Source organism: Pezoporus wallicus, unplaced genomic scaffold, assembly GCF_028554395.1.
Source record: "Pezoporus wallicus isolate ANWC-B61680 ecotype Strahan unplaced genomic scaffold, APGP_CSIRO_Pwel_v1 contig_4131, whole genome shotgun sequence".
NCBI classification, from domain to species: Eukaryota; Metazoa; Chordata; class Aves; order Psittaciformes; family Psittacidae; genus Pezoporus; species Pezoporus wallicus.
In genome coordinates, this window is record NW_026641950.1 from 9,320,481 (window position 1) to 9,386,378 (window position 65,898).

A 65,898-nucleotide genomic window follows, 5' to 3' on the forward strand; every position below is an offset into this window, starting at 1 on the left:
TGAAGTTGTTGACAGAAGACACTACAACAGACAGGGTAGGTGTGGATTTACAGTTACCGTACTGCATTTGGAAATGCTAGGGACAAATTTTCACAGGCTGCAATGGAAGAATCACATTCCCAAGACACTGCCTTTGTGTGTCATCTTGCATATCTTGGAAGGTATGAAGCAGGCGAGGATAAAAAACCCTTCAAATGAAACAATTCTTTTACGAGTATGCTCAGGTACAGATGAATACAGTAGAAAATTTGATATGTGATTGATACAACAAAATTTCCTCTCCAAGACAGCTTAGGCTGACAGAAAGACTATTATTAATCTGCTCACAGTATTACCTAGCCTTTGAGTCTTGCCTCCATAATCAATATTATTAATATAATTGCAAATCTCACTCTTTTACTTGCATTATCTCTGCATGTAATAGCTGTAATTTGATTTGAGAGCTTTTTATTGTAATTGATGCAACCTTTAGAAAATCATTAGTCTTAGTTTAAAACCATAACTGTCCTGCTTTCTTATCTTCTGTCTTCTATGCAGATGGTGCCTTTTCTTGTGAAGGTTAAGTCAATATAATGATTTTAAATATTTGTGGGAAAACTGACTGAAGACTTTTTTCCTAGATGTTCTGCTGAAATAAAATTACTCTTTCAATAGATAAAAATGTCTCTTTTCCAGAGAGCGGTCTCTGAAAGCTGCATACTGTATTACACCATAACCACAGGGCTCTGTGTAGACACATCCTTCTGAAGCAGAGACACACATAGAGTAGGAAGTAACTGGGTTTAGTAGTCATGTCACTAAACATGTTCATGTCACGTTTTCCAGTATTCACTCAGAATTGTTATCACAGAATACAAGCTAAATAAGAAATATCTGAGAGATTTCATATGGATAGTCTGTTAAATGCACATGCACATGCTAAAGCAGTCGAACCATGTCACTGTAATCACGGAGTATGTTCTTCAGTTAAATATGCACAAATGTCTTTGCAGGATCAGACTGTGGATCTGATCCTGTCTTGCAGAAGTAAAAGCCAAATCTCCCATTAAGTCAGGATTATTCCGTGAATGGTTTAATTCTAATTCTCAGTGAACAGGAAACCACAGGAGAATGGAGAAATAAGAGGAAAAAAAACCCTCAAACATCTCCACACAATTGCCGAGGTTATACTGAACCTTCTATAACAAGTCTGTTTCTTACATTACTTGCATGCCAGTGACTGGGAAATATCAGCTTTAGTATGGTATATAGTTGATCTGTATATTGTATTTTCTTTCCCCTGTAAGTGGAAGGAAAAAAGACTGTCATGGCTTACAGTTTTCAGGAACAATGTAATAACTGACTTTTCCTGTAGCACCTGTTTCCTGGGAGTGAAGATGACAGCGTGACACTAAGGAGGTAGTGTCTTGAGTGCAGCTGGGCTGTGTCCTTTCCAGACTCAGGAATTGGAGCTCCCCACTGGCACTGGACACCCACAAGCACTGATGGCCACGGACAGAGAAGATGCTGGAACATCTGCAGCACAGTGAAGTTTAGGTGTGCAGTTATCCACATTACCCCACAGATGTTGTTCCTACTGGAGGCACTTAATCTCCCTTATTAGTGCATGATTTGTCTTGAAAACTCCTCAGGTGCCCAGTGGGTGCAACTCTGCAAAAGCCCAGAATGGATTAGTACTGCCAGTGCTGAACATCCTGGGCACCCTAACAGGATATATGTTTTACCTACCCGAGACCAAAAATCAGACTAAGCCTCTTAAGGAACTCAGTCCAGAATTTCTGCCAGCATACTTGGCTGGTGGCACCAGGACCAGACTCTAGAAAACACAGTTGTGGCCACCACCTTCTTTTGAAGGTTAAAGACCAGGATGTACTTTTATTACTTTAATGGCCTTTTTCTTTTTTACTTCTTAAAGTTGTGTCACTCTGAAGGGGAAGAGAGGAGGGTATCCTAGCCTAAACAAACCAGCAGTCTAGAGCAGAGTGCACCTATTTGAGAGAGGGAAGGAGGCTGTGATTTCTCTCTTTTCTTCCTATTGTTTGTACATTTTGTCTGTAATTCTTTTGTTTAAGACACATAGCAGTTCTGGACCAGGAACTGGAACCAAGGATTATCCAGTTCATACCTGGGTGTACAGCCTACCCAGCAAATTACACCCTTAAAGTCTTTCTTGCTTGTTTTCCAGTCAAATGAACCTCAAGTTTTTCTTTAGTAGTGAGGAGACTCTCCAAGAATGGAGTCTGAGTCTCCTCAGCAGGGAAGGAATGAGATGTGTATTCCTGTGAACTGTAAGAGTGCTCTCCTCCTGCACAAGGTAGGTGCCTTTGTCTGACTGTGAGAACAGACTGTTTCTGCTTCAGAACCACAAGAAGAGAACCACAAAAAGCATCCCACCCTGTGCACTCCTAGCTATCACCTACTTTCAGCTCAAGAACTTCCTGAGACAGATGTGATTTATATTTAGCAACTCCCAGTGAATTTCATTTCACTGGCAACTTCGATTTTCCACTACATCCCGTTTTGAGGTCTGGTTTTAGATTTCTAGTGGGAATAGGATTCAAGACACATTGTCATTCCTCAGCTTTGCCTGCTAATTAATTTTAAGAACTTCCAGCTGAAGACTCTGCTGTTTTGAGGAGTCCCTAGTTCTCCATGTTTATCACATGGGAAAACCATGAGATCAGCTTCCAAGGAGACATAATCAACATGACTTCACTTGAGATGCACTGAAGATTGCAGTAAAAAGATAAGGAAGAAGAAGATGTAAGTACTAGTAACAGAGACTGCTGAACTGCAGGAACAAAACTGAGTATAGACTTGGGCTGGCATTTCCTAAAATGTCAAGTCGTAGGCTTAGTAGTTGGCAGGTACACAAGGGCCAGAAATACTTCTGATAGTCTATTAGTCATTTTCCATGATACTTACATAAAAGATAGGAGAAATTAAATGAACAGGAGTGCGCACAAGTGGAAAACGTATTTTCTCTCTTAATTGATTTGGCTGACTGAATAGCAGTATTTTTCAGCGTCAGAAACACAAACAGCTGTTGATGGGAATCATTATGTCTGTGCTTGCACTTCCTTCCAGTGGAAACTGCTATTAAGATGTAAGTGCCTACAGAAGTAAAGCTTTTAACCTCCCCCTGCTATAGCATTTTATCATTATGAATTCCATTTCAGCATAGTGAGCTGAACAAGGTGCACAGATGAAGTGGGATACAATTTACTTTTACACAGCTAATACATTCCTAATTACACCTGAATAAATATCGAAAGAGGAATTCCTAATAACATTAGCCATTACTCTCTTTTAAATGTGTTTTGCTGCAGGACTGTAATCATAATTTCAAGTATAATGAGGCAGAAAAAAAAAGGTTTTATTATTTTTAGCTTTCAGTAGAGTGGTGAAAATAGTATTTTTTAGCTGTTTCCCTACAAGAGGCTAATGCAAACATCCAGTAATGTGGCAGTTTCTGCCATTAATAATAAAATAAGTCATCCTGATGAACTCACAGACCTGAATTAACTTATTTTATTCTGCAAAAGCTATAGAAAATTTAAAATCTCCACAGAGGTGTTCTATATGGCTACATAGAAAAACTGTATAGATCTCATCCTGCCTGTTCACTGGGGAGCTGGAAAAGGATGAACTTTCTAAAACTGGGTATTAATATAAGCTGGTCCCAGACTAGAAGCTCTTGTCCCTTTTGAGGCTACCTGCTGCTGTTGGCCTTCTCTGGCCAGCCACCCTCCTGCCTTCCCCAGGATCACACACCCCAAGCACTCCCCAGGTTGTCACATCTCTGCAGCAGGGACTCACTCTGTGCAGCTATTTGTCCTCAGCCAAGGTCACCACTGCCAGAAACAGCATCTGGAGCTTTTCTGTTGTCCAAATGGGAATTTGCAACTGAGGATAGCTGGAGGAAGGAGAGTGTATCTGTCTTGCCACACCTTAGAGAAGTCATAGCAGAAGAGAGCGGGCATAAATGAGAGAACTAAGGAAGGAAAATGTGATTTGTTTTATTTATGAAGCACAAGTGATAGAAGTTGAAGGAGAGAAAACTGAGGCACTAACAGGGAATTGTCACTGGTCTCATAAAGAGCTGCTCATTTAAGCCTGGGTTTGTGGTCCAAGGGCTGTTGTATCTGCATTGATGCATGCTTGCCCAGGAGATTATCTGGTAGGTTTAAAAAAAGGCTTCCAAAAGCCAAGTACTAATTTATGACAGCAAAAATCTGAGGAATTATTACAGCCTTAAATACAGTATAATCTGATCATTTGTATGGCTTATTTTAGAATTTAGAATTCAGATTCATCTTCTTGTGATAGATACCACAATCCTCAATACGCTTACATTGAAAAGGTGGGGATGTTAAGGCTGCTGACAAAACTCCTGTTTCAAATTTCTTGTCAAATAAAAAAAAAACAGAGCCCGAGTCCTCAAATATTAGTGGTATAATTCTTTTGAATAGTTCTCAGATACGCTCTTAGCTGTATCCAACAGTAATTATAGAGAGCAGAAGGAGGATGGGAGGGAGGAGTAGGAAAGGGAATCTTGCCTATAAAAAGAACCCCGTTCCCTCTGGTGTTTGCCTAGCTCCGGCTGCCATCTAGTGTTTTCCAGGCACGGTGAAATGCACAGCTTATTTGAGCCTGTGTGAATCTCCAAGAATGAATTCTGCCTCCAAGACTGAATTCTACCTCTCCGAGGGGAGGAATATTTGGCACAGCAAGTTGAGGATGAGCTCCTGTGAAATTGGTTCTCAAGTATTTGAGGTAGCATCACATTCTCCTAATTAACTGTTTCACATGGTTGTGAGTGTATCTTCAACTCTGCTGAGTTAAAGACAGACATAACAAAACATAAACCCTTCACTGTAGAAAAAGGGGTAGACTGCTGTTCTTCCCTGCTGCTGTGGTACAGTAGCTGCTGTTGTATTCTGTGCTTATTTTCCTTTCACTTCAATGGGTGTACAGAAGGCCTGAGTCCTAACTGAAGCAACACTGGTGCAGAATCATCCAGGTGCAAAAACCATCACTGCAACTATGCAAAACAATTATGACACATAATGTATAAACTCAGACTAATGTAGTAGTCATCAACAGGCAAATAAAATTCTGGAACAGGATATATATACGTACCATAATTTTCAGCACCTTACTAGCTTAAATTGTGCTAGGACATTATTTCTGCTCTATTGTGGAAGATCTAGTCCATACTCCTCAAACAGGCAGCAGTTTATAGCTCTAATTCAGTGACATGCCCTCTCAGCTGAGTTCAGTCCTTCAGTTTGTTTGTTCCGACATTGCATACGGCTTTGTTGCATGTTAGATTTTGCCTTGTTTTAGCAGGTAGACAGTGGACAGCAGGCAGAGAAGACATTTCAGAAGCTCCTGCTGATCCTTCAGAAACTGTGGATCTTTGTATGAGGACTGTAGATACTAAAGAGTGATGGGACACACCACATTCACTGTCACCTTTGCTGTGGACAAGCAATAATCCAGAGATTGAATGGTTTATACTGTCCAGATATGCCTGACTCTAGCTCTGGCTGAGACTCTTGAAGTATCACATCACTGACAATACCCTTTTCATCCCTGGAGTTTGTGCAAAGAAAGAAAGCTATGCCAACTGCTGTAGATCCCAAAACAATGTGTTCTTGGAGAGCTGCCTGTCAGCACTTCAGAAACAGGACCAGACTTGTGAAACAATTACTTCACTCACAGGTAATGAATAGAGCTGAATTAGCAGCTGGTTTTGAGAGGGCACGAAGGACAAGAAAAGAAAGAGATGTCCCTTATTTAGATTGCTTTACACTGAGATTGTAAGTTGATGTTTTGTATCTAGTCAGAATGTCTAGTTCATGCTGAGACATCAGAGTATGCAGAACTAAAATCATACCTTTGGGTCATAATGAGGAGTCATCCATTTCACTCCGGGTCTTCCACCGGGTTGCTTAACAGGGTTGGATGAGAACCTGAAGCCTTTAATGACTTTGGCACTACTTTATTGTGGGAAAAGCTCTGATGGATTGATTCTATAGAAAATCCTGCTTTGAAGAAGCAACAAAGCTTTGCAGGTTGTCATAGCAAACAATTACAAACTCTCAGCAAATTAATTAATGGAGAGGGCTAGTGAACAGGGATGGCAGGTGGTAGTCTACCAATAGCCACAGTGATAGACTAAGGCTACCTCCCCTTTTTCATGCATACCAGGGCTAAAAAAAAAAAAAAAAAAAATCAGTATTGCCTATTTTGTAGTATTGATTGTTTTAGTCTTGGGCTAAAAATCAGCACATCTACTCCAAAGAACTTTGTTAAAAATAGCAGTAGGCTCTGTAGCGACCATAGTGATGTTGACCATTCAGTCACATTCTCAAAGTAAAAGGAAGGGGCAGGTTAAATTTGCTCATAATGATCCTTTCATTTCCAGCAGTTATGTCTCAGAATTTTCCGCGTGCTCCAGCTGCTGAATCTGTGCTGATGTTTTCCTTCCAGCACTTTTAAGTTTGGCGAGATTCAAGCCATAGCAAACTTGCCATCAGAAGTCATGAGTTAGTCATTGAAAAGCTGTGTAAGAAAGGTTCCTGTGTACTGAACTGTCAATGTCTTTATGAGGATTATTTGTGATTTTAATTTGACAGTCTATCTGTTCATTCGGTGGTAACCAGTATTCTTTTCTGATTAGCTTTCACTGGGCAATGAGACATCTTGTAAATATATAAACATCAAAAATTATATATAAAAAATAAGTATCTCAGATGATTATCTCTGTCACTGCATCTTTCAAAGCAAAACAACCAAGTACGATTGCTTTGAACATTCAGGAACTACCTTTCATATATAATCTCTCAAGAACATTTTGATTACACAGCAATCATAACTTCTCTGTTTTACTAGAAAAACAGATTACTACAAAAATTTGCCAGAATTACAGGCTAGCACGGAACAATGAAGAAAATGCCTTTAAATTGTATAATTGCATTTTGGTGTCCTGTCACATGATGAAAGAAGTGGCCAATATTAGATGAATATCTGAGAAGATAATGTTTAGCAAAGCAGCAAAAAACAGGGATTTTTGACCCCCCCCCAAAATATTAAAAATTAAAAATAAAGCAGACAATCCATAAAAGATACATTTATAGAGTAAAAAAAAAAAAACCAAGAGGCTCATATCCAATGCAAATAGTGAGAGGGTCAAGATGGGAAATTAATATATATTTTTCCTTGAAGAGCATTATTAGGAAAGCTAACAGCAAGAAATTTACATGCTTCAAGCAGCTCATGGGCCTTTAAAATCAATCACAGCTAATATAGCCCGTAAAGTTTGAGTTCCGAGGTTGGAGATGATTAATGCACCGTGATCATGTTGCAAGGTGTTGGAATCTTCACTCTAAAACCTCCCGCAGGTGTACACATAATCCCACTTATCTGAAGGCACAGTGGTTTATGATCTACGTATATCAAGAAAAAAGTGCGCAACTCGGGAAAGTCTGAAGCTCACAAACCCAGCTTGCTGAGAGGCAGTACTGTACTCTGATAGATGTTATAAAAGGAAGCGTATCTGAAGCCACTGCTGCTAAAGCGTATTTATTCCAAATGTGTTCTTCCACCTCAAGTATAGACATGTCTCCATCTCACAAATAAATCAGTTTTAAAAAGTTATGCAGAATTTGTTACACAAAAGCAACAGAAATGGTACAGGTAATATACTTCTCAAGAAATAATTATGGTCCCACCTCACTTGCAGCAATAAAGTTACAGTGAAATACTCAAAACTTTTCTATCCTTGTCAATAGGAATTTAAAAAGTACAATTAACCTAAGTCTGTTTTACAAGACCATTAAATAGCTGATCTCAGTGTTACTCTTCTGACACCAGCTTCAAATTAAATATTTCTACAAAATATGCAAAAATCAACTGATATAAAGGACTGAAATTTATAAGATGAGATCTGTTAAAATTTCAAGACAGAGAACACCATTTTCCAAAATAAAAACAGCAGTACAAAGCCAGGTTTTCCAAAGCACTGTTGTGTCTTGACTGGACCACCAATGAGACAGCTTTCTTTAGGAAACTTTAGACATGGAAAAAATCAGTCTGAAAACCGATCCAAGTTAAATCTTTTTTTTTTTTAAAGTGCATTAATTATTTGAACAGTACACTGATTCTTTTAAAAAGCTTAAATACAAAAGATCAAAGAACCAGTATAGTTTCAAAGTTCAGAACAACTGACACCAAGAATGAAATTACTAATATTTCTTAGATTTATAAACCCTTTAGTTTTAGATATGCATCTTCTTTTGTGCCTGTACACTCTATAATACAGGGGAAACCTGATCCTGGTTGGTCACTGCTTTCGTAACTTACAGAAAATTATGTAAAAAATCTGGACTATGGGCTTATTTTTTTGCCAGCAGTTTAATGAAAATTCTTTTGGATTGTAATGCTTCCTTAGACTTTAAAACACGCTCACCCATAAGAAACGCAAGCAAAATTAACACAAATTATAACTGCTGAGAATAAAATAGAGGACACGGTATCAGCTGATTCCAACGGTCAAATGCAAATCGTACTTCATCTTAACTGACATTAAGTCCATTTGGTGATAGAAGGTATGTTCAGAACTTATTTCTGTGAGATACACATTTTTCTGGCACAATAAGTATTATTTTTGCAACTTTAATGAATTTGCAAGTGCGCTGGCCACTTAAGAGGTTAAAGAAGTGACTGTGTTCATCTACCATAAGAAAGGTAGAACAATGCCTAAAGTAGAACAATGACTACAAAAACAATGACAGCCATGTAATAAAGTCTTAAAATTAGAGCCAAAACTATGAACAACTAAAAAAAAGTTTGGAAATGTATGGACTGCCTCTACAAAAAATGCAGCAAGGTAAGGAAACAGCTACACTGATGACACTGAAGAAAACGACAGGTTAGAGAAAGACTGATTAAACAGCAATGCCTTAATCTTTCTGGGTTCAGGACCTGATGTGATGATGTGGTGTTAAGACAGTTAATTTCGGTTTGTCACTGACAGAATTAGGTATTTTTATTTTCTACACATCAGAGAAACTCTTGCTATGCCATCCATTGCAGTATAAAACTCAAAAAACTGAGTAGTATGTATTTGCTTCTTTTTATAGATCTTTATGTAATTGTGATGTTAAATAAAATACCTAATAGTAAAAGCTAACTTAGAACATTGATCCAACCTCAAAACACTACGCAGCAGTCACGCCAATACTCAAAGACTACCATCTATCTATCTTTTTTAATCAGGTTCAAGGTGTAGAACAACCACCACATGGGACTATGAGACACTATATAATTACATTTAAGGTGTAGCTTTGGCATTCAGTTAGTTGCATCATCCCTTTTCAGAGGAATTACTTGAAGTGCTTTGGCTATTCGCTCTCCTATAGCTTGACTGCTTGCTGCAATTATTCTTCGAGACATCAAATCAAATGGTCCACCTAGAAATCAAAGCAAGCAAAGTAACCAGCTTGTTTCTAGATAAAATTAAAAGTTAGTAAGAAAATGAGAATTGAACAAAAAAAAAAAGTGTAAATGACACTTTGCTACTTAGGACCAAGTTTTGCCTCTGGAGAAAAATGCATTTAACACAACAGGTACCTCATATGAGCTAAATTTAAATTCTCTTCAGTGTTTGCTTACTATCTTTTTTGACTCTTCCATGTGCTCAGCAAAGGGACTAAAGGTTGTCTGGTAGCTTCAGAACATACCATTGACTCTTAGGCTGTTAACTGGATGGAAACTTCATTCAGTAGCAGCAACATGAAAAGAGGATTGAAAAACCTATTTGCTTTCTCATTTCAGCTATGTTTTGCTCCCAACTGGATATTTAAAAGCTAATTTAAAAGCTAAACTTGCATTCAGTGTATTTACCCGATACATCTAGCAGTACTCCGCCTGCTTCAGTAATAATGATTCCAGCCCCTGCCATGTCCCAGCAGTGAATCCCCATTTCATAATAGGCATCAGCTCCACCTGTTGCCACGAGGCACATGTTCACAGCTGCTGTACCAACAGCTCTAATCCTGAAGGAGAAAGATGATTCTTTTAACTGAGAACAGCTTGTCCAAAAGCCACAATGCCTGTGTACACTGCACCAAGAACACAGAAGCATTGCATGCAAAGTGAACTGAGCTAGACAAAACGTGATAGATGTGAAAATGTGATGCAGCAAAACAAAAAACTGGGAATGAAGTCTTGCTTGAGCAGCTTGCAAAGTTCCCCAAATATAGACAATTTCCAGAAATCACATTTATGTATTCTGCTAAACAATCTTAGTTTAAAGTGAAAAGACGTCTTAAACAACTTTTTAACCTAAAACATATTATGAAAGATAGCTACCCATGGCATAGTAACAGATACTCTGCTTTTGAATACAAGAATTCAAGCGGAGTGTGCACTGCTCTCAGTGCTGAAAAAACAGTTACTTCAGTTTCTGTGGTAATGCTCAGCAGGCATCACCGACTTACAAAAAACCCTAACAGCAGTAATCACAAAAAATAAATTACACAGCATAAATTTAGTCTAAATTTGGATAACCTCATCAAAACCCTTGTGCTACAAATCCCAGTTTCTTCTGGAAATGTTGATGTACTTAGTAAGTGTGACTTGTACAAATAATTGCAGTTATCTCAATTATCAGTAAAATGTACATTAAATTGTAAACTGATAGAAGCTAAGTTATTGCAAGAAGCAACTAAATCAATTCCAATCTCAATTTATTGTTTCCAAATAAAATACTGAAGTTGAACTGACAACACACCTAAAACGTATTCCCTACTTACAATTTAGGATATATACTTTAATGACATTAGAAGACTTTTTGGAAGTAGAAAAAAATCTACATGTTAAGTGTCAAAACAAGACTCCTGAGAATCTCAGCATAAAAGTACAACCCCTTATAGATCAGAAACGTGAGTAGCGTTGAGAGAAAACAAGAAACTGTCTACTGAAACCAGTTTTAGATATAAAATGGTTTGTGGAAATGGTTTGTAGGCTTTGGCTACATTTCTGTAGAAGAAGAACCAGGAAATGTAACTAAATCAAGAGCAGTTTATGAACAATTTCAACTACTTGGACAAAATAAAAATGCAGTGTTGAAACAAAAAAAGGAGATTTTTTTGTCTTCTGACACATATTAAAAAAACCAATGATTTTCATTACTACAGGAAAAGGAACCTAAGAAATGTAACATGGTTTCTGTTTATACAGTTTTACTCCTTGTGGGTTTTGGAGTGGGGGAGAGAGGAGAAGCTGTGCGGGGAGGAAAGAGGCACAAAATTGTATTTCATTTTTTAACCGTAAATACAACGCTTTTTAGTCCTACAAAATCAAACATGCTTTGCTTTTCAATACTGGTTCTTCGGATTTTCTAATATATGTCCCAGCTTGAAAAAGTTAAACACACTTACTAGAGTTTCTTTGCAGAAGCTACTAGATGAAAACATTTAAATCGTATTTCACATTTAAGGTGTAACGCAACCAATCCTTCCTAAAGATGATCATGTTTACAATATTCACACTATCAGCAAGCATGAAAAATATGGAATATCTTACCCATGAATAGGAATGCTGAGAAGCCTTTCCATGTTAGAAAGAATTATCTTCATAGCTTCTGGATCACGATTTGATCCCAATTCTGTTACTAAAAGGGATTTTGTAATGTCTGGAAAAAAAATAAAACCTCACTTTTCAAACAGCACAACTTACATAGCAAAAGTAATTAGCAGATTTTACTTGTTTTCCTACAAGATTGAATAATAGGTATTTTAACATAAATACTGCACATATCGAATGTATAAAAATCTCTCTTTACATGGAAAATAGGTAAAAAAGGTAAAAAATACCACAAATAAAGCATGATCTGGCTCAACTGTGCATCTACATTAATCAGTGCCATTAGTAAGTAAAATTCTATTGTTATAAAATAGATCTTTTAAGGTCCTCAGATCTTTAAGGTCCCATTTTAAGAGTGGATTTTACTTCACATAGGGTAGTAAGCCTACAAGAGTGATACTGATTCAAACCAGTAGCTCACACCTGGAAGAAGTTGAATTATTTGGTAAATTTGTTATGGACTCTTAAAGAACAATCACAGAAGGATGACAGACATACAAGGAATTAAAACCAACCAACCAAAGTACCACAACACACAGGTAATAAAATCTTAAGTTGCTGAGTCCCGATTCTGCAAAGATCACAAGCATGCTATATGCAAAGAACATAAACACAGTTTCTCAAAGCCAAACAACCCATGGCCAAAACCAGACTCTTTGCAAAACAAAACTATGAGCTAAGAAATAGGAATATATCCAGGTCTAAAACTGTTGATGCCTCATTTGCAAAAACAAATGTAATTACCAGAAATAAACTACTCAGTCCAGCTTACCTTTTTGGCCTGATACTTGAAGTTTCTGACCATTGCAAAATGCACCTTTTCCTTTTCTGGCAGTATACATCTTGTCTTCTACACAACTATATACAACTCCAAACTCTATCTGCAAGAAAAAGTAAAAAGTACCTTGGCATTTTTCCCCTTTCTTCCTATTTACTGTGAAAATACACATCTTATAGTTAGCAACAAGGAATTAATTTGGGTTTGATTTGTTAGATATTAAGTAATAAAAAGTATACCTTTTTGTTTACAACAAAGCCAATTGAAACTGCCACAAATGGAAACCTACAAAACAAAACATTTCACTAATTTACAGTGAGATACTATGCTTCTTTCATTACCATGCTTACTTTTAATGAAAACAATATTCAGTTAAATGTAATGTATATTTCAAAAAGAAACTTGGACTATATAGGAAATACTAGTTTCCTGGAATTTGCACAATTTGCTATGAAAACAGACCAAACAACACCAATTTTTGTTTAAAATACATAATTTTCCACCCACTGAAACTAAGCCTGTTACAACTCTTATTAGCTCAGGGACTGACATTTTATAGCCAAAGAATACAAGTAAACCTCTGTGCTACTAACCATGCTCACAAGGAACAAGCTGGCCAAAATGGTCTTGTCAAAAAGAGCAAGCCAGCTTTCCCCCCACCTCCACTTCCTACACCAAAGCAATGAGAAAGGTACTGGAGCCAGAAGGAAAGATGCTGGGAAAGAGTGAAGGCAGTGGGAGTATATGGGACAGGGTGGGTTGCATCGCAGTCTAAGTTTTTAATAATCAATCATTTACTATTTTTACTCTTCAAAATTTGCAGTTCCAAAACATCTGCTTTAATTACTAATTGCAAAAAATACAGGTTTTGACATCTGCAAATCCAGCAGAATAGGTTATTTTCTTACAGCTTCTGAACATGTTATTTAACAGGATTCAGCAGCTGTTTAAAGCTATGGTGCACACACTAGTAGGCATTTCAAACTTGGAGTCAAGTACACTCAGAAAATTTCATCAGGGCCAAAATCTGTCATGTTTTAGATAGAAGGAATAGGGAGTCAGCATTACACTGAAAATCCCTTCCTCATCCTCTTGCAAAATGCCACTACACAGTTACTGGTAATATTCTGCTTCTGTTCATGGTAGCAGCTCCTAGATCTCAATAAATTTTGAAATTTCTTAGCAATCAGCACTCGGAGCTGTTACCACCCCTCTGAAGATGATGGAACTCCTAATTATGACTCTTGTTGCTCTACTGTTAAAAATTGCCAACCTGTATTTATTTGGCACCCTTGCTAAAGGCTGCTGACTCCTGCTATGTAGCACAGGCCTCTCATGGAACAACTGCTGTCAGTTACAGAGGGAGGCTACGATAGCTCTTGCAGAAATACTAAAATATTACAAAAAATGACCCACAGCTCTTAATAAACCAAAATAATAACTTGTAACTATTAACAAGTTCAGAATACCTTTAATATTTAAATTTAAATGTGAGAAAAACCCATACTTTCATGGAACTGGAGAAAGAAATAATGGTTTAAGTTGCTAACAAAGAAATGAAAGGTGGACCTGTGTACGAAGTTGGTAGTTCCATCAATAGGGTCTATTATCCATGTGGGGTTATCTGTCAAAATGCTGCCCTCTCCAGCTGCAACAGATTCTTCTCCAATGAAGCTAGAGTAGCAAACACATTTCAAAGATACAAGGAAATTAAAATGTCTGAATTGCAACAGGGTCCCTGAAAGCAAAGTTCTTAAAGTGAGACACAGGTTTTTGTACCACCAGTGACCAAATGTAAAAAGCTAAGAAATATACAATTTATCTGGAAAACACCAACCACATCTGACCAAGCTTTCATCAATATTTACGATGTCAGAGATAAGCACAGTATGCAGGGAAGAGAACTTCACATTTTAATACCTATTACTCAAATTCAGCATTCAGAACATTGAAGTTTTCATTATTTTTTCCACTAACAGCATCATCAAATTTTGGTCAGAATACTTGTAGCTGTTTACACCTTTCAGTTTACTTGTGCTACAAAACACTACTCTTTAGCTTGTGTTTTAACTGAAGAAAGCCTTTGTGGTTAGACCACTGCAGTAACAGCTAAATTTGTAGTCTGATTTCAGTCCAAGTATGGCAGAAAGTTGTTATTCTCAAAACTGTTTAGTTTTACAAGCATTACAAAATGGTAAAGTGGTAAAGGGATAAAATCCAAACCAGAGCTCCTTCTGAAGAAGACAACAGAGTATATACTCAACCCAAAGGCTACACAATGCACAGTGCTACAGGAACTCAAATTTCACAGTTTTAGCTGCACATGAAAGTGTTTATTTTCAACTGCAAAATTATGTGGATAAGTCTAAGTGGGTGGAATTCTTTTCTGTGCCTTTTGCATGTTTATTAATGTATTGCATATTACTCAGACTATGAAAAGTATGCAAACACATGCTTTCCTCCACAAGCATGTAAAATCAGAACTGCTGAGAGTAAACAAATAAGGTCTCTCTAATATTGATTAGGGGGTTTATGATTAACTATTGAAGTGAAGATGACTGCTCAGAAAGAAACAGCATGTGACAAATCTTCACAAAGATAAGAGAGAGACTGAATAGTTATCTAGGTGGATGAATAATTCATTAGAAGAAGTTCAACACCAGTATGTCTAATGTGATATCAATTAAGTAACAAAAAGAAGCTAAAATATCCTAAAATTTTTATCATTTATCACAGAAACTGTTATGTCAAGGTCATTCCACAAGTCTGTATGCTTACACTAATTTAATTGGGTTACTGACATTTTGCACCACGTCAGTTGTTCCAAATCTGTGCAGATTTCTTACATTTCACATATACAGCTACAGTAATAAAGTCCTGAAGAAAATGTAAGAAAAATTAGCAAGCCCACTTTAAACTTGAGCCATTATGTCAAAATGGGAGAGAAAGTCCCATATATGGCAGTCCTGAGGTAACGGTTGGACTTGATCTTAAAGGTCTTTTCCAACCTAGTTGATTCTATGAAAGTAAGTGAAATACACACAATTTACCCTTTAAGGATAAATTCATTTCAGGAGGGGCAGGGAAAAAAAAGGAAAAGAAATAAAAAAAATAAAAATCAATATTTTGTATGAGAGACTTAAAGAATCAGAAGATCCTGTCTTCTTGCAAGCATGTCTGATGTTCTTAAACTGTACGAGATTTCACAAAGGCATGTTAATCTCAACAGCCAACAGCAGACAAGAAATTTGGGGGGCACTGTTGATTCTCCAACACAAATGTATTTACAGCTGGCTCAAGTGGAAGTGGAAGCATATATCTTGGGAAAGGGACCCTGCGGACACCTTGTCTTTATGCTACAGCCCTGGGCAAAATGTCAACCCACAACCCACATCCTCTAAAATACTTAAAATAATGAGGGTGAGGAAGATTTCTATAACTTTTGAGCATGCCAATCATAATGAAATTTTAACAAGCAAAATCATAAACTTTCCATTTTCTTCTTCTTCCAGACACCTCTCCCCTTCTTCTACCAAAAGTGTATTGATAAGAAGCCTTACCTGTGAGAAGGATACTTTTCTTTTATCAAAGAAATAATGAAGTTTTCTACTTTTTGATCAGTTTCTGTCACGAGATCTACTGGTGAACTTTTAGTCATAACAGATATTTCTTCTCTGAGTGCTCCACAGACTATCTGTTAAAAAAACAAGAAAGAAAAAAAATTACCCATTTATGGAAAATACTAATTATCCTAAAAACCTGAGCATCATTTTTACTGTAATTTTCTATACTGCACATACAAAACACAAGCAGTGACAAAACCTGGATTTAATTGCAGGAGCTGGGGCTTACCCTTGCATCTATCTCCAGTCCCTACTCAGTACAAAAACTTCAATGTGACCTTAAATTTGCATACTACAAAAAGATCCACTGGTACATGAAACCAAACTCTATTTTGCTAGGACAAATTTTAGATTTATACATGTAAGTACCAGAGTTGAATGAAACACTTAAGCCTAGCTTAACCCATCTATTTTTAGCCAGACTCTGCATTTATGATCTTACAACTATCAGAATCAGGTTATGCAAGAATCCATGCCTCACAGCCCACAGAAGTATTTTACTGTAACATAGAAAGATTTTCTGAGGGAAGACTTTAATGCGGCCATTGCAGGGACAATGTTCTACAGATTCTGCAGCTCCAGGGGACAGAATCAGTACATGAGCCATCTTGTCTGGTTGACGGCATTCGAATGTAGGAAGCAGAACTACCAAGAACTGAACATTCTGCAACCACTCTTAACGCTGAAGCTCTGCCAAGATGTGCAAATTCTTTTCTTGTTCTAAGCCCTCTTAGATCACAAGTGGGCCAAGTACCATACTGCAAGGGATGCTTCTTATTTACAGAAGAAAAGCAATCTTCATGTAGAGAACGTGATATGGTACCTGGTGTCAGTAACAAGGCACTGTGTAAAGCTGATTGAGGTGTTTGCAAGAAAGACTGTGAACTGCTTTCAGGTGGTAAAGTAGATAGGTGAAGTATAAAGGGAAAATCAGAGATCTTCCTTGTTTACCACAGTTCAGAATTTTTATTTTTTTTTAACCAAATTTAAGGAACAAAAAAATACTCCTTAGTCTTTAAGTGGACCCTGCTTCAAAGAAAAGAGCAAAGCTGCTTTCTTAACTTAACCAAGCTGTAAATATGAAAGACACTTCAATCTTGAACATCACTGAAGAATTCTGCTAGTTTATGTTTTGGGTTGTTGTTTTTTGTTGGCAAAATACTCCTTGGAAGAATATCCAACATTTAACTCCTTCAAAACCCATATACACACACAGAGCTATATAAATAATGTTGTTTGTAAATACTTTATACTTACCTCCCCAGCTTTCCTTGCTAAGCCAACTGCATAATCCATACATTCTTGCCAAGGATCTGCCATCTTTTTCAGATATATAGCCTACCAAAAGGAGAGATTAACACAAAAATTATGGCTATTTCAATTTTATTTTTTTTTTATAAATTCTAGTTTTCTCGTGCTGCTGTTCTGGACTGCATTGTTTTCTCCTGGCTGAAATATGGAATTTTGTTCTAGCTTTACTCTGAAAAAAAAACCCAAAACAACCAACAAACAACCCAAACTTAGAAAGTATTAAAAGCTTAGTATAAGTTACCAGACTTTTTTTTTCCCCATATTTTGTGGTTTACAAGAAAGGTGAAACAAAAACATTAAGAAGTACAGAGCCTCAGTCATGAAAGATACATGAATATACAAGGTTCCACATTTAGACACTGACCCCAATGTACATAATGGCTCTGAAAAGCAGTAGTGTGGGTACACACAAGCACATTCTCAAACACAGTATACAGCTCAAGGTCTTTTTGCTTTAAAATATTATAATCTTCACTGTAATTCATTGCAGAAGACTGCTCACGTACAGCTTTATCTATTAAGCATGGTTTAAATTATTTTGAATATCTCAAATTAGAAAGTTAAATCTGAAACCCCAAATCCATCCTTTCTGTATTTTAGTCCTCCATGCATTTTCTAAGGGTTTATTTCAAACACAAATATGAAATGGTTTAGATTCTACATGAGAAAGTTACAAGACCCCACAGTCATTGTCTTCTATATTCTTGCATATTACGAAGCAATACAAGATACATTATCTTCTATGCATCTCTACTTTCTTGAGCAATGTGAAATACCAATCAGCATATCATACTGTTTCTGATAGAACCTTAACCGACCACAAATTCATTTAATGCCACAATTCAATTCAGAGACAAAATCAATGTTGTCTGAATTTTAGAAATAATTTTTGGAAGTTTGATTTTTGAGCCCTAACCCTTTCAAAAACCTTTTGGGTATTACCTAAGTCATTCAGCCTTTAAGTGATGACCTGGATAACTGTTTTGTAACACTTGCAGATTCACAAAGATTACACATACTATTAATAAAACCCCCCAGCACTGAAAGTATAAAAAGCTCTGTGCAATTAACATCATCCATGAGTCCCCAGCCCAATCGCCCTGATCTAATGGTCACTGCTCCTTTCAGCCTTGGTCCTAAACAGGTAAACATGGCTATAAAAGCTAGATAACATGCAAAAGGTGTGATGCTTCAATTATGTTGATAATGTTCTTGCCATAGCCTTTGAAGTACAGGTTGTTACATAAACACAGACATAACTTGTCAGGACACAGAACTGGGTATAACAGCTCTGTATGAAGTTACTAAGTTACCCATAAAAGACTAGTAGCAATAGTGGAACCTTAAGTACACCGACACCGAGTACAACGACACAGACTCCTGCAGCAGAGGAAAAACGATTAATTTACGCCTAAAACCTCACCAAAACATTAACTGCAGAACACGTACCAATACCAGCACCTAAACTGATTAGCAGAAGAGTCTTTTCAGCCCCGCAGGCTTAGTTTTGCCTTCGCCAGATGCCCCGTGAGGAATTCGTCCCACAAAATCAGGGAGCGCATTCAGAGGAGCGGTTTGAATCCCGACACAGAGGTTTGGACCCCGGGCCGGAAGGGCTGAAGGTCGGCCCACATCGCCCGCCCGACGTGAGTGCACCTCCTGCCCCGTGGCCGTGTGGCCCGGCTCGAGCGGCGTCAGGGCTATACAGCTCCCCGGGGTAGCAGCATAGCTACCTTACGGCACCCCGAAATGGCGGCTAAAGGAGGAAATAAGGAACAAGAGACTCACCCCGACCGCCCCACACCGCCGTCCCTGCTCCCGCTGAGGCGCGCAGGCGCCAGGGGTGAAGCGCTGACCCCGCCTCCTCCTCCCGCTGCCCCGCGGGCTCCGTTGCGACTGCGCGGGGGAGGCGTGGCGGAGCCCGGCGGAGGGACAGGTAGCGGCGTCCAGCGAGGTTGCCTCCGGGCTTGGGCCCTCAAGGTTGCAGTCAAGGGGCTCAATCAGCCTTTGATGTCGGCCTATTTTTAATAATTGGACGTGTCAAGATGAATATACTGTAAATGCTCTCCCACAGAATCAACTAGGTTGGAAAAGACCCTCAAGATCATCAAGCCCAGCCATTATCCCAGCACTGCCAGGACCACCACCACTAAACCATGTCACTGAGGGCCTCATCTACACGGTTTTTGAACACTTCCAGGGACGGTGATTCCACGACTGCCCTGGGCAGCCTGTTCCAATGCCTGAACAGCCTCTCTGTGAAGAATTTTTTCCTAATATCCAGTGTAAACCTCCCCTGGCACACCTTAAGACTGTTTCCTCTTATCCTATTGCTTGTTACTTGGGAGAACAGACTGACTACCACCACACTACACCCTCCTTTCAGGTAATTGTAGAAAGCGATAAGGTCTCCTATGAGCCTTCTCCAGACCAAACTACCCCAGTTTTCTCAGCCGTTCCTCATCAGACTTGTGCTCTAGACCCTTCACCAGTTTTGTTGCCCGTTGCTGGACCCGCTTCTTTCTTGTGAGGAGCTCAGAACTGAACGGAGTGTAAACCACCATGGAGCACATGGTTGCCATTTACCAAGGCTTCTGGCTGCTGAAGGTACTGCTGTTGAGACTGTGTTACTCAGCTTGTGGAAAAAAGTACGAAGGCCCATGAGAAAGAACATAAATGTATGTAACAGACCTCTCAAAGTAAAACAGCATCCAATCAATCCAGTTCACAGTGCTTAAAAACAGTAAAATGAGCAAGTAAAATGAACAAGTGGTTCTCCATTACGTCTGGGTTTTTTTTCCCCAAAAACTCGAGTGAAGCAGCTTCCTCCGCCCTCCACTAGTCCTTCCTACTGACAGATCTGCCAATTAGAATAATGCCAAATCGGTGACCAGAGATAACTAATACTTTTTAAATATATAGTAAGCACATTTTCCAGAAAACTGTGTAGCTTTTAAACAAGGATTTTTGATAATTTAAAAAAAAAAAACAAAAACAAACAAACCACCAAAAACCCCCAAACAGTACAAATGATGCATTTTCAACATTACTATGATTAAAGTTACGCAGAGGGAAAAAAATCTTTACGAGACTGACTGATAACAGTTTCATTGCTTTTTCTTGGTCTTTCATAGAACCATGGAATAATTTGGATTGGAAAGGGACCTATAAGATCACCTTGTTCCAACCTCCCTGCCATGGGCCACACAGCCAGTTCCCTCAGTGCCAATGCCTGCCACGGTCAGGGACACCTTCCACTAGACCAGGTTTATCCAAGCCCTGTCCAATCTGAACTTGAACACTGCCAGGGATGGGGCAGTCACAGCTTCTCTGGGCAACCTGTGTGTCATGCTTTAAACCCAGTCAGGCAACTTGTTCACTCACTCCCAGTGAGTGGTGCCGGGCTGACAACAATCGAGGGCCCCCCCCATCCCCCCCGCCCCACCGGGGCTCTCCCCTTCCCCGCTCCCAGAGGAACGGGGAGGAGGATCGAAAGAGTGCAACTCCCACGGGTTGAGACAAGAACAGTCCAGCAACCAATGTACAACACAAATCACCACCGCTACTACCAACTACAACAATGATAAGGGAAAATAACAAGGGAAGAGAATACGATACCACCGGCCAAGAAACGAGTCCCACACGGAAGCCCGTGTCCTTCCGGGTAACTCCCAGTTACTCCCCACCCCGGGCATGACGTGCTGTGGTATGGAATACCTCCTTGGCTAGCCTGGGTCAGGCGCCCTGTCTCTGCTTCCTCACAGCTTCCCCTCCTCCCTGGCAGAGCATGAGCCTCACAAAGTCCTTGGTCAGGGTAAACATCACTTAGCAACAACCGAAAACATCGGTATCACCAGCACTGTTCCCAGGCTGGAAGTCAAAACACAGCACAGGAGAAACCTGACTGCTACTGCTGAACCCAGGACGCTGTGCCAGTGCCTCACCACCCTCACAGGGAAACAGCTTCTTCCTAATATCTAATATAAATCTCCCCTCTTTCAGTTTGAAGCCATTCCCCCATGTCCTATCACTAAATGCTCTTGTAAAATGTCCATCCCAGCTTTCTTATAGGCCCCCATTAGGTCCTGGAAGGCTGCTATAAGGTCTCCTGTTGTCTTTCATCAAGTAAAACAGTGAGGTGCTGTCTTGTGTTCACAAATTGCAACTGATATAATTTACTGTCATATGTAAAACGATGGCCTACTGTAAACAGGACAGGGGTTGTAGTTTCCTTTAGGACTTGAATCTGGCGTAAAATATATACCTCACCAAAAGCAGCCTTATCCCCTTCCCCAGTGCCAATCCAACCCACAGTTGAAGGTCACATGGCAGTACTTTTGTACTTCCACATCAGTGATGATGTGGTTTCCATCCCCAGCAGTGCTGTTGTGTGGGACAAGTCAATGCACCCTTCCATGTTTCCTACTTCCCATTTCATAAACAGGAATAGTCATATTAGCCTATTTATTTAAAGTATTCACAGTCATTAAAGAACCACAGAGAGATAAGGTGTGTTTTTATTAATTATTTTGCAAGTCATTCTTTACAAGATTATGCAAAAAGCATACAGCCAATTGAAAGAGGCATTTTGGCTCTGATTCATCTTTTGTTGAGGCAAGATGCCAAATATTTCTCAGTACAAGTTACATGGGACTGCACTAGTATTATGGAAAACGGCTTCTTTGACATTAATAATGCACTTAACATTACAACAAGGGTTTTACAGGGTCTATAAGGGGATTTCAAATTCTGCATTGATCCCAAAATCAGTAGAAGTAAATGCCTGGAATTCTCTCCTCAAAAGTGTAAGAATTTCCCGATCCAAACCACAGTTTCTGTTCCAACTGAAAGGAAATTTTGTACTTAATGAAAGAAACTACTACGAGGAGAACTGAGCTGCAAGGAGCTGTATTTGTATGTTACACCTGATAAGTGACATGAACAGAGGTGATCTATCGATAAAAGTCTTCAGAACAGACTGATGACACTACTTTTCTAAAACAGACACACAAAAGGAAACTGATGAAAATAAAAGTATGAGAGATTGCTGCCTGCTTTTTTAGTGTGATGTGTTATTTCTTATTTGTTACAGCATTGCCTGGCTGATTTAACTGGTCACTTATCTGAGCAAAATTGAGCTCTTGATGCTAACATAACTGTTTCCAAACAGTATTTGGGTATATCACAAATGCCGAGTGATTTTGCAGCAGTATTTGAGCTGGAACAAGACCAGGAGCTGCTAGCAAGATTATTCTCAGTGGTAAAATGTTTGCAAAGTCTTGACCTTGTGCATTCTCTACAATTGCTATACAGATACAACAACCAAAAAGCTTGATATTTACCTATTTTAATAGATTGGATGAAAATACTGTTTATTATAAAATCACTAAATATTTTTTACAGATTCCACTTGTCAGTTAAGTAACTTTGCATACATTTTCTTTGCATCTACTAGAAGTGAGTTTAACTTCTTATTTATTAACTTTGAAGTTAAATAATTCAGCTACTTCTAAACACAAGCTCGTAAAATTAACAATGGTTTCAAATGTTGGTGTCTTCTCCACAATGTTTTGAGTTGTCGGTTTGTTTTGTTTTTTTTTCCAGATTGAGTTGTTTAACTTCCCCTATGAAAATGTGCCAAGATAACAAGCTTTATAAAAACAAAAAATTGTATACACTAGGTAAAGATATCATAGAGGCTAAACATTTGAAATGTGAGCAATTCTAGCCTAGGCAAGATACTGATGCCCTGGGAAAGTTTCTGCTTCTGTTCCTCGAGTTGATGATTAGGAGTTTTCAGCTGTCCTCAATTATTTTTTCTGTCTAGCTTAATTTAGTTTTAGTTCTCAGTTTCTGAAAACTAAGTGGGATGAGTTTCTGTATACAACCCCAGACACATTCCTGGAATAAGATGAATGTGAAAACTTTTTGGAGTCTTATCAACAGTGACTTGCTGTATTTGTACTGCTATTTACGGGCTGCTAGCCCTTAGCAATAACTGGCAAGTGATGAAAGCAACCTTCCTGGTAAAACCTTGGAGATCTCCCCAAAGTTTTACTTCTTGCATCCCAAGTTTTATCTTCCCTCTATCCACAACAAATGTTATTTTAATAATTTTGCCTGCAACTGCTAGGGCAGAAAAGTCAGGGGCAGAAGGAAGGGGTAAATAGAGAAAAAGACTTTTATGCTGAAAAAATTACCCTGTTCTGTAGCAGCAGACTTTGCTACACTAAGTATTGTTCGTTCTGTAACAGCAGCAGGAACAAGTTCAGCTTGAGGGTCTTCCCTGACTTAGTTGTGCCACAATGATTGGCCTCTTAATGCATATTCCTTACCAGAGCAGCTTAAGAAAGAAAGATGACTAGAGAATTGCAGAGGAAAAGGAGGAAAAAAAAATAACAAGGGAAAAGGGAACTGTTCCTATTGCGCTGGAAAGGGAGATGAGAAGCGGCTGGAGGGATAGGTGGGGGAAAGTGGAGAAATGCATGTGTGCTTCCTGCTTCCAGGTAACTGACTCACAAAATATTTAGCCACTGAAGACCCTTTCCCTCATGGAAACCAGAAGCACTCTCCTTTGTGTGACACCCACACCATATCCAGTAAAACAATTTATCAGTATCTAGGTCATATTACACCTACAGTAAAGAGTACTGTAAATAAAAAGAAGACAACAGCGAAATGCTTATTGAGATGTTTGGGAGGTTTATGCAACTTCAATCAATATATAATAATACATATATAATAATAATAATCGTACAGTACTCCTAAGTTGTTACAAACGTATACTACATGATAGTATTGAAATCCATGATGCTGTTTTTGTTCTGCCAATGGAGTGTACCTTTGAAAAAGATGCTAAGCAGACTCTTCTTACATTGCGATGTGTTTTTTTATTGCAGCTGTGCCTAGAATGGGTACATCATGCATGGCTGTTTTCAAACCAGTACAAATGAACCAGAATCTAGGTATACGGTAACACAGTAGACAATGTTCCTTTTAGGCAAGCATGTACTAGGGAAAAACCAGGACCATTTTTCTCAGTGAACACGATAACCAAATGAGCCAAAACACCAGATCCAGATTGGTGACTGCCCAACAGACTGTGGTGCAGTGTTCACCTGCACTTGTTGCTCTGAGTACACTTCTCTGCCTCATGTTCTTCAAAGCAAAATTTCATTTCCACAGGACTAGCAATATTGCTTAGTCTTATGCCTCCTGTACTCCCCTTAGAGTTTCTTCTGGCAGTGGCAGAACAATGTTCCTGAAATGTATCATACTGACATTTTTGAACAATATTCATTCAGTCTCCCTGCGGCCCAGTTACACCTCCAGGCACTAACTGAGTATGCTAGTCACAGTGCACACACAGACCAAACATCTTTGCAAATATGAGAACAGCACATGAAGATCATTGCCTGAAAGAAAGCGGTCCATGCCTGAAAAAGAAAGGTAGCTTTCTCTTTTAAAATGCTTTGAAAGGTGAGTCACACTGATCAAGCAGTGAGACAGGCTGGGGGAGGCAGAGACTTCTCTCACTTTGAATACTGCACCCAATTCAGAATCCACTAGATCATACCTTACATGCTGCACCTTATTCCAGCTGAAAATCTTGCTAACCTATTTAGTATCTGATAATGAGGTTTGCCTCAGTAATTCACTCATACTGAACAGCACCACAGAGCAGTATAAATGTATACTGCTTTTCAAATGGAGCTTAGGCTTTCCACTGCTGTTTACACCTGTTCATACACGGTCCTTTCTGTCACTGTAGGATTGTCTTTTCAGCTCCTCCCAAATGAAGAACATTGGCTAAAAAATTGTAAACAGATTAAAGAAAATTAGAGGGATCAGTTTTGAAAGGGTTCTGCTCCTCTAGCTTAGAGGGTCAAGGCCACTGCAGAATGAGTTTAGGTTGTAACAGGTCCACTCAAGAAGGATGAAGTAAAGCTCCTTGGTCATACATCAGAACTTATGGTTAGGAAAGTGCTGGCTGTAAAACCGCATGTAACATTGCAAGTTTATGTTGCAGTAATTTGAAACAGCTGTAAAAGTAATCTTATGGATCTTCTTTGTTACATTTGCTTTGAATTTACAGTCCACCTTTGAAATCTACCACAACATCCAAAAACTGGAGCACATCAACTAGTGATATTCTGAACAATCTTCTTCATTAGCAGCAAACACCTTCAAGACACTGACAATTGAGAAATCCACTAATTCTATACTTATGCACCCAGAGGTGTAACTTAACGTACAATCACTGTAAACAACAGCTTTACACCTTAGTAAGTCAATACTCCAGACTGCTGAAGAGAAAACAATATGGATTTATGTAAGGTTGGAAATGCCAGGATGAAAATGCAAGCTGTGGAATGCTGTGCTTCTAGCTGAGCTGTATTTCTTCCTCTCTTACCATATTTCTTCCTCTTCTACACAAGAATAAGAAAAGGATAATTTCAGGTTCTCTTTTCATATCCTCCTTCTAATCACAAAATAATGCTGAGATTTACAAACAGAAGACAGACATCTGTGTGAATTTACTTTCATTTCAAAAAGCTTTCCTTCTAATGTTGTTACACTATTATGAGATGAAAACATGGACTAGGGGCATGGACAGGGCTGGATGCCAAACTCAATGAAATACAGAAAAGATGCTGCAATAGTGTAGTGTGTTTCTTTCCTTCAGAGAACTGATATACTGCAAGTTTACATTTTCATTATTTATCAATTTTAACACATACTTTTCCCATAATTTACATAAAATATAAAATTTAAGAAAAAACTATTGACATGATACAGCTAAATAAAGCAAGAATTTATTATAGAAAGTGAGTATTTGTGATATTAGTTAATAATATAACTAATTTTCCTTTCAGGACATAGCTCTTGTGACAGTCAAAAAATTGAGAAATTGATGGGAAGTCCGTTTTTACAACTGAGGACAGACCCTGGCATACCAGTGACTTTAGAATAAAACTGGACTTGGTTTTGTTAAATACCACATTTCTAAAAAAAATAAAAACTAAAAAATCTTTTTTTGTTTGTGATAATTTACTGATTAACTAAAGTATGACTCTGTATCTTCTATAGATAGAACATCATTATTAAGATACTCCAAAATTATATTTCCGCCATTGTACAATGGATGGTCTTTATCAGATAGCCATGTTTCCAATGTGTGCTCAAATGGCAAGGCTTCTCCAGAAGCAGCATGGCATAATCTCAATTTCTGCAAAACAAACAGCACAGAAATTAACATCAGGATTTACCTGTTTGAGATGCAAGGAGTAGGGTGGGGGAGGGACTGAGTGGTTAAAAAAACCCACCAAAACAAAATCAAAATCCAACAACCTGGAAAAAGTTTGTTATTATTACTGATTTACCTGGGATGTTGATTTGTTGTTGTCATTTTTAAGGCTTGTTAAGGAAGCTGCAAAATCTACTACTTTGCCAATACTCCACTTACTGCAGAAGAACATGGGCTTGCTTTTCTCTTTGTTTCCCTTTGGCAAAAATACTTGAAAATAAATTCTTTCTGTCTAGAAAAACATGAAAAATAAACAAAAAATTATTCACAGAAGCAGCACATAATACCAGTCATACACATTAACAATTTTTCAGTAAAAAAAAACAAACCTTTAAATTTCAACCCCCAAATTACTAACTCAAACTTGTACTATTCCATCAAAACCAAGGCCCCAGTTTCCTGCAGAATATAAATGACTGAGATCATCAAGTCAAATCCCCTCCAGCTGCAGGCACATGCATGATGGACAAGAAGTTCAGAGAGACATCTGGGAGAAGTTCAGGGAGACATCTTCTTGAGCCAGAGTCCCACAGCTAGACTGCTACATATAGAGAGACATGAAAAGGTGTCTGCCCTGGGTTTGCTGGATAATAATAACTACTCTGGGGAGAAGAAGGTGGATATAAATAAGCAGTGCTGTCTTTTGGCAGCAGTATAATGTCTCAAATTGGAATGCAAAGGCGGTTAAAACCGAACAATTCACTGTACCAGAAATGCCAGTTTCACAAACCAACACTCCCAGTCATGGCCAGCTAATCCTTCATCCCGTTTTCCCACCTTTTATGTGCTAAACACTTTTTCAGTATCAGATAGACCAAAATAAAAGTAACCTGTGAGGAAAAGGTTTTGAAGGGGATCGGGACAATCCCTTCTCCAACGTTATTTCTTCTTGACACTCAACAGAAGACACAGCACAAGCATGACTGATGTATTCACCAGTTAAAACAGCTTTTGCTGAGCCCAAGTCAAGACATGATCAAACAAGACAGATGTCTTCTTTTTAAATGATTTACATAGACCCTCCCTAGAAAAATACAGAACTACGTTTTCCCCAGCTGTGTTCATAAAGCTGAGGTTGATTTTCAATCTGTGCATTTTTCTCAAAACTTGAATGCTCTCCACACACAAGAAAATCTTTAACATCTAGGAATATTACAAAGGGGCAATGGAAGCAGGACCTGTATCTTGCCAAAATGTAAATGGCAGTTTGTAAACCAGCTAACACAGTGGCCATTCTATTACGGACACATGCCAACATCACCCAACTGCTATCAGTGCCCCACACTTTCTACAGTTGCTCCTCCAGTCCACTGGAACTTAACTCACAAACCAGCTCATTCTACTGTTGCACCCCTACCTATGGGATATACCTCCTGGAATTTCTATGCCATATCCAAGAAAATACCAGTAGGGCAGGGACCCAACAACTAATGCTACTTTGCAGCATAGCCCTCCTGTTTTGAGCTGGTCAGGTATGTAACTCGTATCAGGTCTGACACTAAAAGAAACAATCATCTGCAGAAAGCTAATCTGAATAAAGAAGCCAAGGGAAAGGTATTTCTAAGATAGCCTGATTTTCCTGATCGTGGAATAAGAAAGGTCAGGAAGGAGGACCTCTGGTGTCATGTGGTCCAAAACCATACTCAAAGCAGGGGGAAGTTTAAAGCTAGACCTAACTGTAAAGGTAGATCAGGTTGATCCAAGTCAGACTCAAAGAAGTTCTGAACATCCCAGAGAAGGAGATTCCACAAATTTTCAGAGGAGCTTGTTCCAAAGTCTGACCAGCCTCACTGTGATTTTTCTTCCTATCATCTAATTGGAATTTCCCATGTTGCAGCTTGTGCCCATTGCCCCCTGTCCTTTTCCTGTGCACCTCCAAGAAAATGTGTCAATCTTCTTTATAATCATGATGAGAGAAGTGATGTGCATAAGAGGCATTCCAGAAAATTCATATTCAAAAAAATCTTATCGAACTAGAACAAGGTAGTCAGAAGGCAGCTAGGAGGAGTCTAGCAATTTAAATAGAGGGTGCTGGAGATTAATAGGCTCAATTTATCAGTCAGAATTATCACTATTGTGGATGATTAAACAATTAATATCCACATGAGAAAATGAATAGTAAGAGAAATCAGCATACAGTAATTTGTACTACACTTTTTAGAGTTTACTAGCTTTGGAATTAGGAAGTCACTTTTAAAAATATCTTACATATATTCAGGGTGGATTTTTTCACAGTATCACAGTATCACAGTATGTTAGAGATTGGAAGGGACCTCGAAAGATCATCTAGTCCAATCCCCCTGCCGGAGCAGGAACACCTAGAAAATGTTACACAAGAATGTGTCCAGACGGGTTTTGAATGTCTCCAGGGAAGGAGACTCCACAACCTCCCTGGGCAGCCTGTTCCAGTGTTCCGTCACCCTCACTGAGAAGAAGTTTCTTCTCAAGTTTAAGTGGAACCTCTTGTGTTCCAGTTTGTACCCATTACCCCTTGTCCTATCATTGTTTGCCACTGAGTAGAGCCTGGCTCCATCCTCGTGACACTCCCCCTTTATATATTTATAGACACTTATAAGGTCACCCCTCAGCCTCCTCCAAACTATAGAGACCCAGCTCCCTCAGTCTTTCCTCATAAGGGAGATGCTCCACTCCCTTAATCATCTTCGTTACCCTGCGCTGGACTCTCTCCAGCAGCTCCCTGTCCTTCTTGAACTGAGGGGCCCAGAACTGGACACAATATTCCAGATGGGGTCTCACCAGGGCAGAGTAGAGGGGAAGGAGGACCTCTCTCGACCTACTAACCACCCCCCTTCTAATACACCCCAGGATGCCATTGGCCTTCTTAGCCACAAGGGCACAGTGTTGGCTCATGGTTATTCTGTCGTCCACTAGGACCCCCAGGTCTCTCTCCCCTACACTGCTCTCTAACAGGTCGTTCCCCAACCTATACTGGAGCCTGGGGTTGTTCCTGCCCAGATGCAGGACTCTACACTTTCCCTTGTTATATTTCATCAAGTTATTCCCTGCCCAACTCTCCAGCCTGTCCAGGTCTCGCTGGATGGCAGCACAGCCTTCTGGCGTGTCAGCCACTCCTCCCAGCTTAGTGTCATCAGCAAACTTGCTGATAGTACACTCAATTCCCTCATCTAAATCGTTGATGAATATATTAAATAATACTGGTCCCAGTACTGACCCTTGAGGCACTCCACTAGTTACAGGCCTCCAACTAGACTCAGCCCCATAGACTACAACTCTCTGGCTTCTCTCCTTCAGCCAGTTCACAGTCCACCTCACTACCTGATCATCCAGTCCACACTTCCTCAATTTAGCTGTGAGGATGCTGTGGGAGACTGTGTCAAATGCTTTGCTGAAGTCAAGGTAGACCACATCCACCGCTCTGCCATCATCCATCCACCGTGTTATTTCCTCATAAAAGGCTAAGAGATTGGTCAAACATGATTTTCCCCTGGTGAAGCCATGTTGACTGCCCCTCATAACCCTCTTATGCTTGATATGCCTTAAGATGGCACCAAGGATAAGGCGTTCCATCACTATGGAATTATGTAATTTTAAATTATGTTCCACAATATTTTAAATTAATCACTTTCCCTCCAGCACATATTTATTACAGTGATGCTATCTGATGAATGCTATAAGCAGATCCTTGTATTACAACTTCTGCATAAGCAGTTTTCTAAGCATAACAAAGTATAAAAAAAGAAGTTAATAAGAGGACTCAATAATGGCATAGCTGTAGTTATTTTAAAAACAGTAATTAAATGCACTCTGCTAAGATGAAAACTAACAATAAAACTATCACTATCACATAGTATGTTCTCAGTATTATAAATAAATTTAATGGGCCTGAACGTGATGTGCTGCAACATAACAATATGGTGAAAACCAATTTAAATACAGTTCTTTTAAGAGGATGTATAAGTACAGATCTAAAGTGAAACTCTTGATGAAAGAATCAAGGAGTTTCTAAACCCAACATAATCCTGATATGTGGAAAAGACTTGAATACCAGGTTTGACTGGCCACAGTGTTGAGAAACAATAAAGGAATATGTGAAATAACTTTGAAAATCAAAGAAATGAAAGGCTGAAAGCAACTGTCAAAACCCTATTACAACCCAAAGGCAGGAACAACTAACCTCAGGCCCTTCATACTTCATCCAGCAATGCAATATATGCCTATTATATCTAAGTAGTAGAAATAAAAATGGAGCTTTGCAGAACAAAAGCTAAGTTGTGTATGAGACAGGCCCAATATGACTGCTATAGAGTTGTGCAAACTGTGTCCTATCTGCGTCAGAAGCCTCTCATTACTCAGCGTGAAAAGCATCCCTGTGACTGACACACTCTGGTAATAACGTTGGTATAACTAATGCCATTTTATATAGCAATTCTCTGTGACCAAACTGGTCATGTATCAGTCCCACTCCCTCTCTGCTGATAGCCCTCAAGGTCCTGCGCACCAGGCGGACTTCTCCCCTTTTCGTCCCCTTCAGCCTCAAGGTCCCTGGGCACCAGGACGACTACTCCCATCCTTGCTGGCCTTGAAGGTCCCAGGCACCCAGCCAAGCCAGTGGTGATGAGCCTGTCACAGAACAGGGAAGTGCAGCAGCATACAGATCACTGTCCATAAATCAAGCAGTTACAAGCCCTAAGTGGGACTTGGACCAGAACTGCTGCTGGACAGAAAAACCCCCAGTCAGTGGCCAGGGACGCTTCCACTGTCGTCTGCTTCATCCAAGGACTGAGTAAGTGACTTGTATTCTTTTACATGTTTCAAGTCATAGAATCATAGAATAAGATCATCTAGTTCCAAACTCCCTGCCATGGGCAAGGACACCTCACACTAAACCATGTCACCCAAGGCTCTGTCCAACCTAGCCTTGAACACTGCCACGGATGGAGCATTCACAACTTCCCTGAGCAGCCCATTCCAGTGCCTCACCACCCTAACAGTAAAGAAGTTCTTCTTTATATCCAATCTAAATTTCCCCTGTTTAAGTTTTAACCTGTTACCCCTTGTCCTATCACTACAGTCCCCAATGAAGATGACTGCGATATTGATACTGCACACCAAGTAGTAACACTTGACCCAGTCTGCAGAGGATCCAGGTGATCAGGAACAATAAGCTAAGCTGTGCTATAAAATCCACTACACCAGTTAAAAAACTGTGCTACACTGTGATTATAAAAATTCTGTGCTACTTTGATCAACAAATTCTGTTAAAACAATAGAGATTTAACAACAACTTAGTGCTGTCATCATTGTGCCAGGGATCCCTGAAAGAACATGTCTGTCCCCACGTTGTTGGGTGACAGAATAAATTGGTGTAGTTGGCAGAGCCCTTGGGTCAGAGTGATGACTGACTTTCCCAGTAAATGGGACTCTGGAGAAAGGGGTTTAAAAAATAGATGGGAAAATCCCAACAAGTGGCAATAGCCAATAAGCCACAATCCAAAAGCCATATGGAATGAGTTTTAAAAAATGGAAATATATGTGTAAAGTTAAGAAGGACAGATGGAAGGAATGTGCTGGCTATTAGCTGCAGTATGGAAAATTGAGAACAGATATGCTGAAAGGTTAAAGGAAGAAATATAAAGGTGAATTATCAGCAAAGGATTTAGAATTGGTATAACCAAATTAAAGACTGATAGTGAGTCTGGAAAAAGTGTCTCTTGAAAAACAGTGTCACAAGTTATAAAAAAAAAAAAAAACACCCAAGAAAAATATCATGAACCCCCCCTGAAAATAGCAAATGGAACCAGGAAACCTACATATATTTGGTGTGGCTATTCTGTGAACTAGATACAGGGCAACAGTGACTGGGCTATTGAAACAACTGATGAAGAAACAACTGATGAAGAAACAACACCAAGGCTCCAGCCAGGAGTCACCTTTTTGCGGACCAAATGGATAGGGGGGATAGAAAGTAAGTCCCTTGGTCCACTTGGTAAATAGCTTGTCAGACTTCTCCCTCAAACACCTGAGTGCTGGCGTTATATCCTTACTGGAGTTGAAATAATACCACGCTTAGGGAAATGCCCTCCCATGCCCTCTGCTGTGCACTCTGACAATGGCACTCATTTAAAAATAAATCCAGAAATGGTGTGAACACTGTGGGGTTGCCCGGGTGTTCCAGGGTCCCACAGACCCCAAAGTAATGGAACAGTTAAGAAGTGTAATAGTCTACTAAAATGAGCTCTAGAACAAAGTTTAAATACAGGAGGATGAGGTAAAGCCCTAACTGAAGCTGTTTGATGCCTACATAACCAGCAGACTGGATGCCTGGTGGAACAAGCTCATTTTCCTGCTCTCCAATCCATAATGCATCCAAAACCCCCACTGTCAGCCCATCATTCTTCTCAGGGTGAAACTGTTCCTATTAAATACCCTTTGATGGTTAAAGTATCTGTCACATATGCCCTGAGAAAAGGACATATGGAAAACTGTTTCTAAATGGAGACTCCCTTTAACTTTCACTGAGGCTTGGATAATGCCCAAGAATGAGTAATTTCTTTTCACTTGAGGTCCTTGAACAGTACTTAGACAGATTCTTTGGCCTGAACAAACCTGGAGTTCACCCAAGGAACCATCGTTTTACGGAAACCTCAGCTGTAAAAAGATTATCACAACACCCACTGTATTATACTTACCCTTATTTGTACCCTCTTTCTCACTATTTCAAGAACGGGATGATAATCATGTAATTCAGTTCACAAACATAATTTCTCAACTGGGTAATGAATCAAACTGTGGGTATTGTTTATACCACCCTCAATCTTCAGATGCTAATTCTGAGTGCATAGCTGAACCTGTTCCTGAAAATATGTTGGTACCAACCTAAGTTGGCATACTCGCTCCTGACCCTCCAAATTACCAAACTCATACTTAAAAGGCACATTCTTATGCTAAGGCCCCACGGTACACTGTGATGCCCCAACAAACAAATTCAGCCTGGGTGGGAAAACAGTAATTGTGATTGCTGTCATCATTGTACCAGGAATCCCCACATAAAAATTCTTGCAACATTAATGAACTTGTCTGTTTCTGCAGTCTTGGATGACACCTGTGTAGCAGACAAATAAAATTTCTCCTATAAAATAAAGGAATTTGACCTGACTGCTCCAAATTCCAGAGACACATTATAACAGATCTAAGAGTAGTGAGATTGCTTTTGGGTACCAGGCTGAAACATACATATAAATGGTTGTGGTCTTGAGGAATTAAATCCAAAATCAAGCTGAGAGAACTAGATGAAAATCAAGATATTTACAAAGCTTTCCATTTCCTTTGAGAATTCCACTACTGAAAACAAACATTACTGACCTGAGGCAAGGACTTGTCCCCACACGCATGCATTTTCAGCTTCATTAATGCCACTTTTGCTGCTATTGCACTGTTTTTTGGTCCTCTGCATTTTTTGCTTTTTGCTTCCTCACTTTTTTTAGAATCTAAGAACAATATTATTACTGTTAATATGATGACTCATGCCGTCTCTGTAGTATATCTTGGAATTAGCCTATTTGGCCTCATTACATCTCCAAGGTTCCCATCCTTTTCATGTCCTCCCAACGTCATGATATCAGGTATCCTGAATGATAACAATCATAGAATGGTTAGGGTTGGAAAGGACCTTAAGATCATCTAATTCCAGCCCCCCCCTGCCATAAGCAGGGACACCTTCCACTAGACCAGGTTGCTCAAAGCCCCGTCCAGCCTGACCTTGAACACTGCCAAGGATGGAGTGTTCACAACTGGAACAGGGCAACCTGTTTCAGTGACTCACCACTCTCACAATAAAGAATTTCTTCCTTATAGCTAAACTAAATTCCCCCTGATTAAGTTTGAATCCACTGCACCTTGTCCTATTGCTACAGCCCCTGATGAAGAGTCCCTACCCAGCATCCTTGTAGGCCACCTTCAGATACTGGAAGGCTACTATGAGGTCTCCACACAGCCTTCTCTTCTCCAGGCTGAACAGCCCCAATTTTCTTAGCCTTTGTATGGGTGTAATTCTGAAAGAAACCTGAGCCCTATTTAATCTTTAAAAATTCTCTTTATAGACATATGTTGCTGTTGTCTCAGTTTAGATGAACAAAATTAGATAGTGACATGTGAGTTTAGAGCTATTTAAACAAGGAAATCTTCTTATTTGATTAAATCTGAACCCTCAGAGGAGGCCACAAGCTCAAATAACCTTCTGAAGAAAACTGCAGAATATATAAACCACTGTACTTGCCTACAATACTTTTAACTAGCCGCTGTGTGGCAGCCATTTGAGGTTTTGGTGTGTCCAGTTTCTCACATTCATGGTCTGACTGATGCCGATGTCTGTAAACAACAGTGCAAAACTTTTAGTACTTTTTTCATATACTAATGAATGAGTATTGGTTTTTAAACACTCTGTTCTGCTCACCTTAGACAAAAATGTTTTTCACAGTAAGGACATAAAACTGGCAAAAGCTCCTTTCCATTACAGTCCTTGTATGAGCATGGGTAAGATCTGTGCTGATCTGGTTTCATAGAATTGTTTCTTATATTCACCTAGGTATTAGTGCAAAATATTTTGTGTAAATAAACAGATATTACAGATAAAAGTCACCATCCCAGCTTTCCAAAAGAACTGTGCTAGCTCCATTCTGTGGGCAAAACTAGTCCAGCAATTCTCTCCTACTTTTGTCCTGGTTAAGTTTAGCTCACAGTTAGAAAAAGAACCATCATCCTAATCAAACTCAGTTTACTTCTGACAGACAGAAAAAGAGTAGATTAATAGTTTTTAAGCTTGTCACATTCTCAATGAGATATTAAATATTTCATAATTATACACTGTATGTATATATCTTATCTGGAAATAGATGGTTTAGTTACACAGAATTTTAAGGTAGTCATATATTATTAGATTACCTCAGAACACCCATGAGCATCCCGGCTTCTGTGCTGAAGGCTTTGCGGCAAAAGAAGAAAATATCACAACGTTATATACATTTCAGTAAAAGAAAACTCCATGTGAAAACATTTAAGTGTTTAAAGAATGATCTGACAAGTTTTGTCATGGCAACACTTCAGTTAAATAATGAATCTTCTCCAAAATTTGTTTTAACCTATGCACTTAACATCGTGAATGGATTGATCATATTCTTCCTAAGTAAAACATTTAGATCTTCGAACTTATGGCCCAAGATATAGAACAGAATCACAGAATCATAGAATAGTTAGGGTTGGAAAGGACCTTAAGATCATCTAGCTCCAACCCCCCTTCCATGGGCAGGGACACCTCACACTAAACCATGCCACCCAAGGCTCTGTCCAACCTGGCCTTGAACACTGCCATTTCAAGAGAATAGGACACTAGCATGCTTAAGAATTCAGCTCAAAGCAACTGGAGTTTGTCTGTTTTAATGGATTTTGAATCACCTCCCACAGCAACAGAAATCCCTTGAAGGCATCTGACATTAAAAAGGAAATCTGCTTGTAGTCAATCTGATTTGATCTCAGCTGGCCTCTGCTAATTTGAAGTGTAAATCAAAGTGCAAGCCCTGATTTGAACCTTGGAAGAAACTTTCTTTTTTTTTTTTCCCCTACAAGAACACCCTGCTCCCTCCACCAAAAACAAATCAGTACAAAACAGGGCCTAAATTAGATGCCTTCCAAAATAAACTACCTGTATCCTAAGGATAATCCCACTGATTTCAAAGCTCCATAACAGCAGCTTGGGAAGAAAGTGGCAACTTCAAAGAAGCAACTACTTTTAATTAAATGTATCTGAATGGAGTCACAGAACCTTTTATATAACACTTAGGTCTGCACAACTGTCACACTGAAATCTTACAGGAAAACTAACTTAATCTCCTTTTATGACAAGATCACCTGCCTAATTGACCTAGGGAAGCCAGCAGATGTGGTGGGTGGGTTTAGATTTTAGCAAACTGTCTTTTACAGTATCCTTCTGGTCAAAATGTCCAGCACGCAGCTAGACAAGTTCATAGTATGATGGCTGAGCAACAGGTGATCAGGTCAGGCTTAAAGAGTTAATAGTAAATGGGTTTACATCAGGCTGGCAGCCAGTCACCACTGGGTTCTCCAGGGTTCAATTTTAGGGCCAGTGCTCTTTAATATTTCCATAAATGATCTGGTCACAAGAATCAAATGTACATTAAGTCAGTTTGTTGATGATACTAAACTAGGAGGAGTTGTTGACTGCCTCATGGGTAGAGAGGCATTACAGCGAGATCTGGATAGACTAGAGAGCTGAGCAGTCACCAACCATATGAAATTTAACAAGAGCAAGTGCCAGATTCTCCACCTGGTATGAGGTAATCCTGGTTATACATACAATCTGGGGGACAAGAGGATGGAGTGCAGATCTGGGGTCAGGGTTGATGGCAAATTATGAGTCAACAGTGTGCCATGGCAGCCAAAAGGGCCAACTGTGCCCTGGAGTACATTAAGCAGAGCATAGCTAAAGAGTTGAGGGAGGCAACTGTCCCCCTCTTCACTGCACTGCTGTAGCCTCTCCTCAATTACTGTGTGCAGTTTTGGGTGCCTCAATATATGGACATGAAAGCATTACAGTGTGTCCCAAGGTTGGTGACTAAGATGGTGAAAGGCCTTGAGGGCAAGACATATGAGGAGTGGCTGACGTTACCTGGGTTGTTCAGCTTAGAGAAGGCTGAGGGGTGACCCCATTGCGGTCTGTTACTTCCCCAAGGTGGACAGTGGAAGGGGAAGTGCTGATCTCTTCTCCTGGGTGATCAGCAACAGGACATGAGGAAATGGAATGAAACTGTGTCAGGGCAATTTCAGACTGGGCATTATGAAAGGGTTCTTCACTGAAAGGGAACCTCCCTCTCAGAACACACTCCCCAGGGAAGCAGTCACAGCACTGAGCCTGTCAGAGTACAAGGAATGTCTGGATAATGCTCCTAGTCATATGGTTTAGTTTTGCGAGGACCAGGGAGTTGGACTCGGCGATCCTTTGGGGCCCTTCTAATTTGAGATACTCTACGATTCTACGAACTTACCAGAAGATGCCTGAACAGCCATCACATACAAAGGGGAGAAAATCTGTAACAAAGAGTTTTGTTTTCACTTAGACAACATGGTCATTGATTTGGTAATACTTTCTAGCTTAATTTTTACATTATTAACTTTTGCTTACCTGTACCATGAAGTAGGTATCTTTACAAGGACACTTAGTAACTGCATCTACACAGTACCCAGAAGTGGCTTTTGTAACACAGTTACACTGTTAACTCCCCTAGTTAATATTACTGAAAAACATACGAGTAAGTAAATTATATATTCCAGAAGCTGGCACTATGCTTTAAAAATTGGGGGGAGGGGTGGTGTGTGTGTCAATATAAAAATCTGAAACATGTGGCTAGCCATCAAACTTAACAGTTTTGCTAAAAAAATTAATTTATTGTGAGACCATTCAGAATACTGTTTACTGACTGCTGGAGAAGTGGACAATTTACATTTTTATTAGATGGGTTGCCAACTGGAGGAGATGATACCTCTTCCAAAAAGCCTAAAGTCTCCTCCATTTAACAGTCCTGATGATCCTGCTCCTTCCTCTCTGTCCTTCATATCACACACACTGTTTTTGTGCAATTTAAACTGCACATACTTCTTAAGTCTCTGCACACATCCCCCACCAGTTCCTACCGATAAAATCTCATCACCCCTGGCAGCAAACACCCACCTCCAGGTCATTACTCCAGTTCTCCATTCTTCAGATTTGGTCTTAATGGACCACCATAAGACTGGACTGCAAATCTCAAGTCCAAAGATCTTGGTCACTTCCTCTATAAGACCGAGTGGTCGCACCACAAAGCTTTCATTCCAAGATTTTTTTGCGGCCTCTTACTGAACGGTTACATTCCCCTAACATAATTTCCCGAGATCAGCGAAGGCAAGCAAGGGTGAAGAACGGAAAAACAGCATAATGACGGCTGGCAAAGCAGGGACCAAACCGCCCAGTGACACAGCTGAAGCGACAGGCCCTGGCAGTGGGTCGTGCAGGGCTGCAGCAGGCCGGAGGACGCTCCGAGGGGGAAACACCTCGCAACCCCCTCACGGCCACTGTAGCCTCACTGCCCCGGCCCCGGCCTAGCGCTCCCATCAGCGGCTGCCCGCGGTCCCCACCGTGCGGTCCCTTACCAAGTTGTCTGCAATCCGCCACCCCGCAGTGCTGCCCTAGCTCCAGCTCCGCCATGTTCCACGCAGCCCAAAGCCGGGGACTTGGGGAGGACAGAGCGAGGACGCTGCCGAGCCCGAGAGCGCAGGGGCTGCCAGGACCCAAAACGTGCTGTGGCGTGTGGTGTGGCGTGCCGAAGCTGCTGTGCGCAATGTGTTCACCGCCCCGGGGAGTGGCTAGCGGAGCTGCGGGCGGGATCTGCGGGGACCGTGAGGGGATTGCGTTGGAACCCAGCCGGTAGGGCGTGGCGTTTCGCCGCGGAGCTGCTGGGAGTGCTGTGGGAGTGGGTGCCTCGTCGGGCTCCGGGGAACGGAGGCTGGAGAGCTTGTGTCGGCTTAACCGGAGCCTCAGGCTTTCCGTGCGCCCAGAGCCGCGACGCCGGTGACTTTCGTGCGTCAGACTGCTGTTGTCGGGGAAGGGTACTTGGTGTGTTTTATCTGTGCGGCTGGTAGCGCCAGCCCCCCAGCAGGGCCCATAGGGAAAGGCGACGGGAACGCGGCTTTCTGCACTCCTGTCACTGGATGGTGCTGCTAAGTGTCACTGGAATCACTCCGCCCGTGTCACCAGCCCCCCCGGGCTCGGGGCGCGTTGCCCCGGCAATCCCCTCAGAGTGCTCTTTCCTGCTGCACAGCCGTGAGAGATGATGGGGGGGAGCACAAACTGAGCGTGGGCACCCCGCCCCACCTGGGGCGCTGCGGGTAGCCCCACAGAGCTCGCTCGCCCCTCACGCCCCTCGCCCCGGCGCGGACAGCGTGCACGCCTGAGGCCCGCTGCAGACAGCGTCAGCAGCAACAGTTCGGCGGAGCCGCCCCTGGGTGGGCAGCTTGAGGGTGGGGCCGGGTCGGGCCCGCCCCGCCGCCAGGTGCTGTGCCGCCGCCCGCAGGTCCAGGAAGTGCCGTCACGGGCGGGCGGAGGGGCTGCTGTTGGCCGGCCTGGCCGGAGCTTTCGTCGGTGGGTGCCGAGCAGGAGCTGCCGCCATGAGCAAGATTTCCAAGTTCTTCAAGGCGGGCGGCTCGTCCGCCTCGAAGGGCCGCCGGGGGCCCTCGCCGCAGGAGGCGCTGGCCCGGCTGCGGGAGACAGAGGAGATGCTCAGCAAGAAGCAGGTGTACCTGGAGACGAGGATCGAGCGGGAGCTGGCGCTGGCCCGGCAGCACGGCACCAAGAACAAGCGAGGTGAGTCCCAGTAGCTGGGGTCGGCCGGGCCCGCTGCTCTCCGCCTGCCGCCGGGTGACTTGGGAGGCTTTAAATGCCAAGGTTCAGACTCTTCCAGGTTGTGGTCTCTGTTAAGAGGAGGTCTCGCATGGGCCGTTGCTGCTTGCGCTCTCCAGGTACGCAGCGTGTTTGGTGGTTCAGCTGTGGGCTTGAAGCAAACATTGCCGTGATGCGTGTACGCTGGGACACGACGATGGCTTTTAGTCTTGGGCATCTCTTGGTGTTCAAGGCGTTGTGGATTTACTGTGGTGGGATGATAAGGGGGTGCTTTATTCCTCACTAGTTTACTGTCTGTGGTTCCCTGTGTCATGCGTTCATTTGTGCTTAGCATCACAGTCAATGCAGGCATCAGCTGGATGCATACTGTGTGAAGTACTTCTGTTCAAGGTGGAAAGGGGATCACAGCTTGGGTTTTGAGCATTGGTTGTGCAGATAGTAAACGAGCTGAAGCACATGAGGATCTTCAGTATATTCATGGATGAAAACAGGTTATATCCACTGTGAGAGCTGGAAAGTATACTTGGTGGCAACTGAGGAACAAAGTGATTCAGTGATTTGTCTCAAATCATATAGGAAGTACATGATACCACTAAAAAATGAATGATAATTCAGAGTATTTGTTACTACTGGTCTGCTGTTATCTGCAGAGGAGAGGATACTAAGGGATAGTAAGGTCTGGATCCTGCTTATACTGACGTTGTTATGTCTGGAAAGGGAATGATGGTACCCAATGTCTTAGGGATTATACAGGACTTTGAGAAACAAGTAAATTACTTTCTAAAGTTACCTGGAGACCTGTTTGTCTACTCTGAGCTTTATTTTTCTTTACATACTTCAAAACAGAAGGAAAACATTTTGGATTAACAGTTTGCGGCATAACAAGAGTAGCTCTTTCATCTGTTCTCTCTGTTGCTTGATAATTTAACAAATGACTGTGATGTAACTTAGAATTTGTGAAGAATTGTGTGTTAAAGGTGTTTTGGTTAGCTCTTTAATGGGGTAATCAAATACTTGTAATAATTTATCTGGTTGATAAATTTACTTGTAATAATTTTACTTGTTAATAATTATTAGCAAAAGGCAGATAAACTAACTTTTAGTTAGAAAGGATCTAAAGGCATGTGTTAAGATGGGACAGATCTGAAGGCATGGTCAGTCAGAGGGAGTAAAGCCAGTTCAGCAGCATGACAGCCTGCTGCTCTGCAGCAAGGGAGCTGTCAGGCCTGTCCCATTCCCACACTTTGTACTTCCTTGGCTGCAACTGGAGTGTCTCTCTTGTCCCTTTGTTCAGGTACTGGCACTTGTGCGTGAATGCAGTGAGCTAGTTCAGGAAGGTGATCCAGCTGAGAACTAATTTGCTGTGGGACAAAGTGACCATATAGCTCCCAGGATTGGGTTCATTGTGCACATCAGGGTGGATGCAAGAGAACAGGGCAGCTCCTGTGACTGTAACAGTTCCTGTTTAGATCCAGACACACTGCTGTGGAATGTCATTCCAAGCCTGGACTTTAAGCTGTCATAGTTGTAGGAAGAAGAAATGCTCCATGCCTTTCCTTGTCAGAGCTCCCTGAAGGGGGTATTTCAGAAAGCTGGATGCAGATGTATAATGTGGGGTTTTGTGGCTGGGTTATTTTTTTACCCAGAGTAGGTTAAGTTCCATTTACCTGTTTGTCTCGGCAGCTGCACAAGTGCTTGGGTACCTCTGAATGAAAGGGTGGTGCATAGGCAGGAATGAGTACTTGTTCTTGGGAGAAGGCGGATCTGCTTCTCCTTTAACTTGGCTGATTGATGCTGGTTCAGGTGTTTGTTGGCCTTGTGCTTTAGGCGTGCAGCATTTGACATATGAAGCTTTTCTCCCAGATCTCTGTGTTTGCTGCTGTGCTCAGTATGCAGTTCCCCATGTGCTTTACTTGTGTGATTATTTGTGGAGTTATGCTGCAAACTGGATTGTTCAGCTGATCATGGTTAAAAATAACTCCCTTTTATCTTGTTTGCTCAGGACTGGATAGCTAAGAACAGTAAAGAGACAGGAGTAGAGCAAAAAGTGCAGAGTGGGATTTTTTTCATGCCAGAAATGGTTGTAAAGCCAAAATAGGATAGTGTAAGTACAGTCAGAGGAGTAACAAGAGACATTAACCTTGATGTGCTGAAGTGCTTGAATTTAGCAGGCTAGTGAATGAACTTAAATCCCTAATGATACCTCTTCATTTGATATGTCAGTTGGTTTACAGTTTGATTGCTGTTGATTTACATGTGACAGTGTATTAGCTGCTATACTGTACTATATAGTTCACAGGAAATCTGTGCTAAACAGCATATATTGTAGCATTATGTAAACATACAAATGAGATAATAAAAGTTTTAATCTATGTTGCCTTGTTAAAATGAATCTTTCAAAGGGACCTTGCAGGTAATTTTTAATGTTGATTTTTCTTAATTCCATCTATGGAGAAGCCTATGGAAACCAAAATGGGACTGTCCAAGACTGGAGCCAGATGTGTCTGTGTATAGAAAATGCACCAAATTAGCATGATCCCATTTGATTTTAGGTGTGTGAGTCTGAGTCAGTAATATTGTCACAGGAGAGAGCAGATTCAGGCACCAGCAATTTTTCATTAGTTCAGATGATTCTTGAATGGGTTCATGTGACATCAGTAGGCTTAACTTGATTTAAAAGCTGTAACACATTAGCTATGTTAATAGATGTGAAACATCATGTAAATATTTTTGGCTTCTCCTTTATGAAGTGAGTACCTCTGCAGTTCCTGTTGTGATACATTTCCAGTATTCCCCATTCATATCTTTCTGTAGCCAGATCACTCAAGGGTTTTCAAAACAGGTATGTGTGTTGGAATTCCCTCTGCAGAGCTTATGTCATGATAAGCAATATCTGTTTTCACAGTTACCACTGCCTTTTAATCAATTCCTCATTCCAGATCCAAAGTCATGATTTTTTTGGGTATCTCTTGCTGTACTTTTTTGGGTATCTCAGTTTCAACCAGCTCACAGCTGCCAACTCCATGTGCAATTTGGCCTTTCATCTTCATTATTTTGAAGATCATACAGGAAAATTCAAAGGACATAAAGTAATCCTGAGTATTTGAGAACTCTGTTTAAAAGGAAATGCATTTCCTGAAGTGTGCCTATGCCTGTGAAAATAACACACATGACCGGGTGTTGGTTCAGCCAGGAGTCTTTCACAGAACCTAAAAAAAAAAAAAGCTAACTGAGAAGAATAAAGTTAAAAGCAGCCATCCAGAATAGGACTAAATCTTAACCATGAAAAGCCACATAGTACCACTGAGGACAAAACCAATACAGAAAGTTGGAGTAACAGGTAGGCTTTTACAAGTAGATGTAGCTAAATATGTTGTGTGGTACATATGAACAGGGCTCATGTGGCCATGTAGCATTCCTTTTCAGTGAGTTAGTTGTAACCAGAAGGCTGTTGAAAGCAAACAACAGTATAGTAGTTGCACCTCAGCACAGACAGGGCCATCATGCCTGTGGCAGGGTGTATGACGGGTTGGGGCTGAGGATTTCTGGCAGAGAGATATGAGGAAGCCCTTCGTGTGTCTTTGTTCTGTGAATTACAGCTATTGTTCTCTGATCTTCATGATCACATTTCAGGTGTCTTGCCATGAACTGGAGTGGTTATAACAAGTCAAATTCATTATTGTTCTTGAATTAGCCCCTCAGTTGTAACTGTATGTGGCTTCCTGCTCAAGGTTTTAAGGATTATGAATGCTGATAATGAGTTTACTTAGGGTGGTATAATTTTTTATAACCTCATCAGCACTTCTTTTGGTTGTCTGTGGTGTAAGGGAGATCAGAAGTTGTAATCCTTGCAGGAATGAAGTTGAGGTCTGTGAACTGTATCTGAGAATGAGTGAGTATTTTCACAGGGGTGTTATATTTCCTTAAGGAACATTCTTCTTCACCAGTTCCCCCCTGGGAATTTTAAGGGTTAAAAGACCATGCTTTTGTTTGTACTTCAAAAGATGAAATCATCTGTAATTCGTATACTAATGGGTGTTGGTGGTGGACTTGACAGGTAAAGGTATTGATATCAGTGAACTGTCTTTTCATTCTGATCTGTCATGAAACCATGAGGAGGGTGCCACAGATCTTTGTGTCACTACTTTTGTTCTTTGCTTAAGAAATCTGGATATTAAATGTATCCAGGATTACTGTTGCCCGGCTGGCCATTTCTGCTTCCTAATGAAGCATAGTACTGATAATGGAAGAGTCCTTCTGTATGTTAATAATAGTAGTTCTTTAATATGCATACTTAAACTGACATATTAGTCTACTGATGTTCCACCCCTTATGTTAGAAACCGCAGATTAAAAGCAGTGTTTCCTATTCAGTGAGCTTCTGTTCTATTCCTGCCTGCTGGAAATGTGCTAAAGCCCAGCCAAGTGCTGATCATTTCATTTTGAAATGCAGGAGTTGCATCAGCTTCTTTGGAGCGCAACAGAGACAGTGTATGAGATGCTTTTTTTACCCCCTGGAAGAAGACCTCCACCTCTTTCTGGTATTAGATACACTTGCTTCCTCACTCTACCCTTGTTTAGACTCTTCCTGGGCTGTCTCCCGTTGAAATCTTTGGAATGGGCTACACCCTTTTTCAGAACCATTCTTAGACCTGCTTGTATGTGCAGTAGAAATGCACTTAAAGTTCATGATAATCTGTAAACCAGAAAAATACATTTCAAATAGGAAATTATCTTAGCTATAGAAGCTACTATAACAAAACTGCATAATGAAGGGCAGTCATTTAATATAAATGAGAAAAGTCATGTAGTGTGGTGTGGGAATTTATTATGTCTTGGTAAGGAAGGAATATGAATTGATTTCCTGTGAAGTGCTTTGTTCTATAAGTCACTGGTAAAACTAAAGAGAATTAAATACGCTGCACTACAGTGATTGGGAAAAGCTGTTTACGAAGAGGTGAAGTCACTTGGAGTTCAGCTTCTTCCATGGTTTCTTAGTTTGGGTGTGGTTTAATTAAGTGTTAATACAGGAACCTTCAGGATTTTGAAAACAACTTCTTTGTATGTAACTGAGGAAATCCATTTTCTCTCTGAGCAGTCAGTAATAACAGCACCATTACAGAGTCCCATTTCTGAAAAACAACTGGAAATATTCCCCAATGGAAGTCTTTCTGCACCAGCCAGTTAGTGTTCCTCAGTCCACAGGGCTTTGAAGCCCTCCCTGGCACAGCCAGTGTTATGCACAGTTTTAGACTATTAAATTTACCTGAAATCTCTGTCTTCCTAACATAAGAATCCTAAGATCAAATTTTGATTCAACTGAAGCTAAGGAAGGAAGTGGTTGGTGTCCTAATACTAACAATAATAAGCATAAATAAGTAGGGAAATAAGTATGTAAAAAGAATATTTGGTATTAAATCAAACTGGTGTATTTTGGAATTGCTAATGAGAATTTTACAGTTTTTCACATTTGCAGTTTACATGACATCACCTGGCATTCATGCTTTCAGTGTATGCATGATCTTTGCACCATCCCCCAAAACCTGGGAAAACCCTGAATTTGAATACTATCATTAATCTGTTGTGATTGTGGTTTGCTGTCCTGAAACATTTTACTGCTGGTGCTAGAATCATAGAACGATTTGGGCTGGGAGATCATCTTGTTTTAGCCTCCCTACCATGGGCAGGGACACCTCCCATTAAGCCAGGTTGCTCTTAGCCTGTGCAAATGCTTGTCTTCGCACAGCTAACAATGAGCAGTCTTGACCATGTTGATTCAAGCATATGTCAACAAAGCACTAGATTTTTTTTTTTTCAGTGTGTTGTTGCACACCATAAATCTATGCCCCTTCTTGGAGGGATCCTAACTGCATTTGCGAAGTTGTGTACCCCAGTGTCAAGGTTCAGTATTATTGCACGTGGGCAGTTACTCGAATAAGAAAGCGATAGTAATTGCTGCTGTTTTTTGAGTCTGGGGGGCTGCAGTGCTGCGGTTGCTTGCTGGCTCTGAACCTGATTTAAAAATTGAATGTAAGGGAAAAGGGAAAAGGCATGGCTATTAATAGCATTGAAAAAGCTATGGGTTAACTCAGTCTCTTGGTTTTGTTTGTTGTCTTGCCTGGCACATGTGTAGGTTGGAAAGGACAGTCAGTGATCAGGAAATGCTTGTGGCAAGATCGTGTGTGTTTCACACCCAGAGGCCAAGAGAAAGTTCTTTTCTCCTTCTCTGTGTCACATGCATTCATTCTGGTAATGATTTACTCGGGGCAAAGTATGCTGCTCATAATTTAGCAAATATAAAAGACTAATCTCAGTGATTTACAAAGTTAATAGGGAGTAGCTGGACTTGACTGTGGCTGTGTTTACAAAGTTTTATCTGTTTTCAAGTTCTAGGGTTTAAAGATCATGCTCGTAAGTGATTATAAAGAAATAGATGAAGCTGAAAGCCACAGAAATGAGGCTTCATCTGATCTAACGACCTGCTTTGTTAGGCTTTTTGGGCTTTCCATTGCATCTGGCAGTTTCTGCTGCTGAGACGAAGTTTAGAAAACAGTGCTGATGGAGGTGTGGTTATCATGACAGATCTTCTTACACTGTCTTCCTTAGTTTTTACTTACGTTTTGCAGCCTCTTCTTTTCTTTTTCCTCTTTTTCCTCCTTTCTGACTTCGCTCTGACATTTTTCTTTTTCCTCCCCGTCTTCCCTGCTTTGCCTGTGTGCACAGGATGGAGTTCACGATCTCCCGCAGTGGAGGAAGAAGATGCTCTTCCCTGTGGTGTTCAAAGGAGTTAATCTAAAAGAGACTTCCCAGCATGTTCATGCAACAGCATGTTGGTGATAAACAGGCTGCTGATCTGGTGTGGTCAAAGTTTGTCTCGCTACTAGTAAGGTAGGAGGGTGAGAATTATAAATTCTGCAGGTTGGCTTGGTGCTGAACTTCTTGTCCTTGCATTTTGCTATAAAAATACACAGTGCACTTTGCCTCTTCCCATTCCAGCTGCCTTACAAGCACTGAAGAGAAAAAAGAGATATGAGAAACAGTTGAGTCAAATTGATGGGACACTTTCAACCATTGAGTTCCAGAGAGAGGCGTTGGAGAATTCCCACACCAACACAGAAGTGCTCAAGAATATGGGCTATGCTGCACAAGCCATGAAAAAAGTACATGAAAATATGTAAGTACTAATAGCTTTCAAGTTGAGCTCTACTCACTTCTTTCAAGCTGTTTCATCACTGAAGAATATTTTATGAAATCAAACTGTTCTGACTTAATTTTTGGCTCAGGCATTTAATGTCAGGAATGCTGTTGATGCAGTGGTGTTATATTTGGCAAAAAAAAAAGTCTCTTCTTAACAGCTAGTCTCGAAGGAAGCTCGCTTAACTAGAGAGATTCATGTAGTACCTGTTTTTTCTTAAGTCTGACTTGGCAGTGGAGACTGGCCTCTGCCCCTGGTTTGTTTTTTTTTTTTTTTTTCAGAAGAAAAGTTAGTTGAAGAAACCAGGTGGACATTTTTCTCAAAGTCTGTAAGCTGGGCTGTGTGATTCAAAGTACTAATTAGACCTGGATAAAGGAGAGGGACATTTTTTTTGTCTGTGTAGTATTTTTATATGTCCCATGTTTCATGAGCTGTTTTCCTGCCTGAATAAACAGTTAAATGAGAAAAATTGTTCTGGGAGAAGTAAACAGGAACTGAAACAATAATGAAGTTAACAATAAGGGGAACACTTAAAATGGAGTATAGTCCTGTTAAATTCCCTCCAGTTTAACAACAAAAAAGATCCATCTGTAAAGATGCTGACTTCAGGAAAGAGGTGGGGTCTGCCCAGAGGATGTGACTCTTGGCTGAGAAGCACAGAGAGGGAGAGAGAGAGACACAAACTGCTGCAGTTTGACCTTTTTTTACAGTCCCAAAGTGGAAGAAATTTGACTGGCTGAAACACACAGAAGCTTGCCAGGAAACATTAAGGTGTAGGTGAGCGAAGTTATTCCCTGTGAATTCTGCGGTTTATATGCAGCCATGGCATAAAAAGAAAATAGAGTCTGCTCAAGGTTTTCAAAGTCTCTTTTGTAGGATTTGAATGATGAACTATCTTTTAAAAATGTTCCTATGTTATCTTGCCAGGGACTTGAACAAAATCGATGATTTAATGCAAGATATCACTGAACAGCAAGATGTTGCCCAGGAAATTTCAGATGCTATCTCAAATCGAGCTGCCTTTGGTGATGAGTTTGATGAGGTTAGTACTTCAGGCCTGCGAGTTTTAGCTGTTAAATGATTCCACAGCTATTTTGTTGTTGTCTAGTGGCTTGTTCTGGTGGTTTGTTTCTCAAAAGGTGTTGGTATGAAATTCCTTGGTTCTAGCTTACCCCATCAAGGATGTTTGCCTATTTCTCACATACATCTTTTTTATAGATAGATATGTGTGTGTATATATGTATTTATATATATTAATATATATAACATAACTATGCAATAGAAGTATTTTTAGAGTTTACATATTTTTATTTGTATATAAATTTTAAGAAAGGCAACTTTAACTGCACTCCTGTAGTTGTTATTCTCATTTGTACCATGGGAGGAGGTCACTAAAACGTGTGATTTGTACTGCTACAAGTGGACACCGAAACATATAATTTTTTGTGCTCCAAATAGGCATCCATTTGACTAAGTGCATATTTGTATGCCATGAACTGTTCACAATTCTGAATATTTGGACCATTTTTTAAAGGTCATTTTTGGTGCTTGGAAATGCAGGTGCTTTCCCTGTGTTCCAGATTTTCTGCAGAAGTAGATCCATTAGGTTGACTTGGGGGAAAGGGAGGTTTCGTTCAGCAGTTATAATTTGTTGAGAACAGTAATGATTCTTTGTATTTTATTCCCATTACTTGCTTTCCTATTTTTCCACTTCGAATGTAAATAGACTTTTCAAGAAACAGTTTAATTGTTACTGGCATAAGGAATGGGATTTGACCTGTATAAACTGAGTTTCAAACAACTGAAAAACACTGTCATCCCAAACAGCTGTACAGTGTCTTTTACTTTTCATCATTGCTTGAACTGTAGGAGTCTAGACTTAGTAAGCATGTTGTAGATTGACCTGGCAGTTACTAAGAAATACTAGTCTAAGTTGATGGGCACATTTCCTGTTCTGGGAGACTAAGCCACTGTCACGTAGGGCATCATTTTATCAGCACCTGCTTTTGTATTGGGGCCTGATACTTGGAGCACTTGTCCAGTAACTGGAAAGTTTGGTCTCCAGGACACTTCAGCTTGAGAGCACTGGAATCAGTGACTTAATTGCTGGATTGTGAGGTGATTTGTGTTGGGGGATGACAATTTTATTTTTTTGAAGGACGTTTTGACCACACACTTGGATTTCCTCTTAATATGTGTGTAAGGAGATCATGGAAGCATGTAATTTCTACTGCTCCAGACTGACACAGAAACTTAAGTGTTCTTTCTCTATGGATTGACACAGTGTAATTCATGAAGAATGCAAAAAAGCTCTGTCCTTCCTGAGTAGGATGCTTACTGGAGGCCAGTCTTTTCTTGAAGGCCTGCTTGTGATGTGAAATACATTCCCATGGACAAAGCTTAGAACCTGAGAGTTCACATATCTTCCCCCGCTCTCTTTTTGGCCTAGGATAAGAGGAGAGAGGAGATTCGTTATAGCTATTGCAATACTCCACAGCCTAGTTGTAAAGTAGTTCCTGAGTTGTGGGAAATAAAAGCTAAATCCATGCTTGAGGATGAGAATAACTTGTCCCACTTTGATAGCAAATGTTCTAGACACTACATCATTATGGTAAAGTTGTAGTAGTCGTGATCATGGTTTTCTTTTCTTTTTTTTTAAAGAGAGTCTTTTCTGGCTGATACTACCTCTGAATTGTGTTCAGCAGAGGTTGGTAAGGACTAATTTGGTATTGGAGGGTGTTAGATGATCATGTAGAGGTCTTCAGTATTACCTGTTTCCATTGACCTTACAGCAGCTTGGACATCTAACTTTTAAAGAAGCTTGCATTCACAGCACTGCCTGGGGCACTTAAAGTACAGGCACATTTGCTCTTCAGCTAAATGCCTAAGTTAGATATGGGGTCCCAAACTTGCACATTTCCTTGAAGGATCAGCTGTCAATTGAACATCATCAGCTATTGACCTGATGCTGAAATTTATAGATGGTATCCCAGCATTTGCATTGTGAACTAAGTCAGGTAGGCAAACTAGCCTTTCTTTGGCCTTAAAATATAAAAACATGAGAAAGTAAGTCTGAGAAGGCCTGTAGTGACTATGTGGTTAACATTTGAACTTCCACATTGGTGGTAAGTTAGGTATAAATGGGTAGGCAAAGCCCATTTCAGTACCTGTTAGATCTCACGTTGCTACAGCCACTTTTTCCCCAGCCACTTTTGCCAAGTGTTTCTTTTTAAACTATTAATGTGGCAAAAGTCCATTGCTCTACAAATGTGTAATATTTAGCTTCCTTTCTTTGGGAAAGTCCAGCCAACAAATAGGCTTTTTTAAAAAAAGTGTATAGCCTTTTTTATATTTAGTATTTTGCAAGTGGATCAGATCAGCTGATCTGCAGCTAGAAGTCCAAGTGTATTACATGCTTCACGAGTGAATAACAGGACCCACAAGGACAGCTCTGATTCTAGTGCTTCTTTGAAATCATATATAATCCTGGATTTGTGTGATAGGGTTGAAGCATAATGTGCAATGTCAGCCTACTGTGTAAGCAGTGGAAACCATTTTTAAAATGGAAGAAATTGCACATTAAAATCAGAATCTGTTAAAGACTACAGGATCCAGTTTTGAACAAAACTGAGGATGGCAGTGAGACTTCTCTTTTTCCCGTGTTTGCCTTTTTGATAAGTATTACACTGCTATCAGGGTTTTTTTCTAATTTTATTCCTTGTCCTGTTTCTAACTTCCATTATCCTTCTTACAACTTTCAATTGAGGTTTACCACCCAAATTTAGTAAAAAATCATACTTGTGATATGCTGGTTTTTCATATTTATTTTCAGGTGTAAACTGTTTTGGTTTTGGTCTTTTTTATTTGTTTCAGTAGTGCTTTGTTTCATGGTGATTAAATGTGCCCTTGCCTGAGGTCACTGTCAAGGCAGTAAAACTGTAAATAATGTTTTCCTTGAATTTAGGATGAGTTGATGGCAGAATTAGAAGAACTGGAGCAAGAAGAATTGAACAAGGGAATGAGAGATGTCAGGTTGCCAAGTGTTCCATCCACATCGCTGCCTTCTCGCCCTGGTAAACTGCCTGCTAGCCATTCTACATTTCTCATGATTAAGCCATGATGTGAGGAGAAGAGAGAATTTCAAAGATATACTTAACTCTGGTTTAACTTTTAAAGTATTACAGATTCCTGTTCCTATTTTTGTATTCATTTATCAGGAAAAGCAGAATGGAATTCTGGTTTCCTGTATGAAAGCATTTAGCACTAAGCACTAAATTCTCTGTAGATTTGGGGAGACAAACTCGGGGAACTTGGCTTTGGGCATGTACTGATGCATCCCCTGGAACAGTGAGATTACCAAGGAAAGGGAATACGTTTTTTATTTTTTTTTTTTTTTTTACAATTAAATCCTTAGTCTTTTTAAATTGGAGTCTGACCTATATTGAAAATCTTTGCATCGCAAAGACCCAGCTTTGTAGGGTAGTGGTTTGTTATTTACCACTGGTATTTTAATGAGAAATTAAGGAAGCAGCAGGAAGTACACATTTAAAGAAATATTGTCATTCCTTTGCTTGCTTTCTACAGAGCAGACTTATTCCTGGTATTAAGCAGTAGCCTTCTTTTTCTGTAGTTCTGCCCTGTTCGTTTTGGATTAAGCCAGAGACACTTGACTTTTACTACAGCTTTCACTGTGTCCCTGTTGTCCTCTGCCAGCTGAAAGACTTGCTGTGTACTGATGCTAGTAAAACAGTATAACTGTTTGATGGTAAGGACAGCACACATGTTACACAGGTTGTTTATGGTGCTTTCTGCTGCAGAACAGGTTACATAGACCAGTTCAGCTAAGTGACTCTTGCATCTGTTTTAGCAGACAGCACTTAAATCCTGAGAAGCAGTTTTAAATGTTCAGATTGGGATTGTGGCCTCATCTACTGAAGTCAGTTGTAAAACAGCTGGTAAAAAGAAAAAAAACAGATTTCGGAGAACCCAGTGCAAGTTGCAGTCTGGGCATTTATGACTTGTTCATACATCCTTTTCCAGATCTAGCTGTGCCAGTTGACGTTTTTATTAAACCTAGGCCATCTCCATGTGCTTCTTTTAATTTGCTGCTTCATCTATCTGTATGGCTGCTTCAGGCCAAATTAGCTGGTTACAATTCTATAGTTTAAGGCCTTGCAAAACCAGCTTGTCTTTTCTGAAACTCCGTGCTTACTGTTACACAGCAATAGAAAAATAAAAACTGTTAGTATTTCTCATTGGAGATACATGTTACCTTCCTGACTTCAGAACTGAAGAAACTGAAATGGAGCAAGTCATAGTGATCTTCCCTAGTCGCACAGTGACCCAGTTGCACTTGCAGGTTAGGGACTGGTTAACTGATGTCACCTGAACAAAGACAGTTCAGGAATGTCTTCCTTTTAACAAATGGCAGCTCCCATTAAAATGCAGTGAGGCTGGACCTGCACATGCAGAGCTCTTCAGTGCTATTTTGAAAGATAGCAGGATGTGCAGCCAGCCAGGGATCGGTCAGTTGTGCCTGCTCAAGTGGCAATGAGAGAGCTGGCAGCATGCCTGGGGACACTTGCTTTATGTGACAACTCTTAGAGATTAAATGTATTTTCTGTGGGAGCCTTTCAGTAGGAATCATAGAATACTTAGGGTTGGAAAGGACCTTAAGATCATCTAGTTCCAAACCCCCTGCCATAGACAGGGACACCTCACACTAAACCATGCCAACCATGGCTCTGTCCAACCTGGCCTTGAGCACCACGAGGGATGGAGCAACCCATTCCAGTGCCTCACCACCCTTACAGTAAAGAACTTCCTCCTTATATCCAATCTAAACTTCCTCTGTTTAAGCTTTAACTCATTACCCCTTGTCCTATCACTACAGTCCCTAATAAAGAGTCCCTCCCCAACATCCTTGTAGGCCCCTTCAGGTACTGGAAGGCTGCTATGAGGTCTCCACGCAGCCTTCTCTTCTCCAGGCTGAGCAACCCCAACTTTCTCATACGGGAGGTGCTCCAGTCCCCTGATCATCCTCGTGGCCCTCCTCTGGACTTGTTCCAATAATTCCATGTCCTTTTTATGTTGATGACACCAGAACTGCACACAATACTCCAAGTGAGGTCTCACAAGAGTAAAGGGGCAGGATCACCTCCTTCGACCTGCTGGTCACGCTCCTTTTGATGCAGCCCAGGGATACAGTTGGCTTTCTGGGCTGTGAGCGCATGCTGCTGGCTCATGTTCACTTTCTTATCGACCAACACCACCAAGTCCTTCTCCACATGGCTGCTCTGAATCTTTTCTCTGCCCAACCTGTGGCTGTGCCTGGGATTGCTCTGAGTTACATCAGACCCATATGGTTAATCTCAGGGTTATATTTGAGATAACAGTGGGAGCAAAGTAGTTGCATCCCTCATCAGCTTCATTACTGTATTACCTAGGCTTAGCTTGCTACTCAATAAATTAATCTGAGATATTTAGACTGAGAAGCACTATGGCAGTCCTCATGCTAACAACTAAAATGGCTCTGACTGTCACATTTAGTTGATGGTTATTGTTCCTCTCTCTTTGCAGCATCAACCAGGAAGAGAACAGAGGATGAAGATGAAATGAAGAAGCTTGCTGCCTGGGCTTCATAAGACCATGGTCTTTTTATAGCACTGAACATTACAGTGCAGATGTACAGAGCTGTAAAGCTGTTTTATAACTACTGATATACTGTGGTTTCATTTTGTGAAGGCTGGTTTTTTATGGCCAATCTTGCTAAGAATAGTGTTACTGCATTATTACAAAACTAGTTTAGAAATAAACAAAAAATGCAATAGTTGCTGTAACTCCAAGCATCAAACTTTTTTTCAGCCTTGGCCAGAGATTTGTGTTGTTATCAGCGTCAGTTTTTATTAGGTGATGTTGTACTATGTCTGGCTGGTTTGTAAAACCTATGTACCTTCACACACAGCTGGATTTGTTGTTGAAATGCAAAAGTTAAAGTCATTAAGGCACTATCCTAGAGGGTTATTTGGTTCAGACTATTTGAATATTGGCAAAGAAGCCTTATACATGTTCTGACTTGCAAGTTCCTTTGAGCCCAAGAGCTAATAGCTATTCATTTAGACATGGAGATTTAAACAGTGTGCCTGGAGCAATTTATGATGAGCTAGATATTAAGAGGAGACTCTTCTGCAGGTTTTTGAAGTGGGATAGGTATTTTTGTTTAACTTTGGCCACAATATTCCCTGCACTTCTGTAGGTCAGGTTGAATTGTATTTTGAACTATTTTGCTCTTGGTTAAAGAATAGTTTTACGGTGATTGGGGAAAATTAAATGTCTAAGTTCTTATAGATCTCTTCCAAACAAAACTGATTTCTGTTAACCCTGTCAAAGATCCGGAAGAGGTTTGACCTTCCTTTGTTTTACTCTACTGTGTCTTTCTAGGCTGATTTTTCACTTTCTATGATAATACCCATCCTTCAAGCAATTAGTAACACATTTTTAATTACACAGTTTCAAAATAATCTTCTGAGCTTTCAGTTCTTTTCTCTCCCTCAGTTTCTGAATGGAAATAATACAAGCATGTTGAATTCAAAATGCCTTTTTAACCCTGGTTAAAAGCTGATTCTGGGTTAGTTGTAAAGTTGATGTGTTACTGTTCAACTGACAACTTTATAGCTTGAGGAAAAAAAAGCCACTCTGAGTGCTAAACTACTACATATATAGAGAAATCACTGTTCTAATACAAGAATTGAATAGGCTGCTTTGTACCAACAAATTCTGTTAAATGAAACTTAGGCTCTATGCTAGTAGTCTGCTGTCAGTCACACAAATAGTAAAACACTGTGGAGTTCTGAGGAATTTGGGAAGCAGAGTGACATCAGGCACTCTTGTTTTCATATTAATTTAAATTTGCTGATGATTGAACCACTTGGGGTATAGTGAGAGACTTGGTTTCTGTAGTTCTGTTTCAGTGGAAGACTGACTCCTTCTGTTGTGGGCTTTAGGCTATGATGTGCTGGGTGTTCAGCACTGATAGGCTGCAATAGGCTTCAGCTTCTTAGATTTTAGGTTAAGCATCAGCTAATGTGTGTTTCTGGACATGGCATGCTGGCATGCTCAAAACCTTTCAACTTGAGTTTGTGGATGAAACACCACATTTACAAACCCTGTGGAGAGATTCAGTTTATCAGGACTTTTTTATTCTCTGTAGTGGAATTGATTTTGGTTTGCATCCATTTGAAAGAACAATCAAGCTTTGCCACTTTCCTTTGGATGCATTTCTTACTCGGAAAAAACACAAGTGTGTTAATTCTGTCCCAAGGTTTGGAGGTACCAGAAAAATTGTTGCTTTCTGCTGAGTGAAGAAAACCTGGAACTATGCAATTTTATTTTTTTTTTTAACAAACAAAACGAAAAAAAAAAACAACAAAACCCCAACCTGCCTTAAATTTAAAAATACATTTTGAACTCTCGGTAGGAAATCAAAGGCTAACAAAATGTTCCTCAGTTTTAATGCTTGCTGATATTCAGGATGAGATGCCAGCTGAGAGCAGGCATATTTAATAAAATAACAAGTATTTGGAATTACTTAGAATCCAGTTGCTAATCCTGTTGGCTGGAACCCTGTTTTCAAGGTATGTAGTTTATGCAGATCTCTGAACTGGGTACAGAAAGTATTAATGTACACTGATTGCACCACTGTGTGAGGCTGGCCATGTGCCTGTGGACACATCTAGTATTCTAAATGTGAGGCCATACCAACATAGTCCTGTGCTTAGCTTGGAAAAGTTGGCTTCTAGCATCTATTCTTGGTTGAATTAGTAGTTTTCAAATACTTGGCACTTTGCATAGCACTTGGTATATTTAAAGTGCTCTACAAGCTAGCCCAAATAGGATTCTAAGCTTCCAGCTTGAAACTAAAGTGATTTTCAGTCTGCTTTGGAAAATGTGGACCTGCTGTTTTATGTAAGAACTTTGTATGTGAACACTCTGCAAGGGTGAGGAAATCTGGGCAAATTCTTCTCCTTTGCAAGCTAGCATCTGGTTGCTGACTTTCAGCAGTGTTTTGGCCAAGTGCTGATCCTGGGAAACTTCAGCTTATTGATTTCAGACCAGACACTTTAGGAACAAGATATGTGAAGGGTGAAGAAAATAAACTGGTCATTCAGATGAGCTTCCATAAAAGCCTGTGTGTGGTAGTTGGTGGCTGTGGAGGAGAGAGTCACATACCAGTTTATAGGCTGGGATGTGAGTGGTTTGTGATGCTATACTCAGGGATACTGTAGGCATGTGTGCACACCAAAATACAGTATGGACCTCCAGAACAGGAGTGCTTGTTGACAGATTTGTCTGGGAGGCAGTAGGTGACGGCTTTTCTTCAAAAGCAGAGGGGTTCTAGAGGCTTAATTCAGCTGAGGTGGTGGCTCTCTCCTTCATAAATTCAGACGACAGTATGACAAATGGCTCTTCCTTCTTCGAACATATCTCTCTTCGTGCCAAGATGGTATTTGTTTAGTATGTAAGCAGATGAGAGTGAACAGTGTCAACGTGTTTCTGTAAATGTACTGTCTATTGACTGGAACATATTTTACAAGAGGACTGGCAGCAGATGGTGCACTGTAGCTGCTTCCTTTCTTGTTTCTTACTTGTTTTGAGAAAGCTTTCTTCTCTGAACAGGCTTGGATGTTTTTAATCTGGATATCTTTAAAAGGGAAGGAAATGTATCAATAAAAAGAGAGTTAATATATATATGCTGTAAATAAGTATTTTGGTGTCATATTTGTCTTGTATGATTGTATTAAATTTATTTTCCTGTCAGGCAAGACTGTAAGTACTGTCCTTACACTGTCATCCTCTTTAGAGGATATTGGATATTAGGAAATATTGTTTTAATGTATTAATCGTTCAGCATCAGGCTAGAATCCAGGAGTTCTTTGAAGGTGGTGTGGTTTGAAAAAACAACCAAACACTAAAAAACCCAAACAGCATATGCTGTGTTTTTTGGGCTGCATTCCTTCACACTTAACAGTTGTTTAGCAAGTGATTCTTTTATTTTAACATGTCCAAAATACCTACTTCGCTTCCCCACCCCCAACCCATGATCTCTTCATTGTTTCATAAATGCATGTATTTCACTTTCCAGCCCATAGTGGAAAAGAAGAATAGACAGGTCTTTTAAACATGAAAAAGAAAAATTACTACAGGCAAGGCTAAATTGAAGCAAATAAAATAATGCACTTTTTAATGCTGCTCATTAGAATCTTAAACTAAAAGTGTGCGTGCATAGCATTTCACACTTTTTGTGCATGCATACATGTATATTTGCACATGTATACAGTGTTGGAGCAGTGACTTAAGACCAACATTCATTATCTGATGTGGAGAGGGTTTGACTGCTTGGGCACCTCATCTTTACCTCTTTATGGAGCCTAAAGCCTTCATCACAAAACCTCAAGGAACTGTTACAGTATGTCCACGTGCAGCTGTGTGTACAGCTGTGTGCGTGTAGACAGCGTGGGCAGGGATGGTGAGTGTTTCTGACGAGAAAGTCTCAGTTTTTCCTGATGTAGAACCGAAATTATTATTTTAGAAACATAAGGAGCAAGCTTTAGTCTAAAAAATGACTGAACAGCAGCGAATAGCCTGAGCATCTTAAGAAATGGCAAATACTAGAAGCCTAATATAGCTGTCGTATTTTCTCACATCTGACTGTGTTGCAGAGACCATTACAAGACCCACCATTGTAGCACTGTACAGTCAGATGTGCACTGTAGGGAAAACCTGCATTGTTCATGTGACTGATCACAGTTTAAGTGGTTTATTCTTTTGTTTTCAACAGGTAATTACCTGACCATCACTGAACTCTTGGGATCAATAGCTGCAGATGGAGTTGTAAAATGTTAGTATGTGCCTAGAAATTTCTGAACACCCCTGTACAATTCGGATGGCACCATGGCCCCCGAGCTCCCCTGCTCTCCTCTCCTGCATGCTACACGTCCTCGTGTTTTCATGTTCTACTTTTATGCTTAGCTAACTTCCCTCTGTCCCCCAGCTAGGCACACACTGAATAGCAATGTGTGTCTAAATTGAGGCTCTATGGTTTGTGAGTGAGCTAAATTTAATAGAAGAGGTGGGAGGATAATTGGTCTGAGCTAGCTGACTTTTCCCATGGAGGTAATGAGTCTTAATACTTTTCATTGCTACGACATCAGCTTCCAAAGATGTACCATCTGACTGGGAGAGGAGTGTTTTGTAGGTTCTAGTAGGAGTTATATGGACATCCCCCCTTACTTAACTCCACCCCCTGAGTTAAGCATCCTTTCCTCCAAAAAGAAAGAAAAAAAAAAAGGAATGTAACTCTTCAGATATATTTAGTGTGTAAATATATCAAGATTTATTATCTTTACTTTTGTGCTTAGGTTCAGCTTGCCAAAGGTAGTTTGGTGAAGCTGTTGAACTAACTGAAGTCAGCTAGGACTGTGTATGTAAGATTACTGTAATTATCCTATGCCTGCCTGTTGTATACACACTGTATGTACGTAGGGTGGTTCGTGCTCTGCTGTTAGAGACAAGCAGCAGTGATGAGCTCTGTCAGCAGCATGGCTTGGACTCCTTGAACCTCCAGGAGGAGCTCTGGATTCAGCATACAGCAGTAAACACCAACGGGCTCAGAAGGCTGTGTTTCACACAGGACCTGGTTTCAGTCTTACTGCTTGTGCTGGAGGGAAAAGGGCCTGCTTGGAAGTGCTGCTCAAAAAAAGGGGGGGAACCCTCTGACTTCCCCCAAATCCACACTTTTTCAAAGCTAAAATGTGCTTCTAAATACTAATCCACCTTTTCAACTGCTTTTCTAGCCTCTGTTCTCTTACTTTCCCCACAAGCTGCTCTGTAGCCACCTTGGCATACAGCTTGGTTCCCTGCTCTGGACTTGCAAACATGCAGGTCAATAGGACTTCAGAAGCAAACCTTCATGAAGAGATTTATCAGCCCCCTCGTTACATACTCACTCCATGACAAACTGGAGCATTAAATCAGGTAAACGTTAAATCAGTTAAAAGTACCCATTTTGGAAGAGAAGTTCAGCCCAGCATGATGAAGGGACTCAACCTCTTTAATACTGGTTCAGCAAACTGTGCTTTGCAGTGACCAGCTGCAAGCTGGGTGTCATCTCAACAAGCTGAGGACACTGAGCTGCAAAGAGGGATTTCTCAGTCAAGCCTGTGTCTCAGCCCTTGCTAGGGTTCAGTGCATGCCTGTAGTTGCGTGGTAATGCCAGTGCTGCATTGGGTTAAGGGGGGAACACGTGGGACATGTCTATGGGAAGGTATTGCAGCTGTTGGTTTTGAGGCTGCTGAGGAGGTTCAGGCGTAGAACGAATCACTACTTTTATTGAGGATTTGGAGCTTAAAAGGTAATTTTATGAAGAAGGAAAGGAAGGAAACTCAGTCTGAGCTGACATGTTCAGCAGATCGGCCCCATTTCAGGACTGGCTACACAGCAGAGTTGAACTGGGTTTGGGCCCTTTGCCCAGTAAGGAGCAAACTCTGTAGCCCAGTTGGTTGGTCTAGTGCTGGGTCTGTGTGTGACTGGGGTTGTTTACTGAGCACTCCAGAACAATCGGTATGACACTGGAACAGGTATTGCTGTGCTCTGGAGCATCTCCTGTAGCCCCTTCAGGTACTAGAAGAGCACCTAAAGTAAGGCACTATCAAATGTTCCTCCTGAAGGAAGGAAGGTGATAGGCTGGAAAGAGGAAACCATAATAGGAGATATATCAAGGACAAGGAGCATAAATCATATTGGTAGTGCTTTGATTCTTTCACTTTGCTTTGCAAGTATATTTTTTACACTGCACAAGCAGTAGCTTGAGAGGAAAAACCCTTCAGATCCGCAGCAAGAGGCTGCTAGAGTGCCTTGGTGGCACTAGCAATGGAGCAGTGGCAAACAGATTTGCTTGCAAAAGCAGGTTAAAAGAAAAGTTGCCTTTGGCTCAGGTAATTTCTGCTAAAACAAAACCAAATGCAGTGGAAACTGTGTATGGCTGCACAAGTAAAATGCGTTATGTTACCTCTGACCTTCCCATGGCTGTAATGCAGGGATTCAGAAGGTAGTAGCTGGACATGGGTAGCAGAAACCACTTGACACTTCTCAGGTTAAAACCTTCAGCTCCCAATGCTTTGCAAGCTCTGTCAGCAAAATGTGGCTGACCAGTTTTGTTTCCTGAGCTAAGAAAAAAATCATCCTTCAAGGACCAAGGGGTTCTGGAAAAGGCTTGTAATAGCACTAACTGACACCTGATCTTATCTAGAGGTTGTATCAGACACTTGTGATTGGTCACAAAGGGTTTCTTTTCATGAAGAAGAAAAATGATGGAGGGGAAGTGATAAGTAGTTGAGATTAATTTATGTAGCCTGAGACTTTGTCTAGAGCTCATATTGTGTCTGAATAAACTGAAATCTGAGCCAACAGCTGCTTCACAAGAGCAGAACAGAGCAGCCTCTTTGTTGAGAGAAAAGATCTTGTGCTCTGACCTTTGGAAGATCACGGGTCTTGTGTAACTCACGTCATTTGAGAAGCGAAAGATGTTGGTCTTCCTGTGTCTTTCCAGATTCAGAATCGAAACAACAGTCTCACAGAGGATGCCAGCAGTTGACTACAGCATCCAGACAGCAGACAGATAAAAGTAATAATTTGCACATGTTTTGTTTCTTAGGTTAACTCACAGGAGGGTTAAGGTTAAATGTTCATTGTTTAATGCTCCTTCATAACACGTTATTTTGCACATTAATTTCACAATATTCTTTACTTATTTTTAATTGCCTATTTAAGGAGTGATGTTTGGTTCAGATCTGATGGGTGTGAGATGAAAAAGCAGTGATCTCCACAAGAAGCTGTTTTATGCTGGGCTCTTCTGTACACATAAGCAAAAACACCACCTCCACATGCACATCGGCATCTTACTGAATGGCTCATTTAATTGTTTTTCAAAAGATTACACAGAATGAGACAGTTTTCTCACTTACCTCTTCCCACACAAATTATCTCCCTGCCCAAGTCAACTCTAAGAACCACAAGATGGTTTTGTTAGGCTCACATTATCCTACAAGCATGTGGGAAGAGTTCTAAATTAACAGCGCACATCAACACACAAAAAATAAACTTATCAGGGCAAGGCTTTCTCTAAATGTACAAAGCAACTGCCATAATAGGGCAGATCTCTTGTCTGATGTCTCTGCTTATCCCTGTACCAAGCACATTTATACTACAGAATGAGGGGGGAATGGAGACTCCCCCCACATCACAAGCTATCCGCCCTGTAACCTGGTTATCAGAAATGCTGGGAACTTCTAGGGAAGAGACATAGAAATGTGGGAGAGATCTAGTAGGAGGTTTTCCACACATTGCAGCTGCTTTCTAAACTACATTTGTTCATCTATCTATCTATCTATCTATCTATCTATCTATCTATCTATCTATCTATCTATCTATCTATCTATCTATCTATCATCTATCTATCATCTATCTATCTATCATCATCTATCTATCTATCTATCTATCTATCTATCTATCTATCTATCTATCTATCTATCTATCTATCTATCTATCTATCATCTATCTATCTATGTATCTATCTATCATCATGTAAAACAGTAATGAGATCTTGAAAGGTCAGTGTACAACCTTCTCCCATTAGGCACTTGCCAGATGAGCAATGCTTTAAAACCCACATTAACAAATGAGCAGCATTTTGTAACCATCCTCAACATTTCCATGAAAAAGCTGTGGCAGCTGTGGATTCTTCTAGATGAAAAGCATTAATCCACAGGGGGTTCAGAGAGCACAGGTTTGTTTCTTCATCTCATCAGTGCAAGTGTCCTAGTGTTTTCAGTTTGAACTGGTAGAAGAAAGGAATATTATGAAATCTAGAAGCTAATAATTTATGAGCAAGGATATTCAGACCTACTTGAAACCCAGGCAAGATATCCCAAGACACAGTTCCTGTAGTACACAGACAGCAGCCTCACTGGATCAGCGAATCATCTAATTTTAACCTGCTGACAAGTCTACGGGGTCATCAGTAACACGGGCTACACCGACACTGCAATTAGGGTGAATCACGTAATTGCTTTCTTCCTCATTTTACGTATTTGCAAAAGCAGAAGGAAATACAACACACATCCCTCAGGGAAAAAGTGGGGATTAAACTAATTATTTGGAGAGCACCTTGGTGATCCCCAAGTCACGGAAGTGCTGAATATAGATCAGCAAGCATTTAAGATAAAGAGCTTAAACGGGGTGAAAAGGAGAAAGGTCTCCATGAAGATTGTGTTGAAACCCATGAAAATATAGGTTGGAGTACTTACTCCTGAATGCTTAACAAAGGGCTGTGCAGAACCTGCTAACTTCCCTCAAGACAGATGAGTCTCAGCCAGCACTGGGAGTTGAGCCCAGAATCCCATTTGTAAGGGCAGTGCTCTAATCAGATGAGCAACAACACCCACTGGCAGGAGACCCACGCTGGTGGTTTCTGCACTGTGGGGGGTGATCTCGTCTCTGATGATGCATGTTCCCGTCTCCTGAAGCCAAAGGGTTCGGCTCTGGCTAGCAGTGACAGCATTTTTGAGATCTAAATTATTACTCAGGGCTACCACTCCCACTTCCAAGTCTACTCTTTCTCCAGAGCCACTGCTTGCAGCTTGGGATCTTTACAAGCCATACCAGAACTCCAGCCTGGGCTGGATGCTGTGATACCTTAATGAGATAGAAAAGGCACAAGCCACAGGAACAGGGACAGGAAGAGGGTGAGGATCTGTGTCACACATGAGACATGCATTGCAGACTACTTTCTGCCTGTTGGTCGGAGGTTAAAGGTATAAAAAGGGAGCAGCTTCACCAGTTGAGCTAGAACATCATAAGCTTTCCTGTATTATAATTTTACCATCAGGTGCTGTTCTGTTGCAGAAAGACTTCATGCTAACATTGTTCGTTATCGGTTAAGTAGGAATGACCTACACATTAGGCTTTTTGATGTATCCAACTAAACAGTTACATTTGAGGACTTTGTAATTTTGGCCATTTGTGTTTCCTTCAGCCTTCCCCTTACCTTGCCATAACAGCGAGAAACACTTGTCCTTCAGAAACACCTTGTCTGTGCATATCCTGTGCTCTGGGCAGCCAAAATGTAACCCTGACTGGCCCTTGTTAAACAGGGTTCCTCAACTTGAGTATCACTTTATGATGCTGATAAAAAAATGCAGTTTCAGGCTTTAAAATGTGCCCACCAGAATAAAAAAACGCTCCACATGCGATGTATGCAGTTATGCTTGGACACATCTAGTGACAGCATTTTCCTGACTCTGGAAGAACCATCAGAGCAGTTCTGACTTCACCAACCCAAGGAGAAATTTCAAGAGAAACATTTCCTATTCCAGTATAACACCTAAGATAAGCAACTGCACAACAATCCATAAACTAACAGTGGGATATAGATGGCAGTCACTGTTACTCTAAGGGGGGATGATGTTTGTCATTTATATCTATTACAAGATACGAACACAGTTGCATCAGAAATAGAAGATAAGTCAAACTTTGAAAGAAGATTGGAAACCTTTAACAATAGCCTTAGCTCAATTGTTTTCCTTGCAACACACAACCTGAGAAGGACTGAATACAAAAGGTTGCCCTTTGAAACAAGGCGAGGATAAAGGTGAAAGATGAAAGTGGTTTCTGAATGTGTTGAGATAACACGGAACCTAAACCACTCACAACGCAGTAACCAACATTTAGTGGAGAACTGATTCTGGTGAGCAAATGATTGAATGAATTTTCACTTTCGAAGGGGAAAAAATCCTCAAGTACGGACAAGGCAAGTCCCTCTCTTATCTGCCTTTCCCACTCCATCATCTTCTCCTTCAGCTAGGAGGTTAGGATCCTATGCATTTAAAATGCCATGAAGGTGAGAAGTAAAAATGTAGACAAAGGATTCCCCTGATCAGTACATGGAGACTGCTCATCTGGAACACAGACTGTTGAAGAGAGACGTGCTTTGGATACAGCTGCACTATCAGTTCTCCAAGTTCAAAGTTAAAAAAAACAATGGATGTGAGGATGCAGTTCAGTTACTCAGCATCCCTTAAAGTAAGTCCTTTTTCTCACAGGAAAAGTACATGTGTAGCTTTGAATGTTGGCTCTCTCTGGCAATCTAAATGCACTGATCTCTGGGACAAAGATTTAGCTAAAATGTAGAAAGGAATGATAAGAAGAAGGAACCCTAGACCTGGTATTCTGTAAAGGGAGTGCTTCCTACAAGATTCTTCCCTTCCTTGGTGATTCCTCACCTTGAACTACTTACCTGTGTTACCTGACATTTCTTAAAAGAAATGAGAAATGATTGCAGCAGCAGCAGCAACTTGAGACTCTTCAGAATTCCTCCTCCAGAACTGTGTAGTAGAGCCAGCTGTAGCGTAGAAAAAAAAAACCACCACAAACCAAACAAAACCTCCTAAGACTTCCTTCAGAAAGTTGCATTTGTTATCAGCTCTACTAGAAATGAAACTTTCTGGCAGCACAATTGCTATTGCTTCAGAGCTACATTTCATCAAAGGAACAGAAACCACAGAGCAAGAAATCAAACTACTTCATGGTCTACTCAGAGGCACAGAGTGAAACCAATTTAGGTCAGGTAGAGCCTAAGAGCAGGAGCTTTCCATGTCCCTTTTCCCTGCAGCTATGACCATTGCAACAGTCCCATTGCATCTCTTTGTTGCTTAACACAAGGAGGTGAGGACAATGGTCTCCTGGAAAACACCCGGTGTAGGCTGTTCTCTCCTACAGCTGTCAAGTGCAGTTTGGTGAATTAGTGAATTTGCTCCTTTCCTTGAGCTGGTTCAATGGGATTGTTGTACTCGCAGAAACTAGTGGCTGTTGCAGTGGGAAAGGTATGAAGTGGGAGTTTTATCAGGGCTCATTCTTGAGTAAATACTAGTCAGCATTTTAGTTGATTTAGGAGCATGCATAACAAATGATGAGAAGTGGTGTGGGCAGGCTGCAAGTGCTTTGGAAGAGAAAAAAATCCTGCCAGATTATTAAACTTAAGATGTATTTAAAAATTTAAACCAGTAAGGTTAAGGTGGATACAATGTATTAAAATCTAACACTAAGGGAAAAACCAACATTGCAAATCAGTGGTTGAACTATTAAAACAATTACCTCTGGAATGATTTAGCTACAATAGAAAAGAACAAAGTGCAATTCTTGTAATCAGCTCACTCTGCTACAATTCCAGTGTGAATCCTCCTCTGCTCCTTGCGAGGAGCACAGAACTGCACTGTCACATTCTCATGAATGAAATAATTGAAAGTTGGCTGCTTCTGAACTAAAACTGCAGCAGCGAGTGAAATGAGAAGGAAGTGGGTGGAAAGTAGTGCCAGAATGGGAGCAAGTGCACCAGAAAAAGATCAATATGGGATGAATGCCCCTTGATCAGAGCGTTCAAGGGCACCGTGGGTTGTATACCTCAACTTGTGCATGTCCTTTTTGGGGCAGGAAAACCATGTATTAACCAGTGACATACTCCAAGTGATACCACATGGCTGGTGAACAAACG

At 40.5% G+C, this 65,898-nt stretch overlaps 3 protein-coding genes across 4 annotated transcripts; 1 reads left to right on the plus strand and 2 right to left on the minus strand.

Moving 5' to 3' along the window:
* Positions 1–7,648: 7,648 nt before the first annotated feature.
* On the minus strand, positions 7,649–19,245 carry IMPA1 (inositol monophosphatase 1). 2 transcript variants are annotated; one of them, XM_057426200.1, is made up of 9 exons: positions 19,156–19,245; positions 17,314–17,394; positions 15,994–16,127; positions 14,003–14,107; positions 12,673–12,718; positions 12,428–12,536; positions 11,596–11,704; positions 9,913–10,064; positions 7,649–9,479 (listed from the first exon to the last, which is right to left on the minus strand). In XM_057426200.1, exons 2-9 carry the CDS (start codon positions 17,374–17,376, stop codon positions 9,361–9,363), a joined length of 837 nt encoding a protein of 278 aa, XP_057282183.1. In that variant the 5' UTR covers positions 17,377–17,394; positions 19,156–19,245; the 3' UTR covers positions 7,649–9,360. The 2 variants fall into 2 exon arrangements, with proteins under 2 accessions (XP_057282183.1, XP_057282184.1); XM_057426201.1 differs by lacking the exon at positions 19,156–19,245 and adding an exon at positions 18,955–18,978.
* A 6,827-nt stretch (positions 19,246–26,072) lies between these two features.
* Positions 26,073–38,926, minus strand: ZFAND1 (zinc finger AN1-type containing 1). The gene is made up of 8 exons (XM_057426210.1): positions 38,855–38,926; positions 37,714–37,756; positions 35,597–35,636; positions 35,109–35,236; positions 34,932–35,023; positions 34,019–34,143; positions 26,751–26,906; positions 26,073–26,596 (listed from the first exon to the last, which is right to left on the minus strand). The coding sequence occupies exons 1-8, from the start codon at positions 38,907–38,909 to the stop codon at positions 26,426–26,428; spliced, it is 810 nt and encodes a 269-aa protein (XP_057282193.1). The 5' UTR covers positions 38,910–38,926; the 3' UTR covers positions 26,073–26,425.
* Positions 38,927–39,802: 876 nt separating this feature from the next.
* CHMP4C (charged multivesicular body protein 4C) lies at positions 39,803–56,382 on the plus strand. The gene is made up of 5 exons (XM_057426173.1): positions 39,803–40,064; positions 47,096–47,273; positions 48,222–48,336; positions 51,259–51,367; positions 53,874–56,382. Exons 1-5 carry the CDS (start codon positions 39,869–39,871, stop codon positions 53,936–53,938), a joined length of 663 nt encoding a protein of 220 aa, XP_057282156.1. The 5' UTR covers positions 39,803–39,868; the 3' UTR covers positions 53,939–56,382.
* The last annotated feature ends 9,516 nt before the right edge of the window (positions 56,383–65,898 follow it).

Excerpts from the sequence above, each read along its gene's own strand:
- IMPA1 (XM_057426200.1), bottom strand. The coding sequence starts at position 17,376 with ATGGCAGATCCTTGGCAAGAATGTATGGATTATGCAGTTGGCTTAGCA. Across the intron at positions 12,719-14,002 it reads ACTACCAACTTCGTACACAG|GTTTCCATTTGTGGCAGTTT; the intron begins GTCCACCTTTCA and ends TTTGTTTTGTAG. Across the intron at positions 10,065-11,595 it reads CTCAGCATTCCTATTCATGG|GATTAGAGCTGTTGGTACAG; the intron begins GTAAGATATTCC and ends TTTCTCCTTCAG.
- ZFAND1 (XM_057426210.1), bottom strand. The coding sequence starts at position 38,909 with ATGGCGGAGCTGGAGCTAGGGCAGCACTGCGGGGTGGCGGATTGCAGA. Across the intron at positions 35,237-35,596 it reads ATGCTCATGGGTGTTCTGAG|GTGAATATAAGAAACAATTC; the intron begins GTAATCTAATAA and ends ACTAATACCTAG. Across the intron at positions 34,144-34,931 it reads GCTAGTTAAAAGTATTGTAG|ATTCTAAAAAAAGTGAGGAA; the intron begins GCAAGTACAGTG and ends TATTGTTCTTAG.
- CHMP4C (XM_057426173.1), top strand. The coding sequence starts at position 39,869 with ATGAGCAAGATTTCCAAGTTCTTCAAGGCGGGCGGCTCGTCCGCCTCG. Across the intron at positions 40,065-47,095 it reads CGGCACCAAGAACAAGCGAG|CTGCCTTACAAGCACTGAAG; the intron begins GTGAGTCCCAGT and ends TTCCCATTCCAG. Across the intron at positions 51,368-53,873 it reads ATCGCTGCCTTCTCGCCCTG|CATCAACCAGGAAGAGAACA; the intron begins GTAAACTGCCTG and ends CTCTCTTTGCAG.